At 39.0% G+C, this 70,779-nt stretch overlaps 4 pseudogenes; all 4 read left to right on the forward strand.

Moving 5' to 3' along the window:
- The first annotated feature begins 6,406 nt into the window (after positions 1–6,406).
- On the forward strand, positions 6,407–47,166 carry LOC114689002 (annotated as a pseudogene).
- A 6,906-nt stretch (positions 47,167–54,072) lies between these two features.
- Positions 54,073–54,994, forward strand: LOC114689003 (annotated as a pseudogene).
- A 2,829-nt stretch (positions 54,995–57,823) lies between these two features.
- On the forward strand, positions 57,824–58,749 carry LOC114689004 (annotated as a pseudogene).
- Positions 58,750–69,782: 11,033 nt separating this feature from the next.
- On the forward strand, positions 69,783–70,415 carry LOC114689005 (annotated as a pseudogene).
- The last annotated feature ends 364 nt before the right edge of the window (positions 70,416–70,779 follow it).

Below are 70,779 nucleotides of genomic sequence, written 5' to 3' on the forward strand. Positions count from 1 at the left end.
CCCACCGGGAGGGATCCCCTTTTCCAAGCCCCCTGGCAGCCCCTGCAATCTCCGCGTCCTGCCCCCACGCCCATCTGCCCGAGACCCCAGCCACTTCCTGAGACTTAGAGACCGGCCACCAGCTCCCATCCTGCCCCCGACTTCCCTTCTGGACCAGAGTTGGACAAGAAAATCCCTTTTGGACAAGAGAGAGAGACTTCCTGAATCTGTCAGCTCTTTCTGAAACAAGTACACTGATAAGACAAGAAGGAACCACAAGGAGATGGGCAGACGTCAAGGCAGAAGTACATACAACAAAATGAAGAGCAATACAGCATCACAGAACCTAGCCCGCCTCCAACATCTAGACTTGAACACCAAAAATTGGAAGAAGCAGAAGAAAGTAGCCTTATGAGTAACTTCATGAAGAAGGTAGAGGCTTGTGTAGAGGAAAAGACAAGAAAATTGGAAGAACGCTGTAAACAACTAGAGGAAAGGGCAACAAATTAGAAGAAAACAATAAAGCCCTCCAAGAAAACAATAAACTCCTGGAAGAAAACAATAAAGTCCTGCAAGAAAACAATAAAGCACTGAAAGAAAATCATGAAAAGTAATGAAACAAACAAAGGAAACAGTCCAAGAACTGAAAAGGGAAATTGAAAAAATAAAGAAGACACAAACAGAGGGAATGCTGGAAATAGAAAACCTGAGTAAAAGATCGGGAACTTCAGATGCAAGTATAACCAACAGAATGCAAGAGGTGGAAGAGAGGATTTCTGGCATTGAAGATACAGTAGAAGAAATAGTTTATCAGTCAAGGAAACACTAAAGCAACAAAGTCATGAACCAAAATGTCAAGAAATTTGGGACACCATGAAAAGACCAAACCTACGAATTATAGGGATAGAAGAAGGTGAAGAATACCAACTCAAAGGCACAGAAAATATATTCAACAAAATTATAGAAGAAAACTTTCCCAACTTAAAGAAGGAAATGCCTATGAAGATACAAGAAGCTATAGAACACCAAACAGACTAGACCCCAAAAAAGTCCCCTCGACACATAATAATTAAACAACTAAATGTACAGAATAAGAAAGAATATTAAGAGCAGCCAAGGAAAAAGGCCAAGTGACCTATAAAGGTAAACCATCAGAATAACACCCGATTTCTCAATGGAGACTTTGAAGCCAGAAGGACCTGGACAGATGTAATGCAGACACTAAGAGACATGGATGTCAGCCAGACTAATATACCAGCAAAACTTTCAATCATCATAGACGGAAGGAACAAGACATTCGAAGACAAAGACAGATTTAAACAATACCTATCCACAAACCCAGCCTACAGAAAGCACTAGAAGGAAAATTCCAACTGAGGGAAGTCAGATACACACTCGAAAACACAGGCAATAGATAAAGCACAACAGTAAACCCAAGAAGAGAAGTACACACACACTACCACCAAAATAACAGGGATGAACAATCACTGGTCATTAATATCCCTTAATATCAACGGACTTAATTCACTATAAAAGACATAGACTTACAGAATGGATACGAAAGCAGGACCCATCTTTCTGCTGAATACAACAAACACATCTCAAATCAAAGACAGACACTACCTAAAATAAAAGGCTGGGAAAAGACTTTCCAATCAAATGGTCTTAAGAAACAAGCAGGGGTAGCATCCTGATATCCAACAAAATAGACTTCAAACTAAAATCAATCAAAGAGATCAAGAAGGACATTACATACTCATCACAGAAAGATCCACCAAGATGAAGTTTCAATTCTGAACATTTATGCCCAAACACAAGGGCACACACATATGTAAAGAAACATTACTAAAGCTTAAACTCATATAAAACCCACACATTAACAGTGGAGATTCAACACCCACTTTCACCATGGACAGATCTCCAAATAGAAACTTAACAGAGAAATAAAGGACTTAACTGATGTCATGACCCAATTGGACCTAACAGATATCTACAGAAATTCCATCTAAACAAGAAAGAATATACCTTCTTCTCAGCACCCATGGAACTTTTCTCTAAAATGACACATACTTGGCACAAAGCAAATCTCAACAGATACAAAACAATCAGAATAACTGCTGTGTTCTATAAGACACCATGTTTAAAGTTAGATTTCAACAACAACAAAAACTACAGAAACCTACAATCTCATGGAAACTGAATAATGCTCACTGAATCACCAATGGTTAAGGAAAAAATAAAGAAAGAAATGGCTTTCTCAAATAGTTTTCCTCTACTTTCAATGCAATAGGCTTCAGAGTTGGGAAGGTTAGAAATTGCTGGGAGTGTTAGAACAGGATCTTCCAGGTTTGGCAGAAATCTTTGTCTCCAACTTGTTCATTAACCAACAGATGCAGAGGGGTGAGGCTTGCTCTGTCTTTCATTGAATATAACCTTCAAACCCATAGGCAGAGACCCTGTTAACATTAATCTTATAAGGGAAAAACAGCTACATGTGGAAGAAGAGGGAAGCATCATAGTTGCCTTGCTTTAGAATTTTATATATCAATGTGAATGGAGAAATGGAGAAATACACAATTTATATTATTTGAAATTTTAAAGGCAGCCTAAAAGGATGGTTATGGAGTTAGATGTAAAGAAGAAAGGCAGAGGTGTCAGGGCTTCATTGAAGCCTCTCCAAGGTGGTTTTCTCCAGGTAAAGCATATATATTTTTAAAATTACTTTATTCTTTGTCTTTTTTGTTTATATAATATGTTCTATTACACGATGACTGTTAAAAAAGAAAGGGAATTTGACCATCTCTGGTAATATCTGGAATATGACAATCTAAAGTATTCAATGATCTCAGATTTGTTGGCTACTTAGAGCTATTATGAGATCACAAAAGAAAGGTCACACATGGTCCTCCCTTTAGATTTAATTCAAGTTTCTTCACAATCACCTGGACAAAATTATCCATCAGAAATGTCACATAAACTTCTGAAATAGTGTAAATCCTACATGTAGGTTGGCACAATGACCATTGTTTTCCTACATCCCCTGAGAGTGTTTTGCTCTGCAATGGTCTTTTAGCCATTTTTCACATTCACTCTGGAGAGTGTGGTGGTATTGTGTTCCCTGAAATATTGTGCATCCTAATAAACTTATCTGGGGTCAGAGACAGAACAGCCACTAGATACAAAGCTAGAAAATGGTGGCACTCACATCTTTAATCCTAGCAAACCAGAGGTAGAAATCCCTCTGGATCTCTGTGAGTTCAAGGCCACATTGGAAACAGCCAGGCATGGTGACACTGACTTTAATTCAGGGAGTAAGCTTTAATCCAGGAGTGATGATAGAAGTCAGAAAGATATATAAGGGGTGAAGACAGAACTAGAAGCATTTAGCTGGTTAAGCATTTGCTGGTTAAGCTTTCAGGCTCTAGCAGCAGCAGTTCAGCTGAGAGCCATTGGGATGAGCACACAGAAGCTTCCATTCTGAGGAAACAAGACCAGCTGAGAAGTTAGCCAGTGAGGTAGCTGTGGCTTGTTCTGTCTCTCTGATCTTCCAGTACTCACCCCAATAACTGGCCTGGGTTTGGTTTTATTAATAAGACTCTTAAGATGCATGCTACAGGAGAGTGTCCCATTTATCTTGCAATAAACTCTGCATCTCTACTATGCTGTGTGCAGCTTGTCTGCATTCACTTGACAGAGATACAAGGATCAGCGCTAAGTGGGAGAAGTATAAGATCACTAGTACTGTAAGGAAGTCTTATATTTGGGTTTCTTTACTTACAATTTCACAGGAGATCCATAATTCTTAGTAACCTCAGAGTTGACAATATTATTAAATCTCTCATAACAACTTTCTCTATAACAGATGAAAGGAAAGTGAGTTTCTCAAGAGCAAAGACAAAAATATGACTTCATACTTCTCTCATTAACTCAACTTCTTTGGTTATGCTTTGAGATACATGTTTGAGTTCATTGAAAATATCTGGTTGAAAAATAAGTTTTTAACTTATTTAATTATTTCAACTAACTAGAAAATGATTTTTCAGCTTCATCAGAATAGAATTTAACTAATGTAAATAAAAATAGTAATATATCACAGTAAATTGGGTAGATAATAATTTTATATAGACCATATTATAGACATTATTTTACTTACATTTCATGAAATTGATTTGATAAATCATATGTATATGTATTAACATATTTATACAAATATAAAGTATTATCATGATCTTTACAATTTGCATATATATTTAATTCATAAAGGGAGTTTAAATATTTTAGGTTTGAAAGTAAACTCACCAATGAAAATAAATATTATAAATATTAAGTTGAAATTTTGATGCAAAATTTAAAACATAGATGAACAAAATAAAACCATTTAACATTTCAAGATCTTTAGTAACCATTTCCTTATATAAATATGTCTGTTAGTATTACAGCAAAGCATCACGTACCAATTAAAATTATCTGACTTTAAAATACAGTTAATAGAATTAAATATTTTCATGTGAATCTTTCAGCTAATCAATGTTTATACTAATAGTTCAAAATAAAGATGAAGACTAGAAAATGTGGGTAATTCATATTGCATTTTTAAATGTGTTTTAATATTGAAACCAGTAAATATTCCTCAAGGAACAAATACCATTTGTAACCAAATGTATTAATGATTTAAGTTCTTAAAGAATGCATGTACTAAAGCAAATACAAATGAGAATTAAAAAAATCATGGCAAATGAAATAATAGAATGCATTTTTTTTTCTGCTGAGTAGTACTCCATTGTGATATGTACCACATTTTATTTATCCATTCTTCGTTGAAGGACATCTAGGTTGTTTCCAGGTTCTGGGTATTACAAACAATGCTTCTATGAACATAGCTGAGCATGTACCTTGTGGTATGATTGCACTCCTTGGTATATGCCCAAGAATGGTAGTAGATGGGTCTTGAGGGAGACTGTTTCCCATTTTTAAGGAAAGCACCTATTGATTTCCAAAGTGGCTGTACAAAGCTTGCATTCGCCACGAACAGTGAGAAGAGAGTTCCCCTTGCTCCCCACTTCCTTCCAGCATAAGCTGTCTTCAGTGTTTTTGATCTTACACATTCTGACAGGTGTAAGGTGGTATCGATCAAGAGTCATTTGTGATTTGCATTTCCCTGATGATTTAGGCGATGTGTGAGCAATTCCTTTAAATGTCTTTCAGCCATTTTGTGCTTCCTCTGTTGAGAATTATCCGTTTAGCTCTATAGCCCATTCTTAATTGGGACTGTTTGGGCATTTTCAAGCCAGGCCCCAGTAGCGCTCACAGACTCGCAATTGATGAGAGAGAGGAGGATCGATGTGAGCAAGAGATGTTGAGACCATGATTGGAAAAGCACAGAGACAAATAGCCAAACTAGTGAAACACAATGAACTATGAGCCAATAGCTGAGGAGCCCCCAACTGGATCAGGCCCTCTGCATAAGTTGAGACAGGGTGATTAGCTTGAACTGTTTGGAGGTACCCAAGCAGTGGGACTGGGACCTGTCCTTAGTGCATAAACTGGCTGTTTGGAACCTGGGGTAAGCCCAGGGACCCCAGGGACACTTGGCTCAGCCTGGGAGGAAGGGTACAGGATCTGCCTGGACCGAAGCTACCAGGTTGAGCCTGAATCCCCAGGGGAGTCCTTGGCCTGGAGGAGATGGAAATGGGGGGTGGACTGGAGAGAGGTGGGGGAGCGGGAGGAGGGAGGGAGGACAGGGGAATCTGTGGCTAATATGTAAAATTAAATTAAATTATAAAAGGAAAAAAGGAATTGCATTGTAACAGAAAATCTTTAAATAATGAATAAGCAAATAAAACTAAGACCAGTTCTCGAAGATGAAGGATTTGTGTGTATATACAAAAATACTTTGGATTATTAATCAATGAAGTGTTAATAATTTGAAAAAATTACATGCTACTATTTTGTGTGCAACAATCAAGAAATCAAATAGTAAATACAAGTAAAAATACATAGTGTCTAGACATATGTGGACATAATTACAAGGAAAGAGAAGGAAATAAATGGTAATATTGGAGAATGAATGGAGTTGTATTGACAGTGCGTAAAGGAAAATGGTGTAACATGAATGCATGAATACTGAAGAAGTAGAACGAGCGTGGAATGGAATGGGAGAAACGCATGAGATCCAGGCACCGACTGCACGATATGAGAAGTGGTTCTAAGGAAGTGTCCTAGGCGCAGAGTATCGTAGTCTTCTACTAGTGCACCAGGTTCAAACACGGATGGGGCCAGCCCCAGGAGTATGTATGGGCACTGTAGCAAGGAATTCTATAGATTGGGATTCGTATGAGAGTCTGATAATCTACGTAGTGCGGCTTTGTGAGTGGTTGGTGATACACGTTGGTGCAGGTGGTGTTGCTGTAGTAATGGCGGGTTCGCGATGATGTGTTATGTGGACTGTGATCGGTAGTGGTAATGGAGAGCAGGGTCTGTATGAAGGTTTAAGAGTGTTAAAATGCAAATCTATCTCTTTTTCAATTTTTTTTCTTATTGATTAATGTATTTAAAAAAAAGTTTTGTCCTATTTTCTAGCGAAGGGAAATATTGCTTAGAAAGTTGAGGCATCTCGGATCATCTGCCTATTATGAGTGTATTGAATATGTTTGTGTGATTGATTGGGGTGGTATGGAGTCTTGAGCGCGTGGAATAGTTATATAAAGGTGGATAAATTTTCTTCAAATAAATTATTGTTCTTTAAATTTTTGTACTGTCATGATTTTTTCTGTAGGATTTTGGTGGGTGTAATTCAGAAATAGGATTAATGTGGAGGTGTGGAGTTTATTCAGTGTAAGAATTGGTGAGGTGGTTGTTCATATGTATTGGATGTAGGGAGAGTAGCGGATATGTCGTAGTTGGTGTAAATTGGTTTCTGAGTGTTTTATATTTTCATCTACGGGGAGTTCTCTGTGCATTTTGATCGTGTGGAACGTAAGTGGGTGTTGGATGTGTGTGTGTGTTGTGTGAGGAGTATGTGTGATGTGGGTCACGCAGTGATTACAAGCTGAGGATCAGTGTCGTTAGTGGTGTTTGTATGGAGGGATGTGTGGTGGATATACTCATTTCGGGTGGGACGGGTGGTGATCTATTTGTGGGAGGTGCCCTGGAGGTGACAGATGTCTTTGAGTTTCTGAGTTTATTAGCATAACCAAGCAGTGCAGCTTGCTCGAAGCAGGATGCAGTAATGCTAGAGAAGATTGTAGTTGAGTCGGAATTGAGTCGATCAAGTGTGTGTTATCATAGAATATGTTGGGTGAAGGGACGCGGCACATTGGGAAAGCAGAACGGTAAGACGAGGATGTGAGAGTGATGTATCGACGCTAAGGTGAGCACATAAGGAATTAGGATTATAGCAAGTTAAGCGCTGAATTAAACCGGAACCTTGATTGGTGGAAACGTGGTTTGACAGCTTCTTCTATGGGACAAGTCAGAGGGATGTAGGAAACAGGAGAGAGGAGTGTACGACGTTGAGTAGGGATATGTGAAGTCGATCTAATAGTCTTTGAGGAGCAATAGGGAGAGAGACTCTCAGTGTGTGTCATGAATCTGTAGAATGTGGTGTGGCGTGAGTGTGCTGTAGAGTTTTAAGTCTAGTCTAGAAGCAAAAAGTTTCATCGATCTATGCATCAACATAACAGTTGGGTCTGATGGTGAGTGCTAGCAGACTGATTTTTGGGCGCACTATCGAGTCATAGAGGGACGTTCTCTATAATACTATAACAGAAGGGTCATATGGAATGATGTGAGATATACTAGGAGATTAAGTGTAAGCGATATATTAGGCTTTAGGATATAATTAGACCCAGACAGGAGATGGAATAAGGGAGGTAGAGTGATAAGATTAACATCAGCTTAGCATCTATATAATGTTGTTGCTCATAAATAGTGTTGTGTGTCTATTTTTGTTTTTTATAATAAAATCATATGAGTGAGAGTCTGGTTGATTAAATAAAATGCAGGATTTGGACATTAGGTGAGATAGGTGATTTTGTAGTAGGATACGTATTACACTAAAGTAGACGAGCAAGTAAAGCGAGTTCTGGGATGCCGCAAGTGCGAGCTAGTGGGTGAGGTGAGGTATCGATAATGCTGCTTAATAATTAATAGCAGCGCTCTCACTCTACGTCCAGTGTAGAAGAGCCAAGACTTTTGAGGACGTGCAATTTGATGTCTGATGGCTCAGGAGTCCATATTTGGTATAAGCAGGATCATGAAACTCTTGATGGTTGCTGTAGCTTGTTATCTTCCAATTCTGTAGCTGGAAAAGAAGCGCACACTGACAGGCAAAAATACCTAATGCTTGTGAAACAAGACCAGTGAGTAGATCATGTAGTTATTAGTGTGTGTCATGCAGGATCTCGCTCCGACATTTCAGCACGTCATATAAATATTATGCTTCATGAGTTAATCCTGGATCCCGAGGGGTTGTATCTTGTGAGGAGAGACTTGTCTGTGAAGCGATAGCGCAAAAGTGCGTGTGTACTCTTAGTCGGCAGACTTGGAGCTTGGTTGCTACAGTGTTGCGATGTGGAAGTGACCTCCATGGTGGAATCATACGCAGGGAGAACGATGTCTTAATAGGTCACTTCTTGGTGATGTCTATTCTCCGAGAAGCTCTCTGGCAAAACGTGTATAATATGCACATCCGACGGATACAAAAAGCACGCTTGGATTGTGCAGACGCTACAGAATGTGGCAGAGTACATGTGTTTAGGGAAAAGGTCTTATGAAGACATTCTTAGACTTAGTATCTCAACAGGGTTTGCTGTGGAAAATAGAGTCGTTGAGCTAGTGGGTGGGTGCCTGGCTGGGTCAAACAAGACCATCCCTTGCTTGAATTCATCCTCACTTGCTCAGCCTTCTCTAGAATCAGTCTGATATGAATAATCCTTGAAAACAGCTATTGAATAATATTCTACCCAGAAATATTAGCAAGGCATTTGATAACAGAGACAACTGGTGACTTAATCAGAATCTCAGCAGCTCTTTTGGTCTTCTATTTCTTCAGCTACCCAATTTTCTCAGCCTTTCTTTCTCTGGCTGAAGCAGAGAAGGAACAAAGTTGTTCATGCCATTTTACTGGATTCTTAGACTCTACTTTTTCAGCCTTTGAGCACCACTTTGTTTATGTTTTTTTTTCAATGATGAGCTACAAGTGGGAAGAAAACTCTAGTCGCAAAAACAGATGTGTACAAAAGTCTATACTGTGGCATTCAGATTCAGATTTTCCTTAACTTGAGGATATCCATTCCTCTGCGGATGTTGCTCATTGGATTCTCTCTGTTCATCTTTTCCCTGTGGAGACACACCAAGCAGATGAATCACTACCCTATAGATTGTGGAGACCTCAGCACAGAATTCATGTGAGGGCCTGGAGTGCTGTGGTTTCCTTCATTTTCCTCATAACTGTTCACTATTTGGACACACTCTTGATAATTTGGTCCTACTGCACAAGGATGAACTCTACAAATTTCATCACCACTGAGCTGGTAATGCTGCTTTATCCTATCATCGACCCTATCAGTGTGATACTGGGAAACAGAAAAGTGAAACAGTTCCACATGGTCTCAGGCATCAGCAGCACCACAGACTTCGACATGGTCTCTGGTGGCAGCACAGACCAAGGACATTAATACAGTCTCTGGGGCAACATAGGCTATTGACACCAATATGGTCTTCAGTGGTATCCCAGCGCATGGGATCAACAAGGATTCAAGTGGCAGCACAAACCAGACCATGGACATCTGCATGGATTTGCATGGTAACATGGATATGAATGTCAACAAGGCCTTCTCTGCAGTAAAATTGTTGAAACCAGACATGGCCCTCCAAGGCTCATTGAATAACCTTATTGTGTTTTCTTTAATTTTGATTTTTAATTCTTTCAAGTTTGAGATACTAAATCTATTATTACTTGAAAATTCGCTTACAATTTTAGGAAATTTCAAAATTGTTGTACCTAAAACCACATTATTCTCTCCCTATACCCAAAAACCCTATGCTCAGATAAAGATTTTTAATTGAAATGAATAATTCCTACAATTGCTGTTGTGTATTTTACATGATGCTATTCTATATTTTGAAACAATGTGCTTTATTTTTATAGTAATTTGCTAGGATTTTACTAATTAATTTTCTCAACTACCCACTGCTACTTGGCAATAAAAATAAATATAGTCTACATGTATATTCTTGGGTGTCTTTCTTTAAGCTTTATTTTTAAATGTGCTTTAATTTATTATTTATCATTCAATTTCTTTTAGAGTTATTGTCTGGTTTTAACAGCAAAATACATGCAACCTCAGAGTTATATTGCTCACAATATGTACAGTCTTCTGCCTGTGATGTTTGGAACTTTAAAGAAAGCCACACAAATATTTGCAAGCACAAATACAATTGTTTGTCCATGAAGTAGATGAGGTAGTATTCAAGTGTCTTACAATCTGAGACAATTTCTGCTTCCTTCTCCTCTCAGGCCATTTGGCAATGTTTGTTAACATTTTGGTCATAACTTAGACAATGATACAAGCAGCATACAGTGGGGCATAGTGATGCTACAAAAGAATTTTACAGCCACAGCTCCTACACAAAGATTCTCTAGCTACATGATCCCATAATTCAGAGCCTAAGAAACTCCTGCCACGCACAATTGAAAACCTCTTAAACTTAAATCATTAAAGAATCAAAAGCTTGTGCATTCAATTCATTAGACAATCATAATACGGTAAATTTTATTGACATGAGAAGATGATAAATATTCACTTTTCCATGAGAAAAAAATATTACAAAGCAATATATTCTGTGTTTTTACTACACAATGCATGTAAAAGTCAGAAGAAATTCACAAAATAAGTTGACAACAGATGTTAAGTAAATAAGTAAAAGTTCTTGTGATGATTTTTGTATAGACTATGACTATGTTTTTTTAACTACTTAAAAATATGCCTTTCCGCCGGGCGTGGTGGCCGCACGCCTTTAATCAGCACCCGGGAGGCAGAGCCAGGTGGATCTCTGTGAGTTCGAGGCCAGCCTGGACTACCAAGTGAGTCCCAGGAAAGGCGCAAGCTACACAGAGAAACCCTGTCTCGAAAAAACCAAAAAAAAAAAAAAAAATATGCCTTTCCAAAGTAGCTTCCAGCTGCCTGAGACTTAGTTACCATATAAGCCTTAACTACTTTCCATAACATTTTGGTTCCTTGTTAAATGGAAATTTTATGGTGCAAGTAGTGACATTTACATCTTAGTTTGATAGTAGCACTAGAAGTGATTTGTTTTTCAAAAAATAGTACTAAAGAAATCTAAAGGTGATGTAAAGATGCTAAAATGCAATTGACAATACAAAATATATATAAATTAAGGATCCTAAAATATCAGATTGTTGTTGAAGAAGTGACATTTACATATCTCCCCTATTCCCATATTAGAACATTGCCATAAATTAAAGTTGATCATTATTGCAAAATGATTAAAATGGTAATGTTTCTAAGTTATGTTAACACATATATACAATTATACATATATATACATATATATAATGAAGTTTCCACAAATAAAGATAATTATTTGATGAAACCATGATTTATTACACATACCATGAACTTATCATGTAAATCTCTTTATATAAACTAAAATTAGAGGAGGGAAAGCATTACTTGAGAAGCTTCAGAATACAAACCAGATAAAACACTGCCTGAAAGTCATGTGAAGTACAAGAAAACAATCACCTCACACCACTAGATAGAGTTTTTCCCAGCTATGATACTCTCAGTAGTTCAGTGCCATGGCAAGAACCCATGTCCTTACTCCTTACTCTGCTGATTCATAGTCTTCATTATATGAATCTTCCTGGGAAATGGCAAGACCAGTACCAGTGTCAACTAGGTCTGTTTTGCTTTTTGTGTCTTGCTGGAGAGAAAGAAATCTTTTACTAAACCCTGACAAAAAAAAATATTCCTTCTTGTTGGTTTATATTTTAGTGACTCTGATGCCATTTATGGATCAAGGACAGCCATTTATCCTGATCCTGAGCCAGAAATATGTCATGAATCTGCTGGTTTCATTGGGCCACTGTCTACTGAGGTAGAATCAGATAAAAAGCTATATACATTAACAAAACAATTTAGCAAAAACACCACACACAAGACATTCAAATAACAAAATCACTGCTAGATAGTAACTGAAATGTATTGGAAACATATAGTAAAAATCTTTTTCTATTTGGGAAAGGTGAGTGGAAGCATAAAGAACCAAAACACTCCTTAAGTAATACAGATAGACTATATTTCACATTAAGAAACATTGAATAAATACAGACACACAAAACAAAAACAACAAATCAAAAACCCCAAAGAACACTCAAGTACATAGATATGTAGGAGAAACCATGTCTGGAGGCTCAAATGTAATTGTAGAATGATGCAAGTTCTTCATAAATAGAGATTTTAATGAAATACAATGCACAGGTGAATTTTTTGAAAAAAATTACAACAAAGACTAAAGCATATTAGGAAAAAACATGAGAGGATTAATACTATGTTTAATACTTTTCCAACAAGCCTTCTCTCACACTCTGTCTCTTTGTCTTTGTCTCTCTTTGTTTCTGTATGTGTTTCTTTGTTTCTGTTCTCTCTAATTAAACTCATTAAAATGAAATTTTATTGCTGAAAATCTCATGTGTACTAAAAATAAATGTGTATTCTTCATCTGTGTAACATAGATGGAGTTGTCTGAAGGGTGTGCTCAAGTCTTCTATACACAAACTCATATTTACCTACTTGTTTGATTAGCTGCTATGAAAGGTGCTTTAGTCATATCTGTAATAATACAACAAAATAAGTTAGAATGAGTAATTTTCAAGTAATACATACCTGCTTCTGCACACCTCGGAGCATGGCAAGTCCAAGCTCAAAACACATGCAGGTCTGCATTCTCAGAACTGCTCTCTGCTCTCAGGTAGCAATTTTCTGTCTCTCACTGCTCTTTACTGAAACTTCTCCCTTCCCAAAGTTTCATACATAGCTGGATCAAGCACTTTCTTTCTAGCTGAACTTTTAATTGTATTTTTATAAGCTCAGCAATTCCTATAAATTAAACCTTGAGAAATATAATGTTTTCAAATATACATTTTACCCAATACAGTACAACAAAAAAAAAAACCAATAAACTGGGTCAATAAATGCTAAAATAAATACACAATTAAGTAGTTCCCAAGAGTGTAAATATAATAAAAAGAAGTGACACATGGATACCTGTTGTTCAAAACTGTTAGCATTTAGGGCATCTGCGCTGGCCTGCCCTTAGAGTCCTGACAGGATATAACCTCAGCTGCGCCACTAAGAGCACCCCCTGTGTGCACTGCTGTTTCCTATAAAAGGCAGGCCTTTTGATCTTAGCCATTTTGACAGTGTAAGATGGTATCTCAAAGTCATTTTGATTTGCATCTCCCTGATTACTAAGGATGCTGAGCAATTCTTAAACGTCTTTTGGCTATTTGAAACTCTTCCTTTGAGAATTCTTATTTAGCTCTATAGCCCATTTTTTTAATTGGAGTGTTCATTATTTTTATGTCTAGTTCCTTGAGTTCTTAATATTTTTTGGAGATAGAGACCTCTGTCAGATGTGGGGTTGGTGAAGAACTTTCCAATTCTGTAGGCTGTTGTTTTGTCTCATTTACTGTGTCCTTTGCCTACAGAAGCCTTCTCAGTTTCAGGAATACTGCAGACAACTACATTGGAGAGGATGTGACAGGGGAACACTTACACTGCTGGTGGGAGAGTGAACTTGTACAGCCACTTTAGAAATCAGTGTGCCATTTCTTAGAAAATTGGGAATCAATCTTCTCATGACCAGCTAACCACTCTTGGTCATATGTCCAAGGAATGCTCAATTATACCACAGAAAACATGCTCAACTATGTTTTCATAGCAGCATTATTCATAATAGCCAGAACCTGGAACAACTAATGTCCCTCAACTGAAGAATGGATAAAGAAATGTGGTACATACAAATGAGTACTACTCAGACAGAGAAAACGAAATTTTGCAGGCAATGGATGAGACTAGAAATATCCTGAGTGAGGTAACCCAGACTCAGAAAGGACAAATATGGTATGTAACCACTCATAAGTGGGTACTAGATGGAAAGCAAAGGATAACAGACAATAACTTACAACTCCAGAGAAGCAAGCTAACAAGGAAGACCCAAAGAGGGATTCATGAATTACCCTGGGAAGGGAAATAAATGAGATCTCTATGAGTAAACTGGTAATGTGGGGGGAGAGAAATGGTGAGTAGGGGATAGGGGATGAGAACATAAGGAAATGGAATGGTCAAGCTGGAACAGGATAGAGTGGGAAAGCAATGAAAGAGATAAAGATAGACATTTATGGGATAAGAGAAACCCATTATGGGGATAGAGAGAACCCAGTGCTAGGGAAGCTGACAGGAATCCCCAAGGATGACCCCAGCTTGAACTACTAGAAAGGAGAGGGTGCCTGAACTGAACTGGCTTACCCCAGTGATCAGATTGTTGAATACCCTAACTGTCATCACGGAGCTTTTCTCCAGTGACTGATGGAAGCAGATGGGGAGACCACACAGCCAAACACCACAGGAGCTCAAGATAGTCCAGTCAAAGAGAGAGAAGGGATTCTAATGAGCAAGTACATCAAGATTATGATGGGGAACCTGCAGAGAACAACCAAACCAAACTATGGTGGACTATGAAAGTTGAATATAAATGGTGCGTATTACTATGGAGCCTTCATGGGACTGGACTAGCCCTCTGCATGGTGAGACAGTTAGTTGTGTAGCGTTGATCTGCTTGGGGGACCTGGTGGCAGGATCAGAATCCATCCTGGTGCATGAGTGGGCTTTTTGGAGCCTACTACCTAAGATGGAACACACAAGCAGCCTTGAGGTAGTCGAAGGGCTTTGACTTGCCTCTACTGGATGTTGCCTCATCATGGAGGCCTTGCTTCTTGTGGCGGGAGTGGGGGGTGTGTTGGAAGGGGAACTGGGGGATCAGGAGAGGGAAGAGAGGGATCTTTGATTGGTGTGTAAAAATGAATGAAAAACAAAAGAAAAGTCAGGCCTTGCCCACCTCCCATCTCTTTCACTTTCTCTTCTTTGCTCTCATTCTCAGGGACTAGTCTCTGTCCCCTTTCTGCCCCTACTCTTCATTCCCTCAATAAACTGCCCATATGGGCCCTGTTGTATGGTTTAATTCCTTCCAGTCATCTTTAAATACATTTCTGATTTGCTCTCTCCCACTTGCAACAAATCTGCTTTCTCATTCCACCACAGCTTGTCTTCCATTCAATACCAACAATTGGGTCTCTGGTGAGGCCTCCCACCTCTTACCATTCCCCTGGATGTGAGACTGGCCTCGGTATTCCTTGACCTAGGCAGTCAGGGGAGCAAGAAAGAATTCTCAACTTCTTTCTTTTTCTTTGCTCCAAAACCTGTCTGTCTGTTCTCCCTCTCTAAATGTTCTGTCTGTTTGCTGAAATGTGCAAGGTGAGTCAGAGATAGAGAAGCCAGCTCATCTGGCTTAGCACACACCAGTTTTCAATAAAAATTTCAAATGTTTGATAGATATGAGGGGAAAAAAACTATCATAATACTAGCCAGGTTCTCCCATATTGGACCCTACCTAGAGAATCAAACTAATGGAGGTAGATGGTTTCTCCAAACCATTTATTAGCCAAAACTTTACAGATGGGAAGAACCAGATGGAGCACATTAGACCATTAGACTCTAATAGCTGATGTGACCACTAACTTACTAAGAAGAAATGTCTTAGAAGACTTAAAAGTGGTCCTTGCTATGTACAGGGCATTACTCACCAACACACTGTTCCCAGAGATATCTTGAGTGAGAGCAGCAGGAAATAATAGATAGAAGGATTTAGATTGTGGAAATAAACAGATAGAAAGTGCAGGCCTGGACCTATTCAAACAGCCTAGCTGTTCTCTGCCCTAAGGTATTTATAGAAATGCAAGGGGTAGAGCAAAAGACCTCCCTTCTCCCAGCACAACAGTCAAGTGCAGACCATGCTCAGACCCTGCACTCAGGCCCGTGGTCCAATCATCCTCTCTAATGCAGACGTGCTGGTAAAGCCTCGAGGAACCTGAAAACGGCTCCCACACTAGTGGGGGAAGAAAGAGAATGCCTCCATATAGAAGATTACAAAAAATCGAGATCAAAGAAACCCCAGTCTTAAGGGTCACTGTTGAATTACCATTCCCAGCCTAGAATGGATCACAGAAGACCCTGTCTGGGTGAACAATGGCCTTTAAACAGGAGAAAATTAAGTATTTTACAACACTGGTTAAATATCAACTAGACATAAAGACACATTCACCCTCTAGAAGCCCCAAGGACACCCCAGTTTTGTGATTAAAAAGAAGACAAGGAACTAGAGCTCTCCAAGATCTGAGAGCAATTAATAAGACAATGAAAATTTGAGGCTTACCTCAGAGTGCTTCTCTTTGCCAGTGCCATATACTAGTAAATACTCTAATATTAGTTTTAGACATTAGAGGGGGAAAGGACATTGCTTTAAAAAAAATACTACTCATAAAGAAGACTGCAAATGTTTGCCATCACAGTACCAAAATCAGCAATTCAGGCCCAGCTGATAGATATGATCAGAGAGTAGTCAGTCCCCAGAGCATAGCTAATAGGTCAAATTTGTCAGAAAGCTTAGTCCAAGCATTAAACCCACTTATTAAATCAGGTCTCCATATCCCTACATGGAGGACCTATTAATGTGTAAAGGCAAAAGGCAAGATCTACCATTGACCTTAGAGGCTAAGATTAACTTTGACTTTAAAGGTTCTTAAACAACAAGACATAAAGGCTCTAAAAGAAAGAGACTTTATGATAGCAGAAGGTAAGGTCTAATTTGTACAACCCGTCATGTTCCTGGAAACTAAGATTTCTCTCTAGCCCCATTTCAGCCAGCAAAACCTACTATTGACTTCCCAATCCATTAACTCTAAACACCTTTCAAAGCTTTTTGACAAATATTAACTGGCTGAAACCTTGGCTCCCCACACCTATCAGTCAATTACACAATTACAGACCCCACTTGATTTACTTAAAGGTGAAAAAAAAACCTTCTCCCATTGTTCTCTGACACCGGCAGCAAAAGAAGCCCATTTTTTCCAATAACAGCTACATTAAAAATACTTCCCTGACATGTTATGATCTAAAGCAGCTGATCCAAGTCCTTGTATTTAACTCCTCTCTCACTGTAGTCAGAGCCCTATACCAACCTCAAGGGATTTTTAGAATGGCTCCATATACAGTAAGGGATTTTCTCAACTATTATCTGATACGGACATGGAAAGATTGTACCATATGTGTCATCAGAAAAGAACCCGACGTAAGTATACTGCCCTTCCCCTGCCAGACATCCAGTGGCTTCTGAGAAACCACAGTTCTTTTGCTACATCATTGGCTTCCTGGACAAATAATCACTATTCAAAGGATAAATTCTAACAACCATACCACTTTTTAGATGGTTCCCCCTTCCTTATTTTCATGCTCCTCTATCCATGGGCTTCTGTGGCCTTTACAGGTAGGAGGGAATAGGGAGCTGTCCATGCAATTTATCATGGAGACAATGGTCCTGAATTCCATCTTTCTTCCTTTCAGGCAACTCCTTCCAATTCAAGGAACTATATGCCATCTTCCTGGTTCTGCTATACCTCAAAGACCCTGTCAATTTATATTCAGACAGTATATATGTGGCCAGTCTGCTCCCCTAGCTAGCCTACTCTTATTCAAGCTTGGTGACAAACAACCTCCTCTCCCCACTACTGATAAAAATTTCCAGTGTATTCCCAAACAAGAACATGTCCATTTTTATCAACTATATATGTACACATTCATCCCTTCATGGGCCCCTTTCTAAAGCCAATGCTTTATTTAATAAGATTGCCACAACTGGGGCCCTCACTGTGTCACCCCTCATCTTTAAAGAATTCCATCAGCTGACCCATACAAATTTAAGAAAATTACAACTTAAATTCCCCAATACCCCACAAGACACCTTAACACATTATCAAAACTTGTTCTTCTTGTGCTCTGTAATCCACACTGCAACTATACAACAATTGAACACCAATCCCAGAGGGCTTAAAGCCAATGTCCACTGACAGACTGATGTCACCCACATTCAATCATCTGATAAACAAAAATTTGTATTCATCACTATTGATACCTATTCTCTTTTCACTTGGACTATGGCACAGCCTGGTGAGAATTCAAAGAAACTGAGTAACCATATGCTCTTCACTTCACTATTATGGGCCCCCTTCTCCAGATTAAAACTGGTAATGGACTGCTTTTACAAATGTGGGAGATTGTGAGAGTCCAGCTCCTACCTTTCCCACTTTTCTAGGTTCTTAGGAGGAGGAGGAGAGAAAGATAAGAAATATTAGGTAGTAAGAGACCAAGCTAACGAAATGAAAGACAGAAACACAGAAGGCTTTGGGAGGGCCTGGATCAATACAAATGGCCTTGAAGATTTGTTGAAAAGGCTTTTTAGGCTGGGCAGTTGTGGTGCACTCCTTTAATCCAGAACTCAGGAGGCAGAGCCAGGAGGCTCTCTGTGAGTTCAAGGCCAGCCTGGTCTACAGAGCAAGATCCAATACAGACATCAAAACTACCAGAGGAACCCTGTCTCAAAAAAAAACAAAAAACAAAAAAAGAAAGAAGAAAGAAAGAAAGAAAGAAAGAAAGAAAGAAAGAAAAAGAAGAAAGGAAGGAAGGAAGGAAGGAGGAAGAAGGAAGAAATGGAAGAGAAAGAAAAAGAAGAAAGAAAGAAAGAAAGAAGAAAGAAAGAAAAAGAAAGAAAGAAAGAAAGGAAAGAAAGAAAGAAAAGAAGCTTTGGCAAAAGACCTCCCCTTGCAAGATCAAAGCATACCATACAGTCAAGTGTAGACCCTTCCAAATACCTGTAAACACACCTCTGGTCAAATCATCCTTATGCAGCCCTGCTGGGTAAAGCAAGCTCAGATTCTCTGACCCTGTAAGTTCTCACTAGGAAACCTCTGTGGACTCCCACAGGTCCCCTTTCTTAATAATTTAAAGACCACCCAGACCCCTCAAATGGACTATGTCTGTCTTAGGTCACCTTTGTTACTAAAAATCCTTATCCATCACTAAACAGTCTACCTATCATCAAGATACACTTTCTGTCAAGTGTACTCTTTCTTAGGTTGGCAACTAGCAAGAAAGACTTACCCATCTCTGACTACTAGCCTCTGGCAGGTAATGTACAGAGCTCAACTCTATGCAGCTCTAAATCAGGTTTCCACTAAGAGCTTGCAAATAGCTGGAACAACCAACTATACTATACTGCTCTTCTATGGCTGCCATATCTCCCAGTAAAGAAGTAGAGTATGATAAAGATAGAATGGCCTTTTTGAAAGGATTTAGATGACTACTAAGTCCTTTTTAAATTAATAAAACTCTTGATGCAGCCTCATCAAACCTAAAGACTCATTTTAGCATCACCATTAATATTAATATTAATGGGTTAATGTTAGTCTAGTATGATTACTATTACACAATTACAATTCTTACAAACTTACAAAAGCAAACTCTCAATAGAACTATTTACACTTTGCAAACTTTAGCAATAGCCAAAAGTAATCTCTTATTTTTTTACATTTCATAGACTTTGGCAAATATTTGGCAAATATTCAAAAGCAACTTCTTAATAGAACTGTACAAATGATAAGATATACCAACACAGGCTAACATTAATCCACTCAAGGACAAGAAAATATTTTTTAATTAAAGAGACTGTGGAATATTAACTCCCCCTTTTCTTTATAATTTTTTAAACTTCAATTTTGAGCCTGAATAGAAAAAACAAACTTCTCCATTTCTACATAAAACTAGTTCCATTTTTTACACAAACAGTTCCATTTCTACACAAAATCAGTTGATGAATTACCATAGTTAATAAAGCATATATGGATACACAGAACAGTTCCATTACAATTAGACCACTCATGTCTATCCCATTTCTTATGAATGAAAAGTTCAAAAAGTCAGTTCTGATACCGTCTTAAAGTTCCACTGAAAGCTTTTTGATACTAGTCTTAAAGTTCCACTGAATGCTTTCTGATACCAGTCTTAAAGTTTCTAATATGAAGAAACCCACAACCAAAAACTTTTTACAGTTCCCCTTAATGCAACAATTCAGTTCAAACAGTCTCTGAAACTTTTGTTCTCAGCTCTCAGCTGCACTTTGTAGTCTGTAGCCTTCCTTTAGGCAATTTTGCCTCAGGGCTAAAGCTATTAGCTGCCATAATAGCTGGCTTGTGCAGAGTCCTCTCAAAAGAGACTTTCTTACAGTCAGCAAATAGAAACTTTTGGTCCTGGCTCCTCCCATTTCTTTTATAGTTCCAGTCTGTCTGTGCCTCCCATAATGGGCCTGCTAACCCTAGGGCTCAATCGGTACCCTGGTCCGAAGGAAACCCGCTGCGATGAGCTGTTTCCTCAGACTGGGAGCCTCTGAGTCCTCATCCAGAACGAATCTCAGCTGAACTGATGCTGAAGCTTACATACTTAACCAGCCTAGTTCCTGGTTTTCAGCCTTATATGATTCCTGCTTTCTGCCAATACTTCCTGGATTAAAGGCGTGAGTCACCATGTGGCTGTTTCCAGTGTGGCTTTAAACTCACAGAGATCTGGATGGATCTCTGTCTCCCAAGTGATAGGATTAAAGGTGTATGTGCAACTATTTTCTGGCCTCCATGTCTGTCTAGTGGCTGTTATGTTCTCTGACCCCAGGTAAATTTTTAGGGTACACAATATATTGGGGAACACAATATCACCACATGTACCTGAAGCTAAGCCTCCCTTAAGTTATCATAACATTGTTTTACAGGAAAAACAAACAGAGGAACAAATAAGATCAAGGACATTGTAGAGTCAATAAATTCAATGTGTTGCTGATTTTCTCCCATTCACAAACATCCAACTGACTCTCATTGCTTCTTTTGCACTTTCAATACCTGTCCCTACTTGCAGCAATACCCCCAAATACTTCTGTATAATGCTGGCCGAGAGGGATGACATCCATTCAAAGCTTCATGTATCCCCTCTTTGATCAAACACCTAATTTACCACTTTGTCTTTCTCCCCAGCTGATACCTACAGACCAACGATGTGCACTGTCAATCAAACCATTACTGGTTTATCCTGCATATCATCTCCTTCTTCCTTTGGTATAAAGGAAAAATAACTCCCTGCATAGATGCCTGCTGCCAGGATTTTGCACTCTGTTGTGATTATTCCACACGTTTATCTATAGAAGGAAGAAGAGACAGCACTGTTGCTACAAACCAGACAAAAATGAGAGATGTTCCTTCCTTTACTGGTAGGAACAGGACTTGCCACCTCCCTTGGATCTGCCAGGGCTACAAACACTGCCGTCATCCAGACACATCAACTGGCTGGAGACTTCAGAGACAAACTTGATTAGACAATGACATCCATGACTAATAGCCTTGAATCCCTTAGGTCCAGTTGATGCAACAGCATGAGTTTTTTTATGAAGCGGCTGTACAGTCAGGCAAACTCTTGTACTGGGAGCAAGAGTCGCATCTTACTGCAGCCCACGGGGGCTTTTAAGGAAAAACCCACAAAAGCCATAAGATTACAATTCCATACAATTTTCGTTTCACAAGATCATGGTCTGATCACAGAGTGGGTACAGTCACTTCCACATGTACATTCTTCCTGAAACCTCAAGGGGGGTATTGGGGCGGGAGTGGAGTTACACAAAGGTCACAGTGGTCCTTCCTGGAACACTTGCAACTATCCCAGTCAGAGTTGAGCACATCTCTTAACAGAAATCTTTTTACATTGTTACAGGGGTTGTTGAATAATGATTGAGTCAGCTTGCCCTTGGAACTAGTTTTCTTTTAGTTCCTTATTTACTGGGCTTAGGGTGTAAGCCTGAAGGGTTAGGGTTTTTCAATAACCGATGGCTTCTAGAAGCAGCATTGTTTATCCATACAGAATACCTCTGTTCAACTCATTTTTTAATGCTTTAATTATCTTAGGAGCTACTGGGGCTACATAATTCTTCGTACATACTTAGTTTTCATAAACCCACCCACAACACCTCACATCCCAGGACTACCTCTTCCAAGGTATGTCAGGCTGACAGTCAGAATCAGTCATTATAGCAATTCTTAATGGGTGAGATGAAATCTTAAGGTATTTTAATCTTCATTTGTCTGATACTTGAGGATGTTAAAGATTTGTTTAAATATTTACTGTATTTGTACTTCAGAGGATGTTTTATGCACTTTTACTCTAACTGTTCTTTTTTTCTTATGTTTAGGTTTTCTTTTAACTAATTGTATAGTAGATTATTATTTAAGGTGTATTATTTTTGTTTATGTGTACTTGTTTAACTCTGTGAAGCTGTGTTACTCTGCCTATGTAAACACCTGATAGTCTAATAAAGAACTAGCCAATGGCAATTCAGGAAAAAGGATAGGCAGGACTGGCAGGCAGAGGGTATAAATAGAAGAAGAAATTTGGGAAAAGCAAAGAGATCTAGCAGCCAGAGAAGGAGGAGGACTCCAGGTTCCAGCCACACAGCTACACAGCAAGCCATAGAGAAAGAGTAAATTTTACAGAAGTAAGAGAATAGGAAAACCCCAGAGACAAAAGTAGACAGGATAATTTAAGTTAAGAAAACTGGCTAGAAACTAAGTCAAGCTAAGGCTGGGCATTCATAATTAATAATCAGCCTCCATGTGTAGTTTATTTTGGGAGCTGGGTGGCGGGCCCCCCAAAAGAGTAAAATACCAGATAACAACATGTTGTATATTCCATCTCTTCATTTTTGTCATGAACATGTAGCTGACAAGTGTATTATTCCATTCTGTTGGCTAACCCCTTACTAAACTGATTGTTTCTTTTGCTTTTTGCTTTCATGACATACCATTTTGTCAATGGCTGCTCTTATATCTTGTGGTAACTGAATTTCATTCAGAAAGTCCTTATTTATGCCTAGAAGCATAGTCCTCACTTTTTCCTTAGTGGTTAAAATATCTAATATTGAAGTCCTTGATTCATTTGAAGTTGAGTTTTATGAAGGCTAAGAAGTAAAGATCAAGCTTAAATTTTCTGTATGTTGAAATATATGTTCTCTAATATTCTATGTTGAAGATACTTTCTCAGATGTATAATTTTGTCATATTTGTCAAAGATCATGCAATTGCAGTTGCATGGATGTTTATCTGGGTACTCTATTCTACTCCATGGACCTATGAGTGCATCCTTGTGCTATCACCATGTTACAATTATTACTAAGTAGGGCTCTTTAGTAAAGTTGGAATCAGGTATGATACTTTCCATGGTATTCATTTTGCTTGGATTGCTTGTGCTTTTCTTGGTCTCTTTGGCCTCCACATATTTGATTTATTGTTTTTCCCTGTGGCTATGAATAAAATTAGTGTGATGACCATTTTCATCATAATTATTAATTCTCCCAGTCATGATCATGGGAGGTCTTCCTTCTCCTGGTGTCTACTTTATTTATTTTCTTCTTTCAATGTCTTAAAGTTTTTCATTGTAGATGTTCATTATTTCCTTGGTCGTTTATTTCCACTTTTCTACTTGTTTTTGGTGTGTGTGTGTGTGGTGTGTGTGTGTGTGTGTGTGTGTGTGTGTTGTGTGTGTGTGTTTACAGATGTTATCAAAGGATTGTTTCTTTCAGACCTTTATAATTTGGTTGTTCTTATTTTTGTTAATTTACATCATACCAATTTGCTGAAATTATTTATCAGTTCTAACATGTTTCTTTTATGGTGGAATTTTTAGAGTCTGTTTTGTGAAGAATTGTACCATCTAAAATAAGGATACCAAGAATTCTTCTTTTCCTATATTTACCCCTTTATTCTCTTATCTAACTACTGTAATTAAGACTTCAAGAACAATACTGAATAGGAATGGAAATAGGACAGTCTTGTATTGTTCCTGATCTTACAGAGAACTCTGAGATTTTTCCCCTTTCGCATGATGTGGCTATAAGATTGTCATATATGGCCTATGTTATGTTGAGTTAGCTAACTCTGTCCCTCTACACAATTTTTTATCCTAAAGAATAATGGATATTGTCAAAGGCTTTTTATGTCACTAGTAGCATGATAATGTAATTTCCATCCTTTATTTATGTGCTGGATAGCATAATTGGTTTACATATATTGAATGTTCATACATTCTCTCTCAAATTAAACCAACTTGTTAGTGACACATTATTGCCAGAAGTTTCTCTGGATGAGTCTCTCCCATCTGCAGTCCCATAGCCGCTTATAAAATAATCACTCAGAGGCTTAATATTAATTACAAACCATATGGCCTATGGCTTAGGCTCATTACTAACTAGCTCTTATAACTTAACTCAACCCATTCTATTAATCTATGTTTTGTCATGCAGTTTCATGGCATTACCTGTTCTCTCACAACTTGCTTCTCCTGGTGGTGGCTTGCAGCATCTCCCATGACTACATCCTTCTTCATCTCCGTCTTCAGTTTGAATATGCCGCCTAACTTTATTCTTCTTCACCATTGGCCAAAGAGTTTTATTTATCAACCAATGAAAGCAACACATATTCACAGCATACAGAAAGACATCCCACAGCAACACATGATCTTTTGAGATACAGGTTTGCATGTAGTTTACTACTATTTTAATGAGAATTTGTACATCTGTGTTTATTATGGAGATTCATCTGTAATTTTTGGTCCTTGTGTGTTTTTTATATCAGGGCCATACTAGCTTCATAACATGAGTTTTGCAGAGGTTTGAGCAATTGCTCAGCAGTTAAAAATCACATATTGTTCTTGAAGAGGACCCATACTTGGTTCCCAGCACCCACATGGTGGTCCACAATCATCCATAACTGCAGTTTCAGGAGGATCTGATGCCCTCTTTCTGACCTCTGTAGTCACCAAACATGCACATGACGCACAGACATGCATGCAGACAAAAATACTGATACACATTAAAAATAAATAAATCTAAAAAACATTTTTAAAGAATTCAGGTTGGGCAGTGGTGGCGCATGCCTTTAATCCCAGCAGGTGGGAAACAGAGGCAGGTAGATCTCTGTGAGTTCCAGGTCAGCCTGGGCTACAGAAGTGAGTTCCAGGAAAGGCACCAAAGATACACAGAGAAATCCTGACTCAAAAAAGAAACAAACAAACAAAAAAAGAATTCATTCAGTCTTCCCTTTGTTTCTGTTCATGGAACAATTGTGTGAATTCTTCCTTGAAGTTCTGGAAGAACTCTGGAGTAAATCTATCTTTTTTTAGTTGGGATACTTTTTATTACTCCTTTTCATCTTGTTGTCAATTATGAGTCTGTTTAAATTGTTTATTATATCTTGGTTTGATTTTTTGTACATCTTATGGTAATAAACCATGACTATTTCTTTTATATTTTCCAGTTTTGTGGGTAGAGGTTTTTAAAGTATGTCCTTAGGATTTTCCAGATTCTATTGTAAGTTATGATTTCTCTGTTTTCATTTCTAATTTCATTTGGGTGTTCTACTTCTTTTAGTGAATATGGTTATCTTTATCTTTTCAAATAATCAACTTTTTGTTTCAAGTATTCTTTGTATAGTTTTTTGCTTTTTGTTTCTGTTATATTATCTATTTATACCTATTGTCCTTGAGTTTTATTTGTTATTGTTTTTCTAAGACGTTTGGTACATCATCAAATTATTAATTTGAGATCTCTCAGTAAATAAATACATATGGAACTCATGTTTGGAGGCTTAGGATTAAATACAGAAGGGTCCAAATTCTCTTGAATTAAGATCTTTTTTTTTTTTTTTTTTTTTTTTTTTCCGAGACAGGGTTTCTCTGTGTAGCTTTGTGCCTTTCCTGGAACTCACTTGTAGCCCAGCTGGCCTCGAACTCATAGAGATCCGCCTGCCTCTGCCTCCCGAGTGCTGGGATTAAAGGCGTGTGCCACCACCGCCCGGAATCAACTTGATATTGCCTTGTATCAGCTGAGAAAGATATCTTTTTTTTTTTTTCTGGAGTTGAGGACCGAACCCAGAGCCTATGCTTGCTAGGCAAGCACTCTATCACTGAGCTAAATCCCCAACCCAAGATCTTAATGAAATATATAAAATGAATTTTGATAGAAATTTTACAGCAAAAACTGTAACACATTGAGAAAAACACAAATATATTATAATTTTAATTATTTTTTATTTTCATCTGAACTGAATATTGGTCTTTATATATTCAAAATTATGTTGAGCAACTAAATTTGGGAAATCATTAAAGCAATCTCCAGTCATTCAAATTCTATTTTCAACCAGGAACAGCAAAATCACTGTTTAAACAAAAACGGTTTGTGGTCCAAGAAGGATTAGTGGAGTGGAAAATTCTAAATTTCTTTGTAATAGAAGTGACCAGTGCTCTAAAATGATGCTGACAGTTTTCCAGCTTTCATCTTGGGGATCCATTTCTAATTTTAGTACCTAACACTCACAATACTACAATTTCAATCTTACTTTGAGAATATTGTTGAACTTCTTCTGTGTCCAATCTTCTCAACAACTGTGGTATAATGGATGAGATCTACATGAGCAAACTGGACATGAAGGGGGGTAATGAAGGGCAAGGGTCAGTAAAAGAGAGCTTAGGGGAGCAGGAGATCCCAGCTGGATCAAGAACAGAGAGGGAGAACAAGGAAAGAGATACCATGATAAATGAAGACCCCATGGGAATAGAAAGAATCAAAGAGCTAGAGAGGTCCCCAGAAATCCACAAAGATACCTCCACTGAAGACTACTAGCAATAGTCGAAAGAAAGCCCGAACTGACCTACTCTGGTGATAGGATGGCCAAATATCCTAACTGTCATGCTAGAACTCTCACCCAATGACTGATGGAAGCAGATGCAGAGATCCACAACCAGGCCCCAGGTGGAGCTCCAGGAGTCCAATCGGCAAGAGAAAGGAGGGATTATATGAGCAAGAGATATTGAGACCATGATTGGAAAAAGCACAGGAACAAATAGCCAAACTAGTGGAAACACATGAACTATGAACCAACAGCTGAGGAGCCCCCACGGAACTGGATCAGGCCTCTGGATAAGTGAGACACTTGATAAGTTGATTAGCTTGAACTGTTTAGGAGGCCCCCAGGCAGTAGGAATGGGATCTGTCCTTAGTGCATGAGCTGGCTTTTTGAAACCTAGGGCCTATGCTGGGACACTTTGCTCAGCCTAGGTGAAGGGAGGAGGGGACTGGACCTGCCTCAACTGAATCTACCAGACTGAGCTGAATCCCCAGGGGAGTCCTTGCGTTGGAGGAGGTGGGAATGGGGGGTGGATTAGGGGGAGGGTAGGGGGGAGTGGGAGGAGGGAGGACAGGGAATCTGTGGCTGATATGTAAAATTAAATTTAAAAAGAAAAGCTGATGTGCCTTCTCAACATTAAAGAAAATCAAATGGATATCCAATAAAAGTAAAAACATGTTCCCATGCCCATGAAGATAAAAGCCTTGGTCCACATTTGCTGAGGAAATGGAGCCAACACAGCAACCAGTCCCATTTATAATCATTCTGTGTACTAAGAATCCTTCTAGCTCTTCTAGGTTTAAGCTTTACTACACACGAAGTATATATTCTTTTGATTCCAGAATATTATAGAAACTGGGATATAGCAATACCCTAATTTAAATGCCTAAAATTAAAATACAAATAGAACCAATCTTAAAGGCACAGTTTGAAACTGAAATGAAGACTAAGACTAAAGCATCTAACATAGTGATGAGAAAATAATAAAGGCTTATTAAATGCTAGATTTCATTGTTGACCTTCAGAATAACCAATTGGTTTAACTGAGAGTTTCCTGCCTTTGTTGAATGTGCACCTCATGAATTGCAAAAGCTTAAAGATTCTGTCTACCAATATCCCCTCAGTGGCAAAAAGAGGCTTTCAGTATTTGAGCACTTAGGTAATGCAATTAAAGGAGTGAAGGTGATAGATGTTAACAAAATGAAATATGCTAACTGAAGGAAGGATTTGTAAGACCTTTCATATCAATAGTGACCACCCTCAGTTAAGTCACGAAAGCAGTGACATAATTGTCAGGATGTGAGACACAGTAGCTGTTCAGAGATATTTGTCAAAACTGCCAGTTCTATAGTTTAGCTCACAGCTTTATTTAAAATGACCATTTTATAGACTAAGCAGAAATACTCATTTATTACTTCTATATGTTATATTTCTTTATATAGTTAAACTATGTTTTTAAGCAAAGCAAATTATATTTCTTTGTTTTTCCTTTTCTTTCTTTTTTCATTCTAGCTAGAGTTTTTGTTTGTTTGTTTTATTTTGTTTTCTTGAACTGATCCTTGGCTTGAGTAATGCTAATTCCCTAGCTCAGGCTCTCAGTGTCTTAGCTGGCATTATACATAGTTATGTGGCACCATTCCAAGCTGATATTGATTGCTGACATTGGGAAATATATACAAAGCTACTTTATATTATATATAGTATTCTGCAGTATATGCCTAAAACTTCTACTCCATAGCTGAGTGTTTCTATGCAAAATAGTCTTAGAGGATACAATAAAATTCATGAAACAGGAACTTTAATTTGGTTACTAACAAATTCAAGCAAATCTCCTGACCTTCCATGGACTATAAGTCCTACAGAAGCAATAAAAAGGAAACCTATGGAGATATTTCTGATATAACCACAGACCAATCCTGGGCATTTCTATGTCTTCATTAAATAAAGACGAGAAAATCACTCCTCCATCAGGCAGCAGGAGCATTCTTAGGGATCTGCAGAGATGCTGAGTGCAATGGAAGGCATCTTCCTTTTTATTGTCACTAGTGAAGCCGTGCTGGAGTTTTAGGGAATGCATTTATTGTATTTGTGAACTGTGCAGAGTGTGCCAGGAACAAGAAGCTCTCTAAGATTGGCTTCATTCTCACTGGCTTGGCAACTTCCCGGATTTGTCTCATGTGGATGATAACTTTTGACACATATATAAACTTACTCTCTATACATAAACTTACCTATGGCAAGCTATATGAATACATGAATTACCTATGGGTAACTATGAATCACCTGAGTGTCTGGTTTGCCACCAGCCTCAGCATCTTCTATTTCCTGAAGATAGCAAATTTTTCTCACTACGTATTTATCTGGCTGAAGTGGAGAACTGACAGAGTTTTTATCTTTCTGGTAGGATTCCTGTTTGTCTCGTTGTTTATTGCTGTAGCACAAGTTGTGAAGATGACCCATGATATTAAAATGCAATACAGAAACATCTCCTGGCAGGTTCACCGACAGGCAAATGAGCTACTTATTAATCACATCTTTTTTCAATTTGGGATGCTTTTCCTCTTTATGATAGCTGTTATTACATGTCTCCTGTTAATCATTTCTCTTTGGAGACACAACAAGCAGATGCAATTGAATGTCTCAGAATGCAGAGACCTCAACACAGAAGCTCATATCAAAGCCATTAAAGTTTTAATTTCTTTTATCGTCCTCTTTATCTTGTATTTTGCAGGTTTGGCCATAGAAATATTGTGTTTCTTTTGGCAAGAAGGAAAAACTGCTGTTCATTCTAGGTGTGATAATTATGCTCATGTATCCATGTTGTCACTCATTTATTCTAATTCTAGCAAACCACCAGCTTAAGAAAGTCTCTTTGGAGTTACTGCAGCAATTAAAGTGCTGTGACAATGGAGATCTCAGAGGCACATAACAGTGTGGCATGGAAGGAATACCCTGCTATAAACTGGTGAGAAAATCCTTGAAGACCTTTTTTACACACACTAGTCCTTACAAATAGTTTGTAGTTCAAATATCAAACACTAAAAATCTCCTGCAACTGCTTTAACTATATCTTGGGTTCTTTCTCTGCAGAAGGATTGTATTCCACATGCAAGTTCAGCTGCTCAGTCAGCCTCCTGATGCTAAAGCTTATTCACCCATTTTTGCCAGGAAGAAACTTTAGCCTACAGACTCTTCTATGTAAAGACTTCTGTGATGGTTGTCAACTTAACTATATCTGGAATTAACCACAATCCAGAAATAGAGGACACACTTATGGTCCAGTTTTTGAAACTGGAAGACACCAGCTTTCGATCTGGATCTTGAGGTGGGATGACATACACCATTAATCTTGAAGCGGGAAGGCACACCTTTAATCTAGGCTATACTTCCTTTGGAAGCATATATAAGGACAATGGAAGAAAGAATGGTTTGTTCCTTGCCTACTTGCCTTCACCTTGTTGGTACATCCATTCCTTCACAGAACCTGATTCCTCTGAATTCCAACATATACAGAAGACTAGCTAAGACTACCAGCCTTGTGGACTGAGGAACTACTGAGTTCTTGGACTTTCCAATCACAGCTCTCCATTGTTGGATTACAGTCTGTGAGTCATTCCAATAAATTCGTGTGTGTGTGTGTGTGTGTGTGTGTGTGTGTGTGTGTGTGTGTGTGTGTTGAAAGAGAGAGAGAGAGAGAGAACGAGAGAGAGAGAGAGAGAGAGATTCATTTCATAAGTTCTGTGACTATAGAAAACTTGGACTAATAGAACTTTCATTGTGAAAATAAGCATTCACATTGTGAAAATAAATATTCAAAAAAGACTGGAGGATTGATACCATTTCACAGAAGACCCAGAGGAAGGACACCAAGATAGACAGCTGTGATCACCCCTGACACAGAAAAGATCGCTTCTGCTGTGTGCAGTTTTATTTCTCACAAAATTGCTATTGTTTTCACCTACTAAATGTCAAAGTTCTTGTTACGGTGGGTATTTGATGTAGTAGCAATTGTCATGATAGTGGATGTAAGTCTGAAAAATAACTAGAGAAGCTGAGTCTATGTGTGGAAAAAGGGCTAGAGCACTGATGAGTCTCCATACTCTTCTGGTTCAGTCTTTTAAAATGAGTCCATCCTACATCAGTTAGTGTTGAGGATAGATTCTGCTGAAAAGCACATTCACTCATACACACACACATACACACACACACACACACACACACACACACAACACACACACACACACTTAACACTGTATCTAACCAAAGCACAGAAGAACATGAAGAACATGTGGAACAAGGGTGGAACATGTGTGAAGTTTGCATATACATATGCACATGCAAACACATATGCACACATATGTGTATAGAAACTTATACTCAACAGCATCTTTGAACTCTTCATTTTCAAATTTCATTATTATATACAGCCTAATATATGAGGTTAGGATTTTGTCTTTCACAAAATACAGAATGTAGCCGGCGTGGTGGCGCACGCCTTTAATCCCAGCACTTGGAGGCAGAGGCAGGCGATCTCTGTGAGTTCGAGGCCAGCCTGGACTACCAAGTGAGCTCCAGGAAAGGCACAAAGCTACACAGAGAAACCCTGTCTCGAAAAAACAAAACAAAACAAAACAAAAAAAATACAGAATGTATCAGTTTTCTGAAGCCTGGATATATTTTTGTATACAAAGTCATGATTCATTTTCTCTGGGAGGTTTCAAATTCAATACTTGTATTTTAACTAATAAGTTTAGAATGTGCAGAAGACAAGAGATGATACAAAAAGAACCAAACAAAACAAATTCAAAGACAAAAGCTCCTTTTAATATCACTAGCCAGTGTCAAACAAATTTAACAAACTGATTCATTAGAAGTTGTATAGCTCATAGTTTGAGGATCTATGGCATGTATCCAAATTACAATAAATTATTTTATTTATCATGTTTTTAAAAATATACATAATTATGAGTTCTGAGGTATCTATAATAAGCACTCTTACAGGTATGTGGTAATAACTTTATCATATTGTTTAATTCAGCTTTAGTTTCCTACTGTTTCAAAATAAATAAAAATAAGTACTGTGAATTACGAACACAAACTTTATTTATTTATTTTTTAAAGGTATTTTTTAAGATTTATTTATTTATTATGTATACAGTGTTCTGTCTGCATGTATGCCTGCAGGCCAGAAGATGGCGCCAGATTTTATTACAGATGGTTGTGAGCCATCATGTGGTTGCTGGAATTGAACTCAGGACCTCTGGAAGGACAGTCAGTGCTCTTAACCTCTGAGCCATCTCTCCAGCCCCCGAAACTTTATTTATTAACCAATCACAGCAAGACATTTAGAGCATACAGAGCAATATCCACAACACATCCCCTTTCTTTTTTTTCAAAAAGGTAGGTTTTAATTTTAACATAGTAAAATTACATATAACAAAACAATTATCAAGCAAGAACTACAGTTACAACAACTAGTCTATTTATAATATGTAGTCTATTTGATTTGGCAAAATTAAAAAAAGATATCCTATCTATCCTATATTTATGAGTCTTAGGTTTCATATCTAACTTACCTTTTATCATAACTAAGGGAATTATAACTATCTAGTCTTTTTGAAAAAAAATAAAAGGGGAAGTGCTGGGAATATCTCTCTGTATGCTGTGAATGTGTTGCTGTGGTTGGTTAATAAATAAAGTGCTGACTGGCCAGTAGCCAGCAGGAAGTACAGGCGGGACAAAGAGAGAGGAGAATGCTGGAACAGGAGGGCTGAGTCAGGACATGCTGCAGCCTCCACCATGAGAATCAAAATATGAAGGCAGAACTGGGAAAAGGTACCAAGCCACATGGCTAAACATAAATAAGGATTATGTGTTAATTTAAGTGTAAGAGCTAGTCAGTAGTTAGCCTGACCTAATGGCCGAGCAGTTTTAATTAATATTAAGCCTCTGTGTGGTTATTTTATAAGCCATGGGACTGCAGGGCCCAAGCAAAACCAGAGAAATGTCTAACTATATGCTTACTCAGTTAATATTATTTTCCTTCTCAGGTCTTTGATGAGGTTAAAGACCAGATGATTAAAATTACAATCCTCTTGTATCTTAGCTAAGAACTTGTCAGGTACTAACTAGATTTAGATTCTTCAGGATGTACAGCTATTGAGTAATCTCTGTATTTTGCCATTTACCTATATTCTGAACACCTAGTATGTGTTTCTAGCTTGATGTTATTCTTATTGGATGTATTTCCATTTTGTTTATGTTATTACCCTTTCTCCTAGACAATATTTGATAATTGTTCCTATTGTATGTAGTTTTGTATTTGGTTTAGAACCTTCTTATTTAGATTTTTTTTAAAAAAGTGAGTATTCACTCTGCCTATGACCTTGGCTAACTGACCAATAGAGGCAGTGCTTCTTGTCTGCCTACATGACCTCTTAAAAGGAAGAGAGAGGGGGGTCGTGCTCTCTCTCTGGCTTGTGGAGACTGAGTCAGGCAGCATGAAGCAGTGTGTGTCGATCCCCATCTTCCTGGACAAAGTGGAAGGACTCTGCAACTAAACCTGCTTTATCCTGTACCTGTGAGTTTATATTCCCATAGCACCTATTAATAAATTGATATATATTCTTATATACAACCTTCTGGCTCATGATTTAATTCTGTTCTCTTATTAAAGAAATAATAAAACAGATTTAGTTAACTGAGGAAGAGCTACACGGTAAATATTTTATTGTCAAGAAATCAAGCCCACCTTCAGTTTGAAGACATGGAGCCAGTTCTCAACCCTTCTACTTCTTGTTACTCCACTAACTCCCCCAACTCTCCTCAGTGCTGAATTTGTCCTGTGAAGTGTGGCACTGCATGAAGGGAACACACAAACATAATGTTAACATAATACAGGTGAAGAGTTATAAAGGAAGAATAATAAATAATGAGGACCAAGAAGAGTAGGAATAGCTTCCAGTATGTTACATATAGTGCAGTAGGGTAACTATATTGCTCAAGCATTAACATATAATCAATACAGAATTAATGTGGAGTACCCTGTTAGTTCCCAGTACAAAGAAATACAAACTGTATTTTAAAAGTGCCAATGGAGTGCTCGGCCATAAATGGGACATCTTTATCACCCACCTCCCATGAATCAGGGATCATTGCAGACAAGGAAGAAAAAAGAATGTAAAATTCATAAGTTAGGGAGGACATGACTAAATCGGTTTTCTTCTGGACATGGCAGGACTCTGTACTCTAACTTACAGTAGTTGTGGTTGCCTGAACAAAAGCTGCACAAAAAATAAGCTGTTAAATGTTTTTGTCTGGAGGGGGAGAAGTTCATGAGACCCTGTTCCAAACTGAGGAGATATCAACAATTGATTGCATGTAGAGGTGGAAAATTTGGTTTTATTAAAGGGGGTGGCCCTCGTGGAGTTGACCATGCTCTGGTGGGTAACTTAATGCTCAGTATTTCTTAAAAAAAAAATTACTCCTAAATAATCTTTCATTATGTGTCAACAGTTTTCATCTCTTACTTGTTGATGACAATCTTACTTAATTCCACAGCTTGACTGTTGTGAACACTGCTGCAATAGACATGGAATGCTAAGTATCAGTTTAATGTGATACATTTATTTCCTTTTCAATGTGCCAGTAAGAGTACAACAGCATAACAGCAGTACAGTTTGGAATCACTGGGTCAGTTATTACCAAAAAAGGATACAAAGTTAGGGGTTAGATTAGTAGGTAGAGGTGAATCTGGGAGGTGTTCAAGGATGGGGGTACAAATATTATCAAGCATCTTATGTGAAATTCTCAGACTTAAAAAATATTATATAAAAACAGTATTTAAGATATTATAAACCTTACTACCAGATTGGATTATTAAATGTTTTGTGCTTGTACTTTGTTGTCAAACAGTAGTATATGCTATATAATGTGAAACTATGTATGTCAATGAAAGCACTACAGATATTAATGATCATTATGGCCTGTTGTATTATAATCTTCCTTCTTGTTTCAACATTCTGACAGTATTCCATTCTTATCTTAAAAGGTCAAATTCATGACTATAGCTCTAGAGACCTCTACACACAACTGGTCCCTTTTAGGTTCTTTTTTTTTTTTTTTTTTTTTTTTTTTTTTTTTTTTTTTTTTTTTGGTTTTCGAGACAGGGTTTCTCTGTGTAGCTTTGCGCCTTTCCTGGAACTCACTTGGTAGCCCATGCTGGCCTCGAAGTCACAGAGATCCACCTGGTTCTGCCTCCGAGTGCTGGGATTAAAGGCGTGCGCCACCACCGCCGGCCCCTTTTAGTTTTTAGTTAAAAATTTTTGTTAGAGTTATTTCACAAGGCACACTGCTAATATTGGCATTCCAAAGTTTTGTAGAAGAATTATCATGTCCTTAAATTCAATATAAAATTATCATGATTTTACAAGTTGATTATTTTGGGAATGATGTAAAGAATTCTTTCAAATTTTATAAATTTGAGGGTCAGGTGCAATCCCAAAGAACTGGCATTTTCTTCCAATTTGTCAGCCTTTTTTCTGTCTAGTATCTGGAGATGTAAAATGGATAGAATGTCATATATCAGGATGAGTTCACTGTGCGTTTGGCCTATGCTCTTTGGAACTTTACTTTTAGGACTGCACTATACTATAGATTGTAGCATGAATCTTAAAAGGTCTTATTAATAAAAACAAACCCGGAGCCGGGTATTGGGTGAATGCTGGAAGATCAGAGAAGCAGAACAGGCCACAGCCACCTCACCTTGCCAGTTCCTCGCTGATCCTGTTTCCTCAGACTGGATGCCTCTCAGTTGAACTGTGCTGCTCAAAAGCTAAAAGCTTAACCAACCTAGTTCTTCATCCTCAAGCCTTAAATACCTTTCTGCTTCCTGCCATCACTTCCTGGGATTAAAAGCCATGCCTGGCTGTTTCCAATGTGGCCTTGAACTCACAGAGATCCAGGCGGATCTCTGCCTCTGAAATACTAGGATAAAGGTGTGTGTTAGCCGGGCGGTGGTGGCACACACCTTTAATCCCAGCACTCGAGAGGCAGAGCCAGGTGAATCTCTGTGAGTTCAGGAAAGGCACAAAGCTACACAGAGAAACCCTGTCTCGAAAAACCAAAATAAAAATATAAAAAAATAAAAGGTGTGTGTTACCACTGCCTAACCTCTATGTCTATCTAGTGGCTGTTCTGTTCTCTGACCCAGATAAGTTTATTAGGGTGCACAATTTGGGGGAACACAATATCACCACAATAGATTACATTATAATTTTTAAGACAGTAGTTGTGTCTAAATCATAACACTAATGATGTGATTTAACTCAGAATGAATGTGGAGACGGAGAGATGACTCAGTGTTAAGAGCATGGTCCCTCATCCAGAAGCTAGGGATAGATTATCAGGACAAAAATCGTAGGTTGACAACGATCTGTAACTCCAGGTCTTTGGGATTCTCCATGCTCTTCTGCTCTGCTCGCACCAGGCACTAATGTTCTACACAAACATACATTCACACAAATTATCCAGACACATAAAATAAAAATCAGTAAATATTTCTAAATGAAGAAAATGAGCATTGGGAACAAAGAATTTAATTTTTTTGTTAAATTTAACATTTTGAAATAACTTTAAACTCATAGAATAATTGAAAACTATTATAGGAAACTCTTGGTTTAGTTTATTCAGATAATTCATTTCAAATGAGTTATCATATTTGATTTTTAAATATTTTATTTTTTCATACATTTTATGTGGTCAGAAGGTTTTATCAAATCCCGCCAAGGCCCCAAAGTCCACAGCCTGCTTATACAATAATCATTCAGAAGCTTATATTAATTATAACTGCTTGGCCTTAGCTTAGGCTTATTACTGCTAGCTCTTGCACTTAAATTAACCATAATTCTTATCTGTGTTTAGTCACATGGCTTGGTACTTTTTCTCAGTTCTGCCTTGTCATCTTGCTTCCTCTGTGTCTGGAAGGGCTCAGCCCTTCCTCTTCCCAGGATTCTCCTCATCTGCTCCACCTGTCTATACTTCCTGCCTGGCTACTGGCCAATTAGGCTTTATTTATCAATCAATCAAAGCAACACATTCACAGCATACAGAAAGACATCCCACAGCATTTTTATATATTCAATTTAAAAATCAATTAAATTTAAACTGCAAAAATGACTTACTTTTTAAAAACTCAATAGTTCCTAAGTGCAAAATATTCTCTCATTAAATATAGAGCTGTAAATACATATGATTTAATAGCAATATAATATATTTTATTTAGTATATAATTGGAAAATGTTAAAAAAAATCACACACCCTTGGCACTTCAAATTTAAGAAAGTGTAAAATTGGCATCAGTAAATTCTTAAATACTAGTAGCTCTGAGCATACATTAATTATATTAAATTATATATACATATAAATTGTTATAAATTATATCCCACGATGTGTGTGTGCTTGTCATCTGTAACTCCGTATCTGCAGCAACACATGCACTTCTGATACATCGTAAGTAGTAGATGAAAACATAAAGCACAAATGTTTTGATAAATGAATGACTATGAAATATATAATATATCAATGTGCTTATTAAATATATGATTTGGCACTTTAGCAAAGAAAGTGTAGGTAGGGTTTATGATAGCTTTTGAACACTGATTTAAACTAGTGTATATCTTTTTTGAGAATTAGGAATATATTTATCACTGTAGGCATGCTACTTTTGAAATAGGTTTAGAAGACAAATGTCAGAGGACTTCCACATCCCTAGGTGCTAAAGTGCCAGCTACATGGGCTCATTGCTTCAACCTCACTCTTGCTAACTCAGTTTTCTGTCAGCTTTTCTCTAGATGCTATTTTTATTATTTCCAATGAGTTCATAGCTCATGTTTCTAGTTCATGACACATTAATCTCTTCATTCATTGTTGACAGTGAAAAAAAAAACTGGGAAGACTTGAACTGAGTAACAATTTGCAGACACACATTATATCATCTGAGAACTAGAAAGCAATGGACTGTGATGATTTTCCCCAGTTTGCCACTTCCAAGGTCACTCACATAAAATAAGCAAATATTCCTGACTCTAGCCTAGTTTTTCACCTGAAGATCTTTCATATGCCCTGGTCAAGACACTCATCTCCAAGTTCCCTCCCATGTAGTGTTTTAGACCAAGTACTTATTGTCTATCTCTGAAGAGCTAAGAAGTATGAGAGAACAGGAGAAACTATAGTTTTCCATAATCAGGACAGAATTATCATCTGCTAAATGTCACTTAGAATGCAACTTGTTTTATTCAGTGGAAATCAACACCATCTCTCTCTCCTTTCAAAGGCCAAATTATAAGTGACAATCTGAATGCTGAAAAGGTCTTCCTGTAATAGTCTCTAAACGCTTAAGATATTTCCAGAGCTGATCCTCATAGATAGAGCCTAGGACCCAACCATCCACACTGAAGCAACACAGTTTCTTTATAACAATCATAAACATAGCCCTCTCCACTCACCATAACCAAACTATATGCATGTCCACAGTCCTACACTAATCTAAATGTCCCTTTAACCTCCTCATGGTATGAAACAAGAGGCAGCTGCTATTGTGACTAATTTGCATCTTCCAGGATACAGAGAAGCAGCAAACAAACAAGTATGTGATGAAATATTGTGTATCCCAATAAAGCCTGCCAGAGGATAAGAGGACAGAGACAGCCACTAGATTAGACATAGAGGCCAGACAGTGGTTGCACACATCTTTAATCATCCAGGAAGTGATAACAGGGCAGAGAAAGGAATATAAGGTGTGAGGAAATAGGAACTAAGGCAGTTCACTGAGACATTTGGGGAGGACTCAGAGGATTCATGGAGTTGGTGGTGGCGGTGGCTTGCTCTGCTTCTCTGATTTTTCAGCTTTACCCCAATACCTGGTACCATGTTTTTTTTTTATTATAAGACCTTCTAAGATTCAAACAACACTAGTATTAACATGTGCCACAATCATTAAAAGCAAAATCATCAGTCCAGGTAATCCAGGTATAAAAAGTGATATTGTAAAACCTTATTAGCACTACTCAAAATTAAGAATAAGTTGAATGTATAATGATGAACCCTAGAGCTTTAGATTAGAAAACTAAAAGAGGGCTGGAGAGATGCCTAATTGGTTAAGAGAACTGACTGCTCTTGCAGAGAACCTAGTTAAATCTTCAGTTCCCAGAATGCACCTAAGTCTGTAGCTCCAATTCCAAAGGATCTCATGCACTCTCCTGGCCTCTTGGACCATGCATGCAGTATATGTAGATACATCCAAGCAAAGCAGCCATAAACAAAATATAAAGAATTTTAAAATTTTTTATGTAATATTGATAAAGGTGTTTTCCAAAATAAACAAAAATAAAAGCCAGATAGAGGAAAATTAACAGAAGAAAATCAATTAAAAACAGAGAATATCCCTGGAGGATGAACACAGCTCCACACCAGCTCAGTAGACTTGGGGCAGGATGAAGTTCACCACAAGCTGGGCAGTTGGCACCATTATAAATCTTGGAAGCAGTGTCCTGCCTAGTGCCATGATGACTGAGTAGACAATGAGACCTACATGTGACACCAGGCAGACTGGCACTATTATAGTGAGCTAATGTACGGTATACTATGGGACAGAGACAGAGAGCCAAAATGTTCATGCTCTGTGGACAGAGGCATAGCTGAGGAGGTGAAAGCAAGGAGGAGTGGACTGATGCATGTCATGAAGGCCATGATGATGTCTAGGTCTGGGTTGCAGTCAGAGCCATGTCTAGGTTCATGCCCTGTTGCAACTGGTTGTTTTAATGACCCCAGCTCCTGGTACCACCAAAAGCCAAGAAGGAAGGCTATACTGCCCTCACTGGCTACAACATTAGAGTGAACTGGGCCTGCACCTCCCTGGCTGAAGCACTCGGGAGAGTCCTACACACACCTAGAAGCACAATAGAGCTGACACTCTTCACAGGGCAAGGGCGAGCTGGCCCTGAGCATGAGAAAAAAGGAAAGCAGATCATGCTGCCATGTGGTGAGGGAAAGATGCCTCCCCACACCCCTCACCACCTGCAGGAGGTGAGGGACCTGATCCAACCCTCACCAGCTGCAGCACTCCAGAGAATGAGCCTCTGCCTCTTTAGGACACCATAGTGGAGTTGATCCTGTGGACAGCAGCATGGGTGAGCCAACCTTGAGCATGTGAGAGGGCATAGCTGATACTGCCTCCCTCGGCCAAGGTGTGGTGGTAGGGATGAGGGAAAGATGTCCTCCTCCACCCTTACCCCTACCATCTTCAGCTGGTGAAGGAGCTGACCCCTCTACCAGCTACAAAACTCATGATATTAGGTGCTGTGCTTATGGGGCAACACAGTGGAACTTGCCCTGTTGGCAAGGCACAGGTGAGCCAACCCAGGAAAATGAGCATGGAGACCTGACTCTGCTCTTCATCTTCCATATGGTGCCATGGTTTGGGAGAGATGCCTTACACCACCCCCCCATCAATGCCTGAGGCAAGTGGGAGAGCTGGCCTGAGGTCACAAGAGCAGGTGAGAGAGCTGCAAGCACCTCACCTGTGCAGCACAGTAGAACCAATCCAGTAGGTGGAAGTGTGGTGAGCCAGCCCATAGTTGTGAGCATGGAGAGCTGTCCCCATTACTCATCTGTCATGTGGTCACATGGGCAGGGAGAGATGCCCTTCCCTGCCCCACCAATCAATGACTAAGGCAGGTGAGAGAGCTGGCCCTGAGGTCATAACAGCAGGAAAGCTGGCCAAGCCCCTCATCAGCTGCAGCACTTGAGAGACATGCTTGGGCAACACAGTAGAGCTGACCCTGAAGGTGTAGGTATGGGAGATCTGCTCTGAGGCATGAAAGCAGGAGAACAGGCTGCAAGGGTTGAACTTGACAGGGCAATGCAGGAGAGTTCACTCTGTGATGAGAACAAGGGAGAGCTGGTGGGCTGACCAGCCCTGCAACTATCCAGGCACAGAACCAGGGTTACGAGTTGGCCCACCCCAACTGTGGTCTGCTGGAGCATATGAAGGCACAGATCCTGAAGACCCAAACCTGCAGGATTTCCATAACACAAGTTAATAGCAGGATAACCAAGAGAGTTCCAATGAGGTCCTGCATGGATAGTGTAGCAGAAATCAGAGACCTCGAACCAGACCAATGACTCTTAGCAATGAACACTTTCACACAAAGATATATGGATGAAAAGATTTACTGTGTGACTCACTATGTTATATTACAGCTTCCATGACGAGATTAACTTTTTCCTTCTCTGTTTTTTTTTTCTTTTTTCTCTGAAATTTCATTTCATTTCATTTCATTTTATTTTATTTATTTTGTGGGGAGCTTGCAAAGGCAGAGGTGGATACAAAGGGAGGGGAAATGGAATGGGATGCATGATGTAAAAAACACAAAGAATAAATAAAAAGGAGAAAAAAATGTATAAAAATAAAAAAAAAAGAATAGAGAGTATAAGCAAGGCTGGGGATTCTAACCTAGCCCACAGCCAGACTCCAGCAAAACCTTCACCCCGTGCCATGTGGCCAGGTTGGGCAGAACACAGCCAAATGCACCAATCAGGAGCCCATATGGCACAGGCAGTTGGGCACTATAATGGTCTCTTTGTTATGAGGAAGCATGGCCCAGCTCAGCATCATGGTAACCTGAGTGGGACAAGAGACCGACACACAGCCCTGGGGCTGTCCACCAGGCTCCGAAGAGAAAACACAAGCCCACATGGTACCTTGCAGCACCAACCAGATGGACACTATTAGAGTGAGCAGATGTATGGATGGTGTTTTATGGGAGAGACAGACAGAATGGTTCAGGTCCTGTGGAAGAGGCTTATCTGAAGAGATGAGAGAGAGAGGAAGGAGTGGCTGAGATGGTGAGGGAGCTCACCCTTGACCAGCGGCGCACACAAGAAAGCAAGCCTGTACTTTGTCTGGGCAACACATGACTCTCTTGATGAAAGCATGGGTGAGCTAACCCTGAGAATAGGAGCATGGGAGTCTTAGCCCCACCCCTCATCTGCTACATGGTAGCATGGGATGGGGAGAGATGCCTTCCCCATCCCCACCCATCAATGCCTAAGGCAGGTAGGAGAGCTGACCCTGAAGGAACAAGAATGGGAAAGCTGTTCCTGCCCCACCCAAAAGCTGCAATACTTGGGAGAGCAGGCCCCACACCTCACTAGGGCAGCCCAGTAAAACCAACCCAGTTAGAGGGGGTGTGAGTGAGCAAGCCCCAAAGTTGTGAGCATGGGAGAACTGACCCCATTTCTCATCTGTCTTGAGGTAGCAAGGTTGGGGGGGGGGGGTGACGTTGCCATCAATGCCTGAGGCAGATGGGAGAGCTGCTCTGTGGTCATAAGAGCCAGAGAGCCGTCCCTGACCCCCACCAGCTGCAACGCTTGATTGAGCAGGCCCTGCACCTCACTAGGGCAGCGCAATAGAACCAGCCATGTTAGGGCAGGTGTGGGTGAGCCAGCTCCAAAGTCATGAGCATAGGAGAGCTGTCCCCATTTCTCATCTGTCTTGTCCTCCCCCACCCCGTCAACACCTGAGACAGGTGGGAGAGCTGGTCCTGAGATCACAAAAGCAGGAGAGTTGACTCTGATCCCCACCAGCTACAACACTTAGGAGAGCAGGCCCTGTATCTCACTAGGGCAGCACAACAGAGCCAACCTTGTTAACAGGTGTGGGTGAGCCAACTCCTAAGTTGTGAGTATGGGAGAACTGTCCCCATTTCTTATGTGTCTTATAGTGGCATAGGCAAGGGAAACATGCCCTCCCCTAACCCATAAATGCCTGAAGCAGATAGAAGAGCTGGCCTGTGATCATAAGTGTGGTGAACCATCCCTAAAGTTGTAAGCATGGAGAGCTGTCCTTATTTCTCATCTGGCAGATCAATCCTACAGCTTTCCAGGCCCAGACCCAGGGTTATGACTTGGCCTTCCTCAACATCTACCACATCTATGATCTATTAGAGCACATGAAAGGACCTGACCCACAAACCCAAAGCTGCAGGATCTCCACAACACAGGGCAAAAACAGGATATCCAGGAAGAGTTCTAGTGAGGGAATGACATTGATAGTGTAGTAGAAACCAGAGGACTTGAACAAGACAACAACTCTTTGCAATGAACACTTGCAAATAAAGATAAATATGGACAAAGGGTTTATGGCATGATTCACAGTGTCAAACTGCAGTTTCCATGATGAGATTTTTTTATTTTTTCCCTTTCAATTTTTTTATTTATTTCCTTTTTCTCTTAAATTTTATTTGGCGGGGCAGGTGTAGGTGAAAGTCAGATGTAAAGGACAGGGAAATGAGTAGGATCAAGATACATGATGTAACAGAATAAATAAAAAGGAAAAAAAGGAACTAAGAATAGTCAACACATACTTTTCACAAGATGAGGAAGAATCAGATTGTTATGGGAGAAAAAAATCCTCTTACAGAATACCAATGTGGAAAAAAGGTATAGAACATGTTTACAAAGTAGAACAAACATACCATAGAATAGATCGTGTAAAGATTGTATAAGAACAACTTAATCAGGTACTTAATTGTGGTCTACAATTATGGTGATGATGACAAAAATAAATTCCTAGGAGTACTAAAGTCCAAATACAACCCAATGGAACATACTGGGAAAGAGTGGAATATTATAAAAAGTCTTATAGTCATGAAACACAATCATTCATTCCAGGAAACATGTATTCACGTTGCTCCACACTGGAAACCCCACAGTGCATTCCTGGCTACTTCCATTATACTAACCTTAACAATATTAATAAGAACAAAGGATTTTAAGCCATCTATTCAAAGTCCCTATGGACTCTTTGATTAAATCTGAGTTCTTTGACTCTGGGATAATCTCATGGTATGAGGAGACATGGAGTGAACCTTGTGGTATTCCTTTGTTCCTGTAGTGTTCAAACCCATTACACAATTGATCAGAAATGACTTATTATCCAAGCTTATCTAAATATCATATAAAGAGAGATATATATCATAATATATGGAGTCTTTGCCATAGCAACAGAATTATTGAACATCTTCATTTGGGGTTAAATTAATTAAGCTATATACAATCTAATTAGAGTCTTTAGAACTACTGCTAGTATACAACACCATCCATGCACACATTTCTACCCCTCAACACAAACTGAACAAAATTATGTGCAATTTCACAGTCAGTAGAACCAGTCAGAAATTAAAATACTATATGAATTTAAATTATTTTATCTGCCTGAATTTCTTAAAGAGTGCATTTTCAACAATGCCATCCAAGTCACAAATTGTACCTTTTAGAAATAACACTATAAAGCTCCTCCACACCCCATCCTGCTGGGCTAAAATCCCAAAGAAAAATAAGATATGCGGGACATCCTAGTGTGAAAGATACAAGATGTACTGGACACCCAGTTAGAGTTCAAAGGCATCATTCATTTTACTTTTCCTTATTGAGGAAGCTGCCTTGCTCTCTACAGCATAGACTTGGAAGAAGCTCCAGAGCCTCTTCCATGATTTTGTTTGTCATGCTCACAGTAACCTTGCTGATCCCGAGCTCAGCTCAGAGCCCAGATAACAGGATGAGAACATGGATGTGGGGCTGTGAAGGGGGAATGGAAGGATGAGAACATGGATGTGGGGCCTGTGAGGGGAGAATGGAAGGCAACAATGAGAGGAAAGATTATTCTGATGAGTTCATCCCACAAGAGTAAAAACCTGGTGAAAGGGAATCACCCAGACATCTACAAGGATGACCCCAGCTAAGACTCCTAGCAATAGCAGATACGTGTCCTGAACTGGCCATCTCTTGTGACCAGACTGGTGCCTATCCCAATTGTCGTCAGAGAGGCTTCATCCAGCAACTGATGGAAACATGCAGATCCACAGTCAAACGTTAGGCAGAGTTTGGGAAATCCTACAAAAGAGGGGTAGAAAGGATTGTAGGAGCCAGAGGAGTCAAGGACACCACAAGAAAACTCACAGAATCAACTAACCTGGTATTTGCTCTGCCCTTGACCTTGGGCTATAGGGCCCGAAGGAGGCGGTGCTTCTTGCTGTTGTATATGACTTCTTATAAGGAAAAGGGGAAGGGTCACATGGCCTTCTCCTGCTCCTGCCTGCAAGGTAGATTTGCTCCCAGTCAGATCAGAGGACTACTTCAGTTACTACTCCATTCTGACATGAATATGTCCTGGTTATTTGTTTCATTTAGAAATTAATCATGACATGAAGAGATACGATTTTGTGTCCAGTTGACAAGGAGTAGACTTGTGGTGGCTATTCTTGGTTTTCAACTTGACTACATCTGGAATTAACTAAAACCCAAACATGGAAGGCACTCTTGTGAGGTATTTTTACTTAATTTAAAGTAGGAAGATCCACTTCTTATCCAGATCTTTGAGACACTTTTAATCTAGATCATTTGAGCTAGGAAAACCCACCTCTAATGTGAGCCATGCCTTCCTCTTTTGGAAGCCTACATAAGGATATGGAAGAAGGAAGCTTTTGGTCTTTGCCTGATTGTTCTCACCTTATCAGTAAGTCCATTTTTAATTGGCATTGCAGGCTACTTTTTTAGGATTCCAGCTGCAAGCCCAGCTGAGACATTCATCCTCATGGACTGAGTAACTACTTTATTCTTGGACTTTTTGTTCACAGCTAGCCACTGTTGGATTAACTATACCAAATCCTGTAAGTCATTCTAATTAATCCTCTTTACACATAGAAAGAGAGAGATTCATTCTGTACTCTGATACTTTACAAAACCCAGACTAATACATGACCACAGGACCCTCTTTGCTAAAATACCAGCTACCAGGCAAGATATGTATACTGATATAATAGTACCAGATATGGGGTAACCAAATTACTTTCTGATTGGAATGATGCCTACTTCACCAAAGGAAATTAATGCCTGGGACCATACATCTGTTTCAAAATGAGGCCTGAGCTGTAGAGTATAATCTGCCGTTATTGATTTGATAAATGTATTGTCAAATTGCCTTCTAATTTTGTTTATACCAATAGAGATGAACTTCTCTTAACTTTGATCAGAAAAGTTTCCTTTGCAGTGGGTAACAACTAATGCAGGCTCATGGCTGATAAATGTACTAAGAAAAAGTGACGGTGAGGGCCTACTGCTAAATGGACTATCTTTGCCATCTCCCCAACTAAGGCTCAGGGAACATTGCAGAAGAGGTGGGAAGATTTTAAGAGAAAACTGATGGACAAGAATGCTATGAAAGAGTTTTATGGCTACAACACAGTTATTGCATTCATGGATTCTAAGCAGCTATGGTTATCAACACAAAGCCTACACAAGATTAGCCCAGTCCAAATGTCAGTACTAATAGCAGTAATAATAGCAGAGGAACACTTCTGAACATATGCCTGAGGAGCTATGGGGTGAAGGAGGCAGCATCATTCCTCTTTAGGGCTATGGCCACTGGTAGTTTACATATACTCTAGTGGATGGCCCCACACCAGTGCATGTTTGGGGGCACTATTTGGACTTAATGGGTCATTAAATAAAAGAACAAGACTTGAGATTAGATAGGGGCATGTTGAGTGGGAGCCTACAGGAGTTGAGGTGGGAGAAATTTCTTGAGGATCTTGTTTGCCACCAGCCTCAGTATCTTCTGTTTTCTAAAGATAGCAAATTTTTCCCACCATATGTTCCTCTGGTTAAAGAAGAGAATTAATGTGGCCTTTATCTTCCTGATAGGATGCTTGTTTGTAACATGATTACTTTCTTTTCCACTACTTGGGAAGTTGGTTCAAGACAACAAAAGAAACACATTCCAACAGATCCCCATTAAGAAAAGTGAGTTCATTATTGACTATGTTTTTGTAAATGTGAGCGTCATTTTCTATTTGATGGTTACACTAATTGCAAGCTTCCTGTTAATTATTTTGATTTGAAGACACAGCAGGTGGATGCAATCATATGTCTCAGGATTCAGAGACCTCAACACAGAAGCTCATGTAAAATATATGAAAATTTTAATTTCTTTTATCATCCTTTATATACTGTATTTCATAGGTATTGCCATAGATATATCTTGTTTATTTATTCCAGAAAACAAACTGCTATTTATTTTTGGTTTGACAATTGCATACATGTATCCTTGCTGTCACTCCTTAATCCTAATTCTAACAAACAGTCAAATGAAACAATCCTCCTCCGTTAGGGTACTGCAAAGATTAAAGTGCTGTGAGAAAGGAAGAGATCTGAGAGCCACATGAAAGTCTGGAAGAAAAGAAAAATGAATGGTCTGCAATAATTCAGAAAAGAAATCCTTAAAGACCATTTTCATTTGCACTGTGTTTTTGTGCTGATTTTTAACACTATTATTAAACATTGTTGGAGTCTTCTGAAATGTTTTACTGCCTCTTAAGGAACCTCACTCTCTGGAAAGATTTATTTCAGTGTGCAAAGTCATTTGCTCATTTAGTCTCCAGAGTCTACAACTACTTCCTACACATGTCATAGCCTAGGGAATGACCTTGCAGGAATAGCAAAAAGGGGGAATAGGTGGAATCCACTTTTATAGGTTCCCCCCACACAAGTGCATATGTGCATATGTACCTATGCCACACATGCTGGGCGCAAATTACATGATCATGCAGCACACAGGTTACATAGGACGTAAGACCCTGGGATGACTAAGCATCTTGTCTGGCTACTTGACAGCATACATGTGGTCATGTATCTGGAGGAGTGGCTAGGAATTCTAACAGTCTAAACTCTTTGTTTTTATAAAAAAAAAAAAAAAATGGTGGATGAATATGAATGGGGCGTCGTGTCTCCCAAAACTGCTGCCAGATGACTCGGTTCATGTTGGTTAACTTTTGAGGGTAGGGAAGGGGGCTTTTGGCTTAGCCAGACGTCCTGAGGTAGTGGATTGCCCTCCACTGCTTTGGGAATTGTCCATCGCCTTCTGCTGCTTCAGGCTTTGTAACTGTTTGGGTGTGACAAGGTGCTGTCCAGGTGGACTCAAGCTGGCTCTGGAGCTTGGAAGAATTTTTAACATTTAAGAAGCAGCCACAGGGAATTTAAAATCTTGAGCTGGTAGCCACGATATTATAATGTTTAGTACTCTGCTATCAGAATTTTATTGGTTAGTGTTAGCAAGAGAGAGAGAGAAATCTGGAGCATGCTTTTTTCTGAGAGGGTCAGAAATTATAGGTTTAAGTCCCCTAAGGCTCTGGAGTGAGAGAGGGTACTGAGCTCGGCTAATGTGCCTGGTAGAGTCCTGCAACTGGATAATAATAGGGGAATGGTGCCTAGCAATAGAAGGGTACTTGTTGTCCCAGACTCTGGGGTCCACCTGAGAGGCTCACAAGGGAAATGAAATGTTAAAGCTAGTAGGCTGGGTAGCTAGGAGGAGGAGGAAGAGAGGAGCTGCTGATGAGTCTGGCATAAGGCAAATGAGGGGAGTAAATGAAATAAAAGCTCCTACCTTAGCTAGAAAATCTCTTCCCATTAGGGACACAAGGGCAGGTTGGCACAACTAAAAATGTGGGGGTAAGAGGGATACCCCTGAAAATACAATTAAGTGGTGGGATCTGGTAAGGTAGGTAAGGCTATCCCCCTACCCCAACAATAGGGAGATGAGAAGGAGAGGTGGGACCCCAAAACTCCCTCAAGATTGAGTAAGTCGCTCTGGTGTCCAAAATGAAGGAAATGGATTACCCCAATACTGTAATGGCTATACTAGGTTCCCTGTGAGAGATGGTTGTGGTCAAGCCAGGAACAGGGCATCTTCAATCCTTGTCCATTGTCAAGCCTAGGAGATTGGCTGGAAAGTGGTCTTCATTTGATGTCCCCATGCCACAAGGTGAACGGGGCACTCAGCTGATCAGTGTCCATCTTGGTGCATTTGGACAAGGCCCAGATGGTACCATCTCTCCTATGATACACCTTAAATGCCACCACTAAGACTTCTGCCTGTGGGAGGGGACCCCTCTCCACACAGTTAAATTTAGCCCTGATGTTGGGGAAGCTCTGCAGGACAAAGTGGGTCATAAGTAGCTGTCTGCCCTCTGGCTCTCAGGATCCAGACTAGCATATTATAAGAGAGCCTTTGTAAGCTGTTCTAAAAAATGGGATGGATTTTCTTCCTTATCTTGAATTATATTTTTTAGCTTTCATAGTGTACTGGTTTGAGGCAGCCTTACAAAACTTTCCAGGAGCAGGTTTGTAGCAGGAATCTTAAAAGTTCTTATTAATAAAATCAAACCTGAGGCCAGTTATTGGGGTCCATGCTGGTAGATCAGAGAGACAGAACAAGCCACAGCTATCTCACCTCGCCGATCCTCAGCTGTCGTGTCTCCTCAGACTGGAGGCCTCTGAGTCCTCATCTGGAATGGCTCTCAGCTGAACTGAACCAGCAAATGCTTAACCAGCCAAAAGCTTCTACTTTCTGGTCCTCACGCCTTATATATCTTTCTCCTTTCTACCACCACTCCCTGGGATTAAAGGCTGGCTCTCTGGATTAAAGGTGTGTGTCACCAGCTTGCTATTTCCAATGTGGCCTTGAACTCACAGAGATCCAGAGGGATTTCTATCTCTGGAATGCTAGGATTAAAGGTGTGAGTGCCACCATTTTCTAGCCTTTGTATCTAGTGGCTGTCTGTTCTCTGACCCCAGATAAATTTATTAGAGTACACAATATTTTGGGGAACACAATACCACCACATTTCCTCTCTTTTGTCTAAAATTAAAAAAGCTTATAACTAATACAAGAAAAACTATCTTCAATAAGTTATGCAATATACAGTCAAGATTACATTAACAATGTCTAGTCCAATAACATTTGACAGATCCAGACAAAAAACTCCATTATATATATTAACAATGTCCAGTAACATCTGATAAACTCAGACCAAAAAATTTTCATTACTTATCTTATTTAAAACAAGTAGTTCCTTTTTAAAAGTAGATTCCATAAGGTTGTGAACCTTTCCCTACTAGAGAGCTACCCGGGGTATTGTAATCCTAATGTGGTCCTGATTGGGAACCATCTTGCCCTGAGTGGATAGACAGCATTAGTTTGATGAACTTCATCTGCATGTATTCTAGCCTGCCACCAAACTTGTCTCCACTCCTCAGGAAGTAGGTTATTATAAAGTATCAGATATATATCACGAAAGCTGAGGCTATAAGATTGGTAATATATTGGAATTGTTTAATAAAGGAAGCAGAATTAGAGGTATAGAGCCCTTTTTTTCTGAGAAAGTTCATGAGAGAAAGGGACATGAACTTTAACCAGTCCATCCACCCCAGCTACCTCTCACAAAGGGAGAATGGTTGATGAGTCAACATAGCCGGCTGGAGTCAGATTCTTAGTAGTACAAGAACAAGTGATAGAGGTGTAAAGGTTGGAGCCAGAGTCAGGCAGTTGAGCAGCCCAATATGGAGAGGAGGAAGGGGCTAGAGGAGGAGTTGAAAGGCAGACACCCAAGGAGCAAGAGGTTGGATAAGTAGAGGTTCATTTACAGGGTCCAGAGTGGTAGTCAGAGATTCCTCAGGTTCAGTTGCATGGCTAGGAGCATGTGGGCAGAATCAGGAGAGAAGGATTCAAAAAGGCAGGGTTTGGAGTTTAGGTTTAAAAAAAAAAATCTTGGATATAAAGTAACTCTTTCCATTTGCCCATTCACTGGCAGAAGTTAGATAATTCCTGTAAAATATCAGGGTCCTAGGAGCCATTCGCGTGGTCATTTTTTACTGTTATCTATGGGATATTTAGGCCATTTTTGTGCACAAGCAGACAAGTTAAGAGGTCTTTAAGTAAGACATTAAGCTGAGATGTTTAAGAGTTTCTAGAAGACATCCCAGAGGAGATGTAGGACTAGATAGGGTTGAAATCCTTATTTCCCGACTGTGGCAGAGAGAAAAAATAAATTAAAAAAAAAAAAAAAAAAAATGTTATCTAAAACTATAATCTTAGGCATCCCAATATCAAGTGAGGATCAGCAATTGGTACAAGTCATTCAATGCTTCATCAAGCCAGAAAATGAGGGCCATGGCATACGTACTCCAAAGACAAGGGTCCATAGCAGTTGATGCAAGTCATTCAACACTTCATCAAGTGAGAGAATGAGGGTGGGCGTATGCAGCCTGAGGACAAGAGTCCGAAACAAAAACATTATCTCAGACTGCAGTCATGGAAAATGGCTAGAGATTTAGCTGGGCCAACCGTAGCTGATGAAAGCCGTGAACGGGGGTTCCCCCAATCCGGTGGACAGAAGAAGGATGCTGGATGATTTACGATTTATGGTCATTCCCACTGTCCAGGAGACTATTTACACTGGCTGGAGAGGAAAGACTCATCAATCAAAGCAGCGGGTGTTGTGCAAAGTGGCCCGGTGGCTGGGCAAATGGAGAAGTGGGCAGTTGTAGGTAAAGCAGCAAGCTTCAGTGCAGGGTCCTGGGCACAGAGTGCTGGAAGGGCCTGCTTCATGTTGGCACCTATATTATTTATTAAGCAGTGCTGTTTACCATGCAAGAGAAGCCACGAGGCACAAAGAAAGCCACTATAAAGAGTTTATTGAGGGAAGGGAATAGAAGGAGTGTGCATAGGCCTAGGGAATGACCATGCAGGAAAAGAGAGAAGGGCAATAGTGGAACCCACTTTTATAGGTTCCCCCCACACATGCACATATGGCTTACATAGCTATGCCATGCATGCACATAGATTACTTGATCACACTGCACTCAAATTACAAGATCATGCAGTGCGTGGATTACGTAGAATGTAAGACCCTGGGATGACTAAGCATCTTGCCTGGCTATTGGACAGTGCATGTGCAGTCATGTAGCTATGGAGTGCCTAGGAATTCTAACAGGAAGATCACATTCTTCTCTACAGCTCATCGAACTTGCTCTAAAATACACCATATACTAGTACAAAAAGTAAGTCTCAAACAGTATAGGAAAATTAAAATAACTCCTTGTATTTATCTGACCACAACAGAATGAAACTAGTTATCAATAGTAATTGAAAGCACAAAAGTACACACACAGTTGTGGAGATTAAACAAATCATTGCTAAATTACTAATGGTATCCCAGAAGATATAAAAAAATGAAATTAAAAAATTTTAGAAATGAATGAAAATGAGAACACAACATTAAAAAAATCTGTGGATTATAATGAAGGAAAACCTAAGAGGAAAGTTTATGACTGTGTCTACATAAAAGAAAAAATCAGAGAGAACCCAAATAAACAACCTCACAATGTACTGCCAGGCCTGAGAAAAACAAGACCAAGCTGTAGATGTAACCAACCATCTTATTAAATAAGAAACACAGAACCAATGTAAAAGAGAAAGCGAGAGGTCAGAGCTCAGAGCTAAAATCTCACCCTTCCTCCTCCTTGCTCCTAGCTTCTGAAAGAGACCTATTTCCTGTGTGTAAGTCTTTTCATAGTCTTTTGTTCTGCCTTCTCGTTGGTTGTAAACCCAAAAACGTGACCGCCTCATCACTGCCTTTATGTACAGCCCCCCAGGTCTTAAGAACATATGTCTCCAATGCTGGCTGTATCCCTGAACACACAGAGATCTATGGATTAAAGGCGTGCGCCACCACCTCCACACTCTTCTATGGCTCTAATAGCTCTGACCCACGGGCAACTTTATTTATTAACATACAATCAAAATCTCATTTCAATACAATTAGAATACCACCACACCAAGCAACATCTAAAACAGTAAACAGCAAAAATAATCAAGATTAGATTTAAAAAAAAAAAACTAATATAAAGAAATAGAAAAAAATACAAAGAAACATGAAGCTGAGTAAGTTCTTGAAAATATTAATAAGAGTGACAAACTTTTATACTTAAATAAACCAAATAAAGAGATAAAGAAGATTCTACCTATTAAAATTAGAAGTAGGAAGGGAGATTTTATAACAGACACCAATGAAACCCAGGGGATCATAAAGATATACTCCAAACTTCACAAAAATTGTAAAACCCAAAAGATATAGATAAAACTTTTTAATGTGTATGATCTACCAAAGTTAGAAATGAAGAGATGAAAATTTAAATATGTCCATCTTTAGCAATAAGATGAAGACAATAGACAATCTTCAAACAAAAAATTCAAAATCTAGGTAAATTCACTGTAGAATTTTACTAGCTTTTTAAAAAAGAAGAGAAACCAATGTTCCTCAAACCACTCCATGAAATAAGAAGGGGAAATGCAGCCAACTCTTTTTATGAAGCCCACATTGCATTAATATATAAACCAGATAAATATGAAAAAGAAAGAATTCCCTAAAGAACATGGATACAAGAATTCTCAACAAAATACTTTCAAACCAAATTCAAGAATACATAAAAAATATCATCCACCACGATAAAGGCACCTTTATTCCAAGATAAAAGGATGATTTAATACATGTTAAGACAATAAACACAGTCTACCACATAAATAGACTCATAAACATCTTATGACCAACTAATTAGATGCAGGAAAGCCCTTTGAAACATCCAATGTGCTTTCATGATAAAAATTTTAGAAAGAGTTGACTCTGGAATTTGATACAAAATAGAATATAAATTTATTTTAATATAGGTTTTGAAATATTAATTTTGAGATCCTTTGTGGAATTGTTTGCTCCTGGCACTTTCAGTGTTAATTCTAGAAACTGAGACACACAAAAAAGTTCTTGTGCTAGGCTTATAGAAGTGATAACAAAACAATTTACAATAGAAACCTAGGCTGGCCTCAAACTCCTGAAGACAAACAATGTCGCATCCCAGAATAGCCGATATGAACTTAAGTATGTGCCTATGACCCACCTCCATTCCTGCTGTCAGATCATGGACCTCACAACCTGACACTTCTTCAAATGCAAAATATCTCACAGGGGCAAGTAAAATACATGAAACAGAAACTTTCATTTACCTATTAACAAATTGCAGTCTGATGCATCCTGTAGACAAGCTATGACTTATGGGAGCAACTGGAGGGGACTCTGTGAAGACATTTCAGATTCCACCACAAAGAATTTTGGGGATATGTTGCAGTCTTTAAGGAAGAAGATAAAGTCACTCCTGTATTGAGCAGTCAGTAGGTGGGACATTCTAAACTAGATAACCTAAAACAGCTGCAGCAGAAGCCATCTTAAAGATCGGCAGAGATGTTGAGTGCAGCGGAAGGGGTCCTCCTTTCCATTGCAACTAGTGAAGCTGTGCTGGGAGTTCTAGGGGACGGATTCATTGCATTTGTAAACTGCACAGACTGTACCAGGAACAAGAGGATCTCTAAGACTGGCTTCATTCTCATTAGCTTGGCGATTTCCAGCATTTGCCTTGTGTGGATGTTAATCTCAGAGGCATACATTAAGATATTCTCTCCAAAGTTGCTGTCTTCTACCAATATCATTGAACACATCAGTTATCTATGGGTAACTTTCAGTCAATTGAGTTTCTGGTTTGCCACCAGCCTCAGTATCTTCTATTTCATGAAAATGTAAATTTTTCCCACAACATATTTCTCTGGTTAAAAAGAAGAATTAACACAGTTTTCTCTTCCTGATTGGGTGCTTGTTTGTGTCATGGTTATTTTCTTTCCCAGTAGTTGCAAAGATGGTTAAAGAAAATAAAATGCAATTCATAAACACATCCTGACTGATGTGCCTGAAGAAAAGTGAGTTAATCATTCAGTTTGTTTTCACCAGCACAGGAGTATTTTTATTCTTATGATAATGTTAATTGTGTTTTCTGCTAATCATTTCCCTTTGGAGAGACACAGCAAGAAAATGCAACTGGAGTGAACCAGGAGTCAGAGACCTCAACACAGAAGTTATATGAAAGCAATAAAAGTTTTAATATCTTTTATCATCTTTTTTATATAGCATCTCACAGGTATTGCCATCACTGTATTATGTCTGTTCATTCCAGAAAGCAACTTGTTATTCATGTTGGTTGACAACTACATTCATATATCCCTGCTGCCACTCATCCTAATTCTAGCAAACAGCCGGCTGAAGCATGGCACTGTAAGAACACTGCAACAACTGCAAGTGCTCTGAGAAAGGAAAAGATCTCAGATCCATATGACAGTCTGGGAGAGAAATGAATGATCTGGAATAGTGCAGTTAAAAAAAGAATCCCTGAAGAACCCTTTCATTTGTACTATGTCCTTTTATTGATTTCAGCTATTATCAAACATTGCTGGAATCTTCTGAACCCGCTGGTGGGATTTTAATCCTATGTGCATGTTCATTTTTTTAGTCTGTTTTCTGACTCCTTCACTTCTTCCCATTCATTGCCCAAGGAAAAGCATCAATGATAGACTATCCCATGTAAAGAAAGACTCCATGGTGTGCCTAATTGTGATTCCCTTGGCTTTCCTGGACCATTGACACCCTTTACCCCAGAAGACAAAAAGCAAAGGAAGTCAAGACAGATAGTTAGAATCAATCCTAACATGTAGAACATGGAGCTTTTTGGATATTTTTACTTCTTACAAAGTTACCTTTATTTAGTTTGGTTGGTTGGTTGTTGGTTGGTTGATTGGTTGGTTGGTTGTGGCTTCCCTTATTGTTGCTGTTGTTGGTTGGGTTTCGTTTGTTTTTTTGAGACAGGTTTTCTCTGTGTAGCCCTGGCTATCCTAGAACTTGCTCTATAGACCAAGCTGGCCTTTAAACTCAAAGATCCACCTGCCTCTGCCTCCTGAGAGCCAAGATTAAGACATGCACCACAATCATCTGGCAAGTTACCTTTATTTTTACCCATTAAACCACAAAGTTCTTACTACATTGGGTATTTCATATAGTAACATGGTCATAATAGTAAATTTGGGTCTGATAAATAATTAGAAAAACAGTATGGAAAAAATAGATCAGAGCATTCATGAAATGATTCTTCAATGCCAGTGACACCATCAAACAAAATATCAGTGTCAGATACTGTACTTCAAGTTGTTGGGAAGGAAGGAGGCCTCTAGAACTCAAAAACAAAATAGCCTGTTGCCATTCTTGCTTACCCACTAGAACTTTATAATAAGACCTTATTGAGGGAAAACAGAACAATCTTAGGTCATAGGACATTGAGGTTGAAACTTTTACTGACCTGGAAGGAAAAGATATATAAAGTTAAGCCAACAACTATGTAAATCAGCAAAAGAAATAGCTAGTTGAGTGAAGAGACAGCCTACAGAGTGGGAGTAAATCTTTATTGTCTAGCCATATGTCCAACACACCAATTAATATCCATAATATATGATGAGCTCAAAATACTAATTACCACAAAAACAAACAACCTAATAAATAAATGGGCTAATGAGGATGAACAAACAGCTTTCAAATACACACACACACACACACACACACACACACACACACACACACACACCAATAAATATTTCAAATATTGCTTGAACCAACCTTGGCTATACAGGAATTACAAATTAAAACAACATTGAAATTCTATCCTACCCAGTTAGAATGGCAATCATCAAGAAAACAAAATACAACAAATACTGACAGTGAGTGGTATTGAGGAAAGGATTCTTCTTGCATTGCTGATAGAAATGTAACTCAGTCTGGCCATTACAGGAATCCATATGAATGATCTTAAAAACATAAAAAAGTACTATATCACCTATCTACAGCAATACTGACTACACATCCAAGGGATTCTAAATTAGCATACACAAAGACACTTGGACATCGTGTTTATTGCAACACTATTCACATTTTTCAAGGTAAAGAAACCACCTTGGTGTCCGTGAAAAGCAGATTAGATAAAGGAAATGGAAATGGATTTTGCCATAAAGATAGTGAAGTATGTCATCTGCAGAAAAATGAATTCAACTTGGGTAAGCTAGATCAGACTCAGAAAGACATATGTTGAGCAAATAGCTGGCCTTTCAAAATGGAGGAAATCTTTATTATTTACCCATATAGTCAACATAGGATTAATATCTACAATATATGACAAGTTCAAATACTAAATGTTGCCAAACTAAACAACTTAGATTTTACATATAGAATGCATATGTAGATATATAAATACACACACACACACACACACATACACAAAACATGAAAATAGATGGAAAATTATCCAGGAAATTGAAAAGAAAAGAAGAAACTATAGTGTGAGTTTTAAAATGTTAAAGTTGTGATGTACTTGACAGAGAATATCTTTATGAAACCTATCACTAAATACAACTATTATGCACAAATACAACTTTTTTGTTACTCTGAAACTTACCATACCTACAAAGGAGCTTATATTTTAATTAAACATTAAGTCATTATATCAGGGTAAAGTGGCTATATTTCTATATCCATTTATTTTTATTTATACCTTCAGATTATATCTATAAACAATGAAATTATGATTATTTTTCTCCTTTTTGGTTTCCTTCTTTGTCCTTTTGCATTTAGAGTTACAGGATTTTTTTTTTCAAAAGAAAGCTGTGATGTCAGCTAGCTGGCCTCAAACCTCACGGGCTAAAGTGATACCACATCTCACCTCTCAAAGAGCTGGTATTATAACCATGTACTGTCTTGCACAACTCATGATGATGTCTTTATATTTAAAGCATGAAATTCAGTGTTGTTCCTATTGCTTAATATATATATATTTATATATATATAAAATCTGCCACCCCTACTCAACTACTAGACTTACTACATGCAAAAATCTCAGAGGAAAAAGCAAAATACATGAAATGGAAACTGTCATTTGCCTATAAGCAAATTACAATAAGACATTTAGTCTGCACACAGATTTCACCACAACATATTCTTAATGCATTTCGATGCCTTTATTTAAGAAAAAAGGGGGGATCTTATATCAGGAAGTCCATATAGAGGACATTCAGCAATAGATAATCTATAATAGATGCAACAGAAGCAACTGTGTGGAGCTGCAGAGATGCTGAGTGCAGCAGAAGGTGCCCTTCTTTCCGTTGCAACTATTCAGATTGTGCTGGGAACTTTAGGGAACTCACTCATTGCACTTGCGAACTGCATGGACTGGCCAAGAGGAAGAAGTTCTCTAAGATTGCCTTCCTTCTCACTGGCTTGGCGACTTCCAGGATTTTTATCATATGGATAATAACTTTAGATGCATATATAAAGGTATTCTTTCCAAGTATGCATAGCTCTAGAGGTCTAATTGAAAGCATCACTTACATGTGGCTAACTGTGAATCACCTGAGTGTCTGGTTTGCTGCCAGCCTCAGCATCTTCTATTTCTTGAAAATAGCAAATTTTTCCCACTATGTATTTCTCTGGTTGAGGAGAAGGCTGATAAATTGTTTTACTTTCTAATGGGTACCTGCTAATCTCATGGCTAATCTCCTTCTCAATCACTGTGAAGCAATGAAGAATAATAAAATGAAGTATAGAAACAGAACCTGGGAGATCAACCAAGAGACAAGAAAATCAATTATTAACTATGTTTTAGTTAATATTGGAGTCATTTCTCTCTTTGTGATGACCCTAACTGCATGTTTCCTGTTAATTATTTCACTTTGGAGACACAGAAGGCAGATGCAATCTCATGTCTCGGAATTCAGAGACCTTAACACAGAAGCTCATGTGAAAGCCATGAAAGTTTTGATTTCTTTTATTATCCTTTACATCTTTCATTTTATAGGCATTTTAATAGAAATCATCTGCGTATTTATCCCAAAAAACAACTTGCTATTTATTTTTGGTTTGACAATGTCATCCACATATCCCTGCTGTCACTCATTTATTTTACTTCTAACAAGCAATCAGCTGAAGCAAGCTTCTGTGAGGGTACTGAAGAGATTAATGTGCTGTGAGAAAGGAAAAGATCTGAGAACCATGTGACAGTCTAGAACAGAAATGGATGGTCTGGAGTAATAGGGAGGAAATCATAAAAGATCTTTTTCATTTGTACCATGTTCTTACATTGTGTTTGGGGAGATGTTTTTGCTTCTTTTTCATTTTGATTTATTATCCTATGTGGGTCTCTCTCTGTCTCTGTCTCTCTGTCTCTCTGTCTCTCTGTCTCTGTCTCTGTCTCTCTGTCTCTCTCTCTCTCTCTCTCTCGTGTGTGTGTGTGTGTGTGTGTGTGTGTGTGTGTTGTGTGTGGTGTGTGTGTTATAGAAGTATAAGATGGGATAGATGTGTTGGTGCTATTTTTAACATGGCAAGCCAAGGAATTGGTTATCTCCTTCTACCTTGGGTAGGATCTCTCTTTTGTTGCTGTCACTTTGATGCTTCCAGCTAGCTGAGCTAAGAGCTTTCAGCCAGTTGACCCATCTAAATTCTCTTTTGAAAGTAGTATTTCTGGGATTGCAGGTGCATGCCACTGCTTTTTAATAAGGGTTTCATGGATTGAACTCAGGTCACATGGTTTGCACAGCAATCAGTTTTTATTCACTGAGATATATCTTTCTTGCTGGACCCTTCATATTGATTTTTAAATATTGTATTAAATTTTATTAATCTTTTGCAACTGTTCTGACTATATATCTTGGAATCTCAGTCTAGGGTGAAATTTTAATGCCATGTAAAAAAAATTAAGTGTTTAATCAGCTTCCTATTCTGCCATTTATTCCCATACACTTGGCAGAGAAAAAAATCAACCTGGAGACTACTTCATGTAAACTTATACAGTTAGAATGAAGGTCTGAAAAAAGATTCATTGTGACTTCCCTAGAACACTGATACCCTTTCCCCAGAAGGACTCGCAGGCAAAGAAACCAAAGCAGACAGTTGTGGTCACTCTTGACATTTTCTACATGGAACTGAAGAACAGAAAATGATGTTTCCTTTGTGTGCAGTTTTACCACTTAGAGTTACTGTTATTTCATCCATTAAATCACAGAGTGCTTGTTACTGGTCAATATTTGATGAAGCAAAAATGTTTACAAGAGTTGATGGATGTTACTCTGTGACAAATAGTTAGAGAAGCAGAGATCATCTGTGCAAGAATAAATGAGATCAATGAGGAAAGGAACCTTCATACTGTTCAATCCTAGGTATTTGAAATGATGTCAATCACAATCAATTAGAGCTGAGGAGAGATTCTCCTGAAAACACATCCAAAGGTACAGTATCTGACCAATGCAGAAAAGTGGACCAAGTCCAGGACCTGTGTGGAGTAAGCAATGTCCTGTTAAGAGTTTGAAACAAAATATACACGTGCATATTCATGTACAGAAACCCACAGGTGTATTTGAAAGGTTGATTTCTTAGTAATGAATACTCAAACTTTAGTAACTATTTTTGAAGACTAACCCTGACAGATGCTGAATAGGTATCACTGAAGAAGCCATCATATAATGAATACATTCTAGTAGAAAACAAGTGGCATGTAATGACAAATATTTGTATTTATATTTTGTAACAAAACTTCTGGAAGGTGCTGAGCAAATGGCCTAGGATTATATTAGAGAAAAGAGGTGTCACTGAGGAGAAGGTGGATTAAACTGAAGCTGAATAAGCTGAGATGAGGTAGAAAGAGCAAGGTGGTTTCAAGATGGAAAACAGCTGGGCCCCGAAAGAGCCGAGACCACTGAATGATCACAGTGTCGTGCGACCCAGGCACACAGGGAAGACTTTAGGTTATTTAAGGACAATTCTAATAATAAAAAAAAAATGGAAAATTCATCACTGAATTCATAATTCTTCTATCAGAGAGAAATCAATATTATAATAGTGAATAACATTTATCATATTCAAATCTAAAAGCAAATAACTAGAAGTTATTTTTAATCCTGTTTTAGTTACAGAAACACTTTTTTTCTAAAGTGGTTACATATTCCTTGTCATGTTGACATTCTTGACAAGTTTGTTAGTCAATAGCACATACATTTTAGGGATTATCTATTTCTTCTTAGCTTTTGGGTCTTACGATTTCTTTGTGGTAACTACATTAACACTATGATATCTGTATGTTGTCACATTTTTCTCCTAATTTTCTGTCCAGAAAATAATTTGTGATGTTTGTAATTTGTTTAAATTCATATTTATTCATATTTTCCTCTATGAAATCTCTGACTTCTATTTTAATAATATTAGAAAAGTTTCATTGGTGGGCTTTCCATTTATGAATAGCTTCATTATTATAAAATAAGACAGCTTCTATTAGACTAAGATTAGAAACATTTTTTTTAAAGTTGATTACAAAACACTTGCAATACTCAACTCTCCATGTTTACTGTTTCTGTGTAAATCTTAAAATAAACCTGTGAGCCGGCAGTGGTGGCACATGCCTTTAATCCCAGCACTTGGGAGGCAGAGGCAGTTGGATCTCTGTGAGTTCAAGGCCAGCCTGGTCTACAGAGTGAGTTCCAGGATGACTCCAAAGCTACAAAGAGACACCCTGTCTCAAAAAACAAACAAAAAAAAGATAAATACATGATAGGTAGAGATAGATGATTAGTGCTAGATATAAGAAACAGACAATTGATACTTAGAAATTATTCTTATTTCATTCATGGAAAAACTGGATAAATAAGTCCTTCATCTCTGTATGAGTGCAGGGGATCTGAGTTTTTCATTTAATATTTTGTAAATTCCTGAAATTTCTATGCAATAATTTTTTTTTCGTTTTTTTTTTTTTTTTTTTTTTTTTGAGACAGAGTTTCTCTGCATAGCTTTGCGCCTTTCCTGGAGCTCACTTGGTAGCCCAGCTGGCCTCGAACTCACAGAGATCCGCCTGGCTCTGCCTCCCAAGCTGGGGATTAAAGGCGTGCGCCACCACTGCCCAGCTATGCAATAATTCTTATACACAGAAAAATATAACTAAAGCAAAGCTAAGATATATGGGGAAACATGTTTGGTTCTTTCTTAATGAGTGCAAAAAAAAAACATTTCCAGTGTTTCATGAGTATCTCCTAGCTCTGATGTCAGATCATTTCTCAGGTCTGACCACTCATTTTACTTTCCGTATTGGCCTTTGATTCTGCTACCTTGGCTCTCATTTATTTTGTGATTACACTTTGAACCTGATTTCATTAGAACTTTATGGGTGGTAGGTCTTCAAAGTTTATGCTTATGAAGAAGCTATGAATCTTCAATTCTTTAATTAAATTTCTTTTTTGGCTAAATTTTGTATTTTTAAGGTTAGGATATTTATTATATTATTAAAATTTCTATTTATGAGCCCTCTCAATAGGTGAGACATTGATTGGCTTATCTGTTTGCATCTAGGCAGTAGGTACCAGGTCCTGGGCTCGCTGCATAAGATAGCTGTTTGAAACCTGGGACTTATACAGGGACGCTTGGCTCAATCTGGGAGGAGGGGACTGACCTGCCTGGACTGAGTCTATCAGGTCGATCTCGTCCACGGAGTGGCATTGATCTGGAGGAGTGGGAATGGGGGTGGGCTGGGGGAAGGGGAGGGGGCAGGAGGGGGAGAACAAGGGAATCTGTGGCTGTTATGTAGAACTGAATACTATTAAAATAAAAAAATAAGTTAAAAAAAATTTCTATATGAAATACATATAACAAAATTTCTTTTTTAATTTTTATTTATTTATCATATTATAATTTAATTTTACATATAAGCCACAGATTCCCTCGTTCTCCCCTCCCCCCCCCTCCCCCGCTTCCCCCAGCCCACCCCCATTCCCATCTCCTCCAGGACAAAGACTCCCCTGAGTATTGAGTTCAACCTGGTAGATTCAGTCCGGCAGGTCCAGTCCCCTCCTCCCAGCCCTGTAGCCCCAGGTTTCAAACAGCCAGCACATTGCACTGAGGCAGGTCCTGGTCCCACTACCTGGATGCCTCCCAAACAGATCAAGCTAATCAACTGTCTCACTTATCCAGAGGACTGATCCAGTTGGGGCTCCTCAGCTATTGTTTAATGTTCATGTGTTTCCATTCATTTGGCTATTTGTCCCTGTGCTTTATCCAACCTTGGTCTCAACAATTCTCACTCATACCCTCCTCTTTCTTACCAATTGGACTCCTGGAGTTCCACCTAGGGCCTGGCCGTGGATCTCTGCATCCAGTTCCCTCAGTCATTGGATGGGGTTTCTAGCACGCCAATTAGGGTGTTTGGCCATCCTATCACCAGAGTAGATCAGTTCGGCTGTCTCTCGACCATTGCAAGTAATCTATTGTGAGGATATCTTTGAGGATTTCTGTGGCCTCTCTAGCTCTTTGCTTCTTCCTATTCTCATGTGGTTTTCATTTATCATGGTCTTTTATTCCTTGTTCTCCCTCTCTGTTCTTGATCCAGCTGGGATCTCCTGCTCCCCTAAACTCTCTTTCCCTCGATTCTTGCCCTTCATTACCTCCACCCATGTCCATGTTGTTCATGTAGATCTCATCCATTTCTCTGTCATTGGGTGATCCCTGTGTCTTTCCTGGGGTCCTGTTTTCTAGGTAGCCTCCCTGGAGTTGTGAGTAGCAGTCTAGTCATCTTTGTTTTACATCTAATATCCTCCTATGAGTGAGTACATACCATTTTAACCATTTAAGAGTATAACTCTGGCACTGAATAAATTTACAGTCCTGTGGAAACACTGATTCTTTCTAAGTTGTTATGGGCATTCTGAGTAGAAGAGTCACTCATATCTTGGTTGGATCAGAACTGGCTGATTCTGTGTCTCAGGGAGCTGCTGAGAATACAGGGGATGGATTGGTTTGGGGTAGGGAATGGGTCTTGTAGATTACAGGGTCCAATAGGGAGTGCTGGGGGGAGCCTGCCCCCAAGTCTTCCTTGCTTATCTGCAACTGGGGCAATTATGGTGGGAGTGGGGGGCACAGGTTGTTCCTCAGAGCCTAGGTCCTAGAGGCAGGACTCTCTGGGTGGGAAAAGAAACACTCACTTCTTTGTTCAGTCAGAGCTGGTGGATTCTGTTGTTCCCATTAACTCTTGATATCATCTATTTATTTGTGTTTCTCCTAGACACTTGTGGTGAAAATCATTCTCTTCAGAACAGTTATGCAAATTTGTAATATCATGAACTACTGTGACTCTTTCAGACTAGTCACACGGTGCAATAGAAAGGCAACATCCTTTTCTTTTTTTTTTTATTAATGGTATATTTTTTTTCTTCTTCTTCTTTTTATTTTACAACACCATTCAGTTCAACATAATAGCCACAGATTCCCCTATTCTCCCCCACCCCCCAGCCCATCCCCCGTTCCCAACTCCTCCAGATCAAGGTCTCCCCCGAGGACCAGGATCGACCTGGTAGACTCAGTCCAGCCAGGTCCAGTCCCCCCATCCCAGACCCAGCCAAGCGTCCCTGCATAGGTCCCAGGATTCAAGCAGCCAACTCATGCAACGAGCCCAGGACCCGGCACCAACACACAGCTGCCTCCCAAACAGATCAAGCCAAATGACTGTCTCACCCATTCAGGGGCCTGATCCAGTTGGGGCCCCTCAGCCTTTGTTCATAATCCTGTGCTTCCATTCATTTGGTTATTTGTCCCTGTGCTTATCCAACCTTGGCTTCAACAATTCTCGCTCATATAAACCCTCTTCTTCTCACTAATTAGACTCCCAGTGCTCCACCAGGGGCCAGCCGTGGATGTCTGCATCCAGATTCCTCAGACCTTCCTTGGATGGGTTTTATGGCACAACTCACAGGGTTTGGCCATCCCATCACCAGAGTAGTCAGTTCCTGCCGTCTCTCGACCATTGCCAGCAGTCTTTTGCGGGGTATCTTTGTGGATCTCCATGGGCCTCCCCTAGCTCTCTGCTTCCTCCCCTTCTCATGTGGTCTTCATTTACCATGGTCTCTTATTCCTTGTTCTACCTCTCTTTTCTTGATCCAGCTAGGATCTCCCACTCTCTTTCCCTCGACCGTCACCCTTCATTGTTCCCACTCATGACCAGGCTGTTCATGTAGATCTCATCTATTTCTCTGTGTCTTTTTTGGGATCCCGTTTTCCAGGTAGGCTCACTGATGATGTGAGTAGCAGTCCAGTCATCCTTGTTCCACATCTAGCATCTTCCTATGAGTGAGTACATACCATATTTGTCTTTCTGAGTCTGGGTTACCTCACTCAGGATGATTTTTTCTAGATCCAACCATTTGCCTGCAAACCATATGATGTCATTGTTTTTTCTCTGCTGAGTAGTATACCATTGTGTATATGTGCCACAATTTATTTATCCATTCTTCAGTTGAAGGGCATCTAGGTTGTTTCCAGGTTTTGGCTATTACAAACAATGCTGATATGAACATAGCTGAGCAAGTGCTCTTGTGCTATGATTGAGCATTTCTTGGGTATATGCCCAGGAGTGGTATAGCTGGATCTTGGGGGAGATTGATTCCCAATTTTCTAAGAAAGCGCCATATTGATTTCCAAAGTGGTTGTACAAGCTTGCATTCGCACCAGCAGTGGAGGAGAGTTCCCTAGTTCTACATCCTCTCCAGCATAAAGTGTCTTCAGTGTTTTTGATCTTAGCCACTCTGACAGGTGTAAGGTGGTATCTCAGAGTTGTTTTGATTTGCATTTCCCTGATGATTAGGGATGTTGAGCAATTCCTTAAATGTCTTTCAGCCATATTGGCATAAAAACCGACATGTGGACCAATGGAATCGAATTGAAGACCCTGACATTAACCCACACACCTATGGACATATAATTTTTGACAAAGAAGCCAAAAGTGTACAATGGAAAAAAGAAAGCATCTTCAACAAATGGTGCTGGCATAACTGGATATCAACGTGTAGAAGGCTGCAAATAGATCCATATCTGTCACCGTGCACAAAACTTAAGTCCAAGTGGATCAAAGACCTCAACATAAATCCAGCTACTCTGAACCTGCTAGAAGAGAAAAGTAGGAAATAGTCTTGAATGCATTGGCATAGGAGATCACTTCCTAAATATAACACCAGTAGCGCAGACACTGAGACAAACAATCAATCAATGGAGACCTCTTGAAACTGAGAAGCTTTTGTAGAGCAAAGGATACGGTCAACAAGCAAAGTGACAGCCTACAGAATGGGAAAAGATTCTTCACCAAATCCCACAAGTGACAGAGTGTTGCTGAGGGCTTCTCTCCAGGTTCCCCAAGCCCCGCAGTCCCACACATCCACTTATAAAATAATCACTCAGACGCTTATATCACTTATAAACTGTATGGCCGTTGGCAGGCTTCTTGCTAACTATTTTTTATATCTTAAATTAACCCATTTTTATAAATCTATACCTTGCCACGTGGCTGGTGACTTACCAGAGTCTTTACATGCTGCTTCTCCTGGTTGTGGCTGCAGTGTCTCTCTCCTCAGCCTTCTGCTTTCCCAGAATTCTCCTCTCTCCTTGTCCCACCTACTTCCTGCCTGCCACCTACTTTTCTGCCTGGTCACTGGCCATCAGTGTTTTATTTATATAGAACGATATCCACAGCATTTTCCCTTTTCTTCTTTTTTAAAAAGGTTTTAATTTTAACATGGTAAAATTACATATAACAATTACCAAGCAAGAATTATAGTTACAATATTAAAGAAGATGTCCTATCTATCTTATATTTGTGAATTTAAGATTTTATGTCTTACTTATCTTTTATCATAAATGAGGAAATTACAACTATCTAATTTTCAACCACATCAAAGACCTGAGAAGGAACATAATGGTACCTGAGAAATGTAGATGGATGCAAGCAACTTTCGGAATCTTGCAAAAGTAGACCAAGATAGCTGGCAGCCTGGACAGTCGCCTAATTTTTCTCAGCATTGTTTGTGCATTTAAATTGGCTACAGGCCTAGAGTATCTGACAGACCATTTTCAGAAGCAGGATTTTCTGAAAAGACCATCTATACCCTGTCTGGCAGCAGTACAGTGGTCACTTTCCTGTGTCCACTTGTCCAGAAAGGACAAGCATTGCATTTGTACTGTCAGCCATCAAGGCAAGGGCAGTTCTTTGCCCAGTACGCCATTTTGTGCCAAAAAGACAAACTTCCAAATGGAAATGTCTTAGAAGCCAACATTCTCTCGGATCAATTGGCTGTAGCCAGGAGCAATTGTGTCTCACGTCAACAGAATTTTAAGTTATTTAAATGCCATATTCTCTAGGTCTATGAAGTGTTTGAAGATTACCTATCTATCTGAAATATATCTATGTATACCTAGAAAACTTAACTAACATGGCTACAGATATGATTATCATAGATGAACTAATTATTAAATTATTATTTAATTATCCATTTACAATTTTAATCTATTATTTAATTATACATTACATATTTTAAATGAGTTACATAAACCATAATACCTCAAACAAGAATAGAAATAATATATATAACAGTATAAACAAAATTAACTTCAAAGTTTGTATCAATAAAACTAAAATTTATTACCAATGTAAAACATTTTAAACATAAACTAAAATCTTTACCAATGTAAAAACATTTTTAAAACAAGTTGTTTTTAAAAGTAGGTTCATTAATCATACCCTTTTATCTTATCATCTCCATTATCCTCCTATATATCTATATCATATCCCATTTTCTTTTTTAGAAAGAGATCATATTTATAATCAACCTGTTTTAAATAAAATATTGGTTTTTCTCTGTCCCACACCAGAGGCTCTTCTGATTTGGACACAAGAATCTCTTAACCTTTTTTTTTTTTTTTTTAAAGCAATATGCCTGGGTTTAGAGGGAGTGACCAATTCCACCTCTAAAGCCAGCTTGGTATATTGGAATTTGGTGCGTAGCATCTCTTACTATTTCCTGCTGGAGGGGGGCGCTGTATCTTATGGGATGCAAAGAAAATTTTAGGCCTATGAGGTAGTCCATGAGGCTGTATTGTGTGAACCAGTTGCCTTGAAACCGCTCTGAATGTTGGATCATCTGGGCCATGGTGTCATCGGAGACCTTTCAGGGGGTCTTGCTGGTGAAACCTGATGTATCTTAATCTGGAACAAATCCACAGCCTCTGACTTTCTGTGGAAACAAAAGCAGAACTTCTTTTCCAAAGCAACATATCCTTAAATCCAAATTTTTGAAGTCAATGTAACTTTAAAATATACATTTTGGCATAACTCAACAGCTTTTGTAATCAAATGTTTTTCTTCAGTTACGAATATCAAAGACAACATAATCCAGATTCTCTGTGTGGTAGCCATCTTTACATGACTTATGTTTTATATTACCTTCAGCCTATTGATTTAAACTGTACCGTTCTAAGACTGAAACAGCGGTGTGGCCTCTGGCTCCGCCCACTTCAGCTTCCCAACATGGCAGTGGACATTTTCCGCCAGCTCCGGGAGTCATCAAGTCTCAGAAAAAGTGGGTCTAAACTTTTATCAAAGCAGCGTGTAGCCCAGAAAACTCTTTTTTTAAAAAAAAAAAAAAAAAATACTAGTAAAGACTAAATCTACCACACAGCGTAATGTGCAGACGCCTCATTCCCACCATACTGCCGGTCAAACACACACACCAGGAACCCGCCAGTGTTCAAACCCGCGTTTTGTGGCGTCTAGTTGCCCATATGAGACAAGAAGCAGGAACCTGGTTTTGGCTCTGTTTAGAATTGGTTATTAAATATTCTCAGGTTTAAGGTGGAAACTCGAGCCATTGGGTGCCATTTGTTACTGGAGGGCTTCTCTCCATTGTTCCCCAAGCCCCGCAGTCCCACAATCCACTTATAAAATAATCACTCAGACGCTTATATCACTTATAAACTGTATGGCCGTGGCAGGTGCCCCGCAACAGAGGACTGATATCCAGAATATATAAGGAACTCGAGAAATTAGACATCAAAAAGACCAACAGTCAAATTGAGAAATGGCTTTTAGAACTAAACAGAGAATTCGCAGCATCCTTTTCTTAAGAATCCTGAATTCATGTTTTTCACTTGAAATATCAAAGGCATTAGGAGCTGAATCAAATACACCGTATATTTGTAACATCACCCCTTCTGGCTCAACCAGAGGAGAGTCAGCAGGGAAAGCCTTCCCTGTGTAATAGCTATTCTATCAGTACCTCTGAGAAAGTGAAACAAGAGGCAGACAGCAATATGATTTGTATGAGGAGAGCAGGTAGCACATGTGCTCCTGGGGTCATGCCCAGAATTGTGCCCCAAACTATTCATCAGCCTTGCCAAAAAATGGGTTAAACTCTCCTGGGCCATTGCCTCCACAACAACCTTTTTGTATTATTTTCAGGCCTTGTCCCCTGAAGAAGTCACATGGCTCCCAGCACCCAGTGGCCTAAGACTTAAGGAAGAAGTGGGTAGAAACTAAGGTCATTTTTATTAGACTGATCATTCTTTGAGTGCATTCTTTGAGAGTCAAATCTCTGTGCAATCCACACTTCCTTTAAAAACCTCCTCAATCAAACTGCAGAGGCAATCATGCATTACTCCTCCAGTCAAGGAAATGGTCATTCTTGTTGAGTCTCTTGTTCAAACTGTTCTACTCATTTCATAGGCTTTTGATGGCACTTTCTTGTTCATATGTTAAGGTACTGTCTCCTAATTTACATTAGACCCTCCCTTATATCACACAGAGAGCTATTTCCTGTCTCATTTTCATATTTAAATGATGAAATACAATGTTAGTTTTTGTATTTTAAATCTTGTTATTTTATGTATTTATATATAAATGACACTCATTTCATAATTCAGCTTATAAATACAAAATAGTCTCAGAGGGATAAGTAAAATACATGAAACAGAGACTTCAATTTGCATATTAATGAATTGTGAGAAGATATTTAGTCTGTACACATTCTGTAGACTAGCTAAATCTTACAGAGGCCACAGGAATGAATACTATAATGACATTTCTCATTTTACCACCACACATTCCTGAGGCACTCTGCAGTCTTTATTTAAGGAGAAAATGAAAATCACTTCTATACCAAATAACCACTACTTGCAACAATTCTGCAGCTGGTAGCCTACAACAGGTACAGCAGAAGCAGTCTTGGAAGTTGGCAGATATGCTGAGTATGGCAGAAGGCATCCTCCTTTTTGTTGCCACTACTGAGGCTGTGCTGGTAGTTTTAAGGAATGCATTTATTGTACTTGTGAACTGCATACACTGGGTCAGGAACAAGAAGCTCTCTAAGATTGGCTTCATTCTCACTGGTTTGATGATTTCCAAGATATTTCTTTATCATATGGATAATAACTTTAGGTGAATGTGCAAAGGTTTACTTTCAGAATATTCTTATGTCTAGCAATCTAAGTGAATGTATCAGTTACATATGGGTAATTATTAACCACCTGAGCATCTGATTTGCCACTAGCCTCAACATCTTCTATTTGCTGAAGATAGCGAATTTTTCCCACTACATATTTCTCTGGTTAAAGAGGAGAGCTGATAAAGTTTTTGTCTTTCTAATGGGTACTTAATTATAATATTGTTAGCTTTTTTTCCACTAGCTGGGAAGGTGATTAAAGATGTTAAAATGCATCATAGCATCCCAACCTGGCTGATATACCTGGAGAAAAGTGAGTTATTTACAGACTATGTTAAACATCTTGAAACCTTCCACAACTGTTGTGACTCTTGTAGTGAGAACAAACATCTGAGCCAAGACTTACCCAGTGAGATCCATTTGACTTCCTGAAGCATTGACACCCATTCTCCAGGAAGAACCAAAAGGTGGGGGGCAGGCAGAAATGTATAATGAACCTTGACATTTAGAACATGGAAGTGAGGAGCCAAAGGGCTGCTTTTGTGTGTTTGTAGTTTTAGTTCTTACATACTTACTTTTACTTTTCCAGTTTAAATATGGAAGTTCTAGTTATAGTAGATGTCTGGTGCAGTAGGAACGGCAATTAGAATAGACAAGTCTGTGGAAAATAGCTGAGGAAACAAGGCTGTCTGAAAAGAAGAGACCAGAACACTGTTGAAACTGGTTTTTATGTGTGTCAAAAACAGTGATTTCAGATTAAGCCAAGTTGTGAAACAAAGAGATCTGAGGAAAAGAT

Source organism: Peromyscus leucopus, unplaced genomic scaffold, assembly GCF_004664715.2.
Source record: "Peromyscus leucopus breed LL Stock unplaced genomic scaffold, UCI_PerLeu_2.1 scaffold_1471, whole genome shotgun sequence".
Taxonomy (NCBI): domain Eukaryota; kingdom Metazoa; phylum Chordata; class Mammalia; order Rodentia; family Cricetidae; genus Peromyscus; species Peromyscus leucopus.